Source organism: Arachis stenosperma, chromosome 2, assembly GCF_014773155.1.
Source record: "Arachis stenosperma cultivar V10309 chromosome 2, arast.V10309.gnm1.PFL2, whole genome shotgun sequence".
Taxonomy (NCBI): Eukaryota; Viridiplantae; Streptophyta; class Magnoliopsida; order Fabales; family Fabaceae; genus Arachis; species Arachis stenosperma.
In genome coordinates this window covers 4,316,373-4,377,320 of record NC_080378.1, presented here as the reverse complement: position 1 = coordinate 4,377,320, position 60,948 = coordinate 4,316,373, and the positions used below count along the sequence as shown (strand labels likewise).

General features: G+C 31.8%; 5 protein-coding genes across 6 annotated transcripts; 4 read left to right on the top strand and 1 right to left on the bottom strand.

Annotated features, from left to right (window-relative positions):
* Positions 1-259: 259 nt before the first annotated feature.
* Positions 260-2,730, bottom strand: LOC130961267 (uncharacterized). Its single transcript, XM_057887038.1, has 3 exons — positions 2,106-2,730; positions 1,087-1,296; positions 260-726 (listed from the first exon to the last, which is right to left on the bottom strand). Exons 1-2 carry the CDS (start codon positions 2,628-2,630, stop codon positions 1,093-1,095), a joined length of 729 nt encoding a protein of 242 aa, XP_057743021.1. The 5' UTR covers positions 2,631-2,730; the 3' UTR covers positions 260-726; positions 1,087-1,092.
* A 7,197-nt stretch (positions 2,731-9,927) lies between these two features.
* LOC130962403 (uncharacterized) lies at positions 9,928-12,555 on the top strand. The gene has a single exon (XM_057888619.1). The coding sequence runs from the start codon at positions 9,928-9,930 to the stop codon at positions 12,553-12,555; it is 2,628 nt and encodes an 875-aa protein (XP_057744602.1).
* A 7,629-nt stretch (positions 12,556-20,184) lies between these two features.
* Positions 20,185-24,681, top strand: LOC130961264 (disease resistance protein RPV1-like). Of its 2 annotated transcripts, XM_057887034.1 has the most exons (6): positions 20,185-20,906; positions 21,434-22,526; positions 22,650-22,922; positions 23,026-23,227; positions 23,297-23,709; positions 23,901-24,681. In XM_057887034.1, exons 1-6 carry the CDS (start codon positions 20,398-20,400, stop codon positions 24,510-24,512), a joined length of 3,102 nt encoding a protein of 1,033 aa, XP_057743017.1. In that variant the 5' UTR covers positions 20,185-20,397; the 3' UTR covers positions 24,513-24,681. The 2 variants fall into 2 exon arrangements, with proteins under 2 accessions (XP_057743017.1, XP_057743016.1); XM_057887033.1 differs by having other exon boundaries at positions 23,026-23,709.
* Positions 24,682-24,903: 222 nt separating this feature from the next.
* LOC130961268 (protein CURVATURE THYLAKOID 1A, chloroplastic) lies at positions 24,904-27,877 on the top strand. The gene is made up of 5 exons (XM_057887039.1): positions 24,904-25,293; positions 26,299-26,393; positions 26,548-26,655; positions 26,769-26,840; positions 27,443-27,877. The coding sequence occupies exons 1-5, from the start codon at positions 25,137-25,139 to the stop codon at positions 27,506-27,508; spliced, it is 498 nt and encodes a 165-aa protein (XP_057743022.1). The 5' UTR covers positions 24,904-25,136; the 3' UTR covers positions 27,509-27,877.
* A 1,153-nt stretch (positions 27,878-29,030) lies between these two features.
* On the top strand, positions 29,031-30,785 carry LOC130961266 (uncharacterized). Its single transcript, XM_057887037.1, has one exon. It carries the CDS (start codon positions 29,748-29,750, stop codon positions 30,651-30,653), a length of 906 nt encoding a protein of 301 aa, XP_057743020.1. The 5' UTR covers positions 29,031-29,747; the 3' UTR covers positions 30,654-30,785.
* The last annotated feature ends 30,163 nt before the right edge of the window (positions 30,786-60,948 follow it).

Genomic DNA, 60,948 nt, shown 5'->3' with positions numbered 1-60,948 from the left:
ACTAATATCAAGTTTGCTCTTTTATTTTGCATCAACTTGGTGACCTCTTTCAAACAATGATTCAAAGAGGTGTATCTAGATGCTCTACAGCTTTATCCACCTTAGAAGAAGGTTTTCAAGATTTAGCACAACAATGGCTTGCATGACCTTTTCTAAAGGAGATGTATATTTTTTTAACCATATTTATTACTTGCTTTTATAGGGTTCGTTTGGTTTCCATTTCACAAAATCCTGAAACACTGAAAATAAAAATAGAAAATGAAAACACAAACCAAACGTATTCCAATATATTTCCTAGTGAAGCCATAAGACTATTGAGAATACTTGGTATTTAGAACAAAATGAAATAATAAAATTAAAGAAATGCGGCCTTCAAAAATCAGTGTAATTTATGATGCTAAGACATATGTACCAGACGGACAAAAATTTGGTGTATGTTGAGGCCTAAGATGCAAGTACTAAAGTTGATTAAGCACTTGACAATTATACAAATAATCACCCAACCATAAAATTACAGCATTAAACCAGATATATGATGATTAGTCATTCACATCATTACTAGCTATTTGTCACCAATTATTCCTCTGTCAACTAAGATTCTGAAGCAAGATCTTAATCCCTCACTAAGCTCCACAATATCAGATTGCAACAATGTAAATCAAGTCCGAGGTCCATAGCTAGATGCCCAAGTTAAAAGAAATGTGCTTCTGCCACTTGAAAATGAACCTGTTTCACATTTGTCAATATTAACATTATTATTTTTGGGTCAATTTTTTGAAGATAAATAACTAGTCATTAAGGCTACAAAAATAAGGGACGTGAGCGGAAGAGAATAACACAACACAACCTACAAATAACAATACATTCGACCATGGCAAATAGCCGGTTTACACTCTTCACAGAATTATTTAATGCAGCATACAATCGATAGGTTGTATACATCGAAATAACCGTTGTCTGGCAAAATAACAAAATAATAGCAATCTCAGTCTTCACAAATGTAGTAATTAGTAACCATCATGCATGGTACTCACACAGCTTTGAAATTCAAATCACAATCTAGCCATCTACATGTACAATACTGACCTGTGATTATCTAATCTTCTCAGTGCCGCTGATCTTCTCGGCAGCTTCCCTGACCTTTTCCATGTAGCCCTCAATTGGAGGAGTCAAGGTTGCCATAAACCGGTTCACAGGAAAAGGTGTTAAGTCGGGGACCAAAGCAGCTTCCCTCAAACCCTCAGGCAAAGCCTCAATCGCCTCCTTCTTCAGCCTCAAGAGTGTCGTTTCTTTAGCCTGTCATTATTAGAATAGTGAATTTGATAGAAATGAACATGATGATTTCTCACTAAGCTATACATTAACCAACTAATATTGTGATTAGTTGCAGATTTGAGTACCTCAATAGTGAATTCAAAATCACAAAATACATTTTTTCCCGTTCACAAACTTGTTTGATTCTTCCTCAAATCAGACTATTGCTCTAGAATGATTTCAATATCATGAATAATAAGCAATGAACTGCTTTTGCAGATAGTTTAGCTCACCAAATTTTGTTAAAAACACCTTCTATACCAAAATACTAAACATAAATCACTTCACTTTAAACATATAAAGCAAAATCAATCATAGATGCATCAAAGTAATGAGTAATTAATTTTCAGAAGCAGAATTAAACACATGCAAAGTAAATATAAACCACTTTTCCGCATTACTATTGACTAAAACCAATCTTAGATAAATCAAAGTCATCAGTAATCAAACTCGCAAATGCTGAACCAATCTAATTGACAAATTAACTAACATTTAACCAATCTAACTGAAAAATTAGCTAATTTTTAACCAATCCAACTGGTTTCCTCAACTGTGAAATATTACCAGTCTCTCCCTATGCTTCTAACTTTCTATTAATCTAACTGATCCTAAACTTTTCAGATACTAAACTACTAAACATAAATCACTCAATTTCAGCATTATCATTAACTAAAATCATTCTTAGATAAGTAATCGAACCAAACATACACTAACTAATTTCAACCAATATAAATGACAAATTAACTGACTTTTAACCGATCTAACTATATATTCTGATGATGTAAAATTACCTGTCTCTCCCTGTGCTTCCTCATCAAGACCCTGCTATACTCTTTCGCCAACTTCCTACCATCTTCCACGGTCAACTCATACTTCGGAATCTTCTCTTCATCAACCAAACCCAAAGTGATATAATCCAACCCCGGCGTCCCAATTATCGTGGGTTTCTCCGAAACCTTGTACTTGTCGTCCTTCCTCTTCATCAGCTGAATTTCTCGCTGCCTCTCTTTGCTCAACAGCCCCATTTTCTCGCGCTCAATTTCTCGCGCGCGTTCCTTGGGCTTCAGGTACCGAACGGGGGTTGGAGCTTGTAGGCACTGATCGTAGAGCTTCTCACGCTCCTGTTGCTCTCGGGAACCGGGTCCGGGTTTTGATTCGGATCCGAGTTTCTTGGTTGTGATTTTCGAACGTTTTAGGGCTTGTCCACCTTTGATCTTCGCTTTTCCCTTTGCGGTTCCGCTAACGGGGAATCGCTGAATGAGGTTGTGGGTTGTGAGAGATGAAGGGAAAGGTTTGAGCTTTGTGATTCGGAGCATGGTTGGAGAAATGCGCCGAAGTTGTTTTGAGGTTCGGTGATTCAAATTTTCGAGCTTTTTCTCGTTGGTTTTAGGTTTATCAGAGAGGTCTGAAAAGTGGAGGAGGAGCTTGGAGGTTGGAGAAGATGAGAGTGATAATAGAATTGGGCCTCAGGCCCATTAAAGGAATTATTGGTCCAGCCCAACAAATGGATTTCAAGATGAAGTAACATTCTTTTGACAGACCGAAAACAATGTAATATTTTTGGTACAGTAATTTTGAGATATAATCTTGTTTAAGACCAAAAACAAAAATAGTTTTAATTTTTTTGTATTATTAATTTTTTTGGTTTAATTAAGAAAATGTTCCCTAAATAAGCACATGACAAATATTTGGTTCAGTTGATTTACTAAATAGCATTTTTTATTATTAAATTGTAGTCAAACCAGAAGAAAAAATATATATTTGTGCAGAAAACACATGTTCATGATTCAACAGATATTAATATTCTATCTGGTGATCATCTTCTATGTCTGCACTCAGGTTTAAAATTTGTCTGATGTCAAATAATAAATAAAATCTTTAATAATATGTGTATAAATGTGGTGTGGATAGGAATATTCATAGTTTGATTAATCCAAAAATTAAATTAATTTTTTTATTAACCAAAAATATAATTTTAGTTAATTAATTAAATTAATTTTACATAATAAAATTAATTATTAATCAGTTAGTAAAATTTAAAATCGGTTTTTAATCAGTTATTAAAACAAAAATCAGTTTTAAAAAAATAATCCGTGTTTACATCAAAAAAAACTAATTTTTACATTAAAAAATCAGTTTTTACACTAAAAAATTAGCTTTTTATATTAAAAAATTAGTTTTTACACTCAAATTTTTTTTTACACAAAAATTAACTTTTTTACATACAAAAACCTATATTTTTACCTTTTTTTCTTAAATTGATTTTTTTAATCTAAAAATTAATTTTTTTCTTTCTAAATAATACAAATAACATTTGTAAATAATGAAATTCCTTCCATTGTAAATAATAATTATTTTTCTAAACTTTTGCTGACAACACTTATCACATACACCAAAAACAAAAAAGATATAAGACATATTAGGATCAAACCTTTCATTTTCAATGGCACTTCAAAAGACTTTTTTAATAGTGAAAATTTTCTCCTAAGCCAAAGAAACGATGCAAAATCCAACAGCATCTCCAAACTATACAAGTAGGGGTGGCAACGGGGTGAGTAGGGGCGGATTTTTCTCTATCCAACTCCGCCCCGCCGCACAACTACTCGCATAGAACTCGTCCCGCTACTACCCACAGGTAGTAAAACGTTGAACCCTAACCCGCTCCGTCCCTATAATTAGTAAAATCTAATAAATAAAATTAAATTTCAAAATTTATATAACTATCATCACATATATAATATAAATTAAAATAAAAATTTAAATATGATACAATATTATTAATTATTTACTAATTATTTTACATATATTATACATATTATATATTAAAATTATATATATTATATATATAGCGGGGCGGGTAGGGGCAGGTATTACCTAAACCCAACCCCGCCCCACCCCGCTAAAAACCCGCCCCGCTGCGGGACACGATGGGTACCCGCGAGTTCAGGTGGTATTGCCATTCCTATATACAAAAAATTCACTATTGATATAATCTTATTGGAACTAAAAGATGACATTGCAACCGCTATAATTGTTGACACCAATATCCCCATCCAAGGAGTATTGAATTTCTTTGATCTATCACCAAATATTTTTGGTATGAATCCCAAATCTGTCCATACCAAGAAGTTGGTATGCAACGCTACTAAGTTGTGACTCAAACAAACCAACGTAAGCATAAGCATAAGCATAAACATAAACATAAACATAAGCAAGTCTAATCATATATAAAACAGTAAGTCTAATATTTTTACCACCTAAGTGTTTAGAACATAACTAAAGAAAACATAAACAATCAAGATTTTCTAGTCATCCTCAAGCGCAATTGAATCTGAACCCACTGAATAAGTGTTGTCCTTTGATAAAATCAAATCTGCACACAAAAAAACTATAATTATAAATTTTAAAAATTATAAAGACTAATGGAATAATTTAATTAATTTTATTCATCATTTGAATCTACATAATTAATTTCATTCAATTTACCTTGCTCGACCTTTTCAAACTCTTCAAAATTCTCGGTGCAAGAAAAGAGAAAAAAGTCTTCTTTAAACCAATCTTCGGTACATACAAGGACTTCTATCATCTTAGGAGTCAATGAGCTACGATATTGATCGATAATTCTTCTTCCCATACTAAAAGCAAACTCAAAAGCTACTGTTGAAACTAGAATAACCAATATATCTTGTGCCATATTTGCTAGGGCGGAAAACCGATTCGAATTAGCCTTCCACCATCCTAAAATATCCAAAGGCTTATCATCTGACTCACAGTCTTCATTCAAATAACAATCAAGCTCAGATTTAAGATTGGATTTGTAGCCGGTTGATCGGCGATATAATCCCATATCATAAATTCTTTGACTTTATCACTTGCACTCGGTTGGGAGAGGGTATCATCTTAGTTTCCTTCATCTACACCTTGATATAAATTATAAAGTGAATGAAGACAAGAAGATAACTTTTTCTTCAATTCACCGCCCACTTCTGCACCAAAAGAATTAACTAGGCACCACTCAACATAATCCAACTTATGGCAAGGATCTAGAACTATGACAATCAACAACAACATGTTAATAATTTTTGCATTTATCCAATACTTGTATTTTGCTTTCATCTTACTTGCTATAAGACTTATGCTCAAATTATCATCATCACGATATCGTTGAATTCTCCTTTCAAGAGCAAACACTTCTTTTATGTATAAGTTACTAATGACATAAGAGAATTCAGAGATGCAAAGTGTAGCATCGTAAAACATCTCTAAAAAAGGTAAGACGAAATTAGCGTAATTCCAATCTTGAATTGAAGGTACCATCTTCCCTTGTTTAATTCTTCAACAAATTTTTTGTCTTACATCTCTAATAGCTGAAATACCTTCTAATGCTTTAAGGCTACTACTAACATTAAATATGTAGAGTTCCATCGCGTTTTAACATGTAGGCAAACAAGATTGTTATGTGGAATATTCTCTTGTGCAATACATACTTTGAACCTAGTTAATCTTGAATTTGAAGATCTAACATACTTCGCAGCATCTTGAATTTTGGCAACCGAATCATCAATCTCCTTTAATCCATCTTTCACAATCAGGTTTAAAATATGTGCATAACACCGCATATGGAGATACTCTCCATTCAAAATTGAACTCTTTCAAGAAATCAGCTTTCTTTGTAAATACATAACTCTTACATCATTAGACGATGCATTATCAATGGTCAAACTCAAGATCTTGTTCAACTTCCAGTTATTTAAGCAAGCTTCAACATTTTGAGCCATAATCTCTCTCGTGTAGTCGGTGATTCGGCAAGAATTTAGTATTTCTTTTGCAACTTCCAGTCCATATCAATGAAATGAATAGTCAAACACATATATGCCATATTCTGACACGAACTCTAGTTATCAGTTGTAAGATAAACTCTTTTTCCGTATTTAGAAAAGTATTTTTGAAGTTGAACCTTCTTTGTTGAAGGATTACTATGTGTTCATAACACGCAGCGGAAGAAAAGAAAGTAATCCTTAAAGATCTATTTTGTGCTTAAACTTTATTCCAATAATATATAGATCAGATCTAAATACCTTTAGACGCTTTAGTAAAAACTTTATTCTTCGATTGTACGAAGACTCTATGCGTATCCACACCAAAACCAACATTTGCTGTCAACTCCTTGACCAATGGACATCTGATCTAAATTGAGAAACCTCTTGCAACTCTTTGCACACCATAAAATTCTTCTCTAAGAATTAGGCTCACATACATTTATGTGAGTAGAGGTAAGGGAATAAAATTCTTGTTATTCAAATTTAAATCATATCTTAAAATTCCAAATTTGAATCCTTCAAATTTTATGAATCATATCATAACAATTTAAAACATAATCGATTTGGATCTCATCCAAAATTATAATTCAAATTCAAGAAATAGAATAACTAATTATTTTCAATTCTCATTTAATATTGTCAATTATCATATTGTTATTATATTCTTGGTGCTAGCAAAGAATATAATAATATTTCATTTGAATTAATATAATTATTTATTCGATCAAATCAAAATAATAATTAAATAATTCTACAGCAAAGATTAGAACACTCGTTAGTGTGTGACCTCATAGGTTCAATACTAAACGGGTAGTAAATTAGTCATACTAAATTTACTAATCAAGGTTGGCGTCTAGCAACACTCCTCAACGACCCGATAGTATGAAGTAATGTATTTTTACTAAGAACCTTAAAAGAACAAAGTATAATTACTTCCATGTTTTCAACTCTTGGTTAACTCTTAGAGTATGGTTTAATTGTTAAACTCTAACTTGTTACCATTATTATAATGAATTGTGAATGACTTAAAAAACTCATTTCTTCAATCATTCAATCCCCTTGGCCAAGGTTTTATTCATCTCAGTCATTATAATTATAGAGCTCAAACTCTTTATCGAGAGTTGACGGATTTCTTATTGACTAATCATTAATTCTACTAGAATGCGACCCGCGCGATGCGCGAGACAGTAAATTAATGATAGTATATAATAAATATTAAAAAACAATTTTGTAGAAATAAATTAAATGTGTAAATTGAAGCTAAATTTAAAAGGTGTTTTATTTTAAATAATTTGTAGTACAAAAGATTTGGATGTTGGAGTTGTACAAAGTAACATTTTTATTTGGTGGTTTGATTTTTGCATTAGTTTTAGTTGATAGACTTAGTTATCTTATGTGGCGCTCGTCCTCCTTTTTTTTGTTGGTTGTTAGAGTTTGTGCTTTCTTCTTTTTGTCGTAGGTTCTTGCGAAGACATGTTCTTTATGAATTGTTGAGTTTGATGCACTTTTTATTGTGTTATTTGGTTCCATCTTTGTATGTATGATCTTCTTTCGAAGATGTGTCTTGAATTTGTATGGTTTTCTTTCTCCTTAATTTCTTGATGGGATGGTGCTTCAATGTCATTATTTTTCTAAAATGTCATTAGATTTGAAACAGTTGTGCCCAATAAGTTTTTTGCGTCGCCATCAAATAGTACAAAAGTTGTTGTAACACTTTGATCTAAAACCTTTAATTGAATTCTGAATCTAAAATAAGTATTGCGCTAGCAACTAATAATTTGATAGATGAGATTATGAAAAGTATATGGAGTTACCTTATTGTTGGATATTGTGATGTTTGATTACATGTGCCACAAATGTAGTTGTTTCTTTTTTTATCTGCTTTCTTCTGACATTTTTTACATTTAACATAGTTCCATCCTAATTTGTCATCAATTTTGTTTATAGCTGCTAAAACTGTGAAGATCTTTTCCTATTCCAATATTCAATTTATGTTATCATTAGGTATATGGTATTTGAGTAAGTATGAATGTATGATGCATGTTATGATTTTTTTGTCATACCTGATCATCAGATTCTCATTGCAGTTCAAAAATAATTTTTTGTGTGCTAAATTTGATGTTATGTGAAGGAATAGTGATAAGAGACTTATATACGTAGTTTAAATGGTATGAAATTTAAATACTTATAACGTAAATTTATTATGATTATTAATAATATTATTATGACATTTGTAATATGGATGTTTATTATCTTTAGTGAGTTATTTATAAAAATTAACAAAATTAATTGTTGCGGTTATAAATTTATTGTATTGTTTATAACGGTAAAATATAATAAATATAAGAATATAAATTCAATGTATTTGGAAGTTACAAATTTATTGGATTCTATTTTTTAGTTTTGTATTTGTATCTAATATGAAAATGTATGTCTAATATCATATTTTTGGTTTTATTTTGATACTCTTTTAATAAATTTATTTTTTTTTAGTTTTCAAATATTCTTTTCAAAATTTATATTGGTAAAATAAAATAGAATTTGTTTTTAATAATAAGTAAAAACTACAATAATAGTTCTTTGTACCTAGTGTTACTTCTAAAAATTAAAATAATTATTTTTTTACCAAAGATACAGAGACTCGAACTCGTGACCAATATGGGAGACTATGCTATTTGAGGTATAACTCATTGGCAAAAATTAAAATGATTATAATAAACATAATTATAATAATAAAATATAATTTTTATTTTTTAAACTTTTAATTTATAAATTAATTGTTGCGATTATAAATTTATTATATTGTTTATAACGGTAAGATATAATAAATATAGAAATATGAATTCAATGTATTTGGAGGTTACAAAGTTATTGGATTCAATTTTTTTGTTTTTTATTTGTATATTTTATTTTTTTTAATGATTTGGAAATAATAGTTGATTTGGCAAAAATTGAGTGGTTGATTCTAAAGTTGTACCAAGTAAGCAATATTGTTGACATGGCAATAGTAGGAGAAAAGAAATGTCTCAAAAGTAATGTGGTGCATGCTTATGTATCTACTTTTATATATTAAGAATAGACAAGTATTTAAATTATACCCAATATCCATTCAACTAGTACCCTATGCCTATGGTATTAGGTGTCCAGAATCAAAGTATAATAAATACATTGTTAATTACTATGACAGTCGAAGGTCAAAGGAAACTCCTTTACTATGTTCATCTTGAGAATATCCTATTGACAAATATATGATAATTATAACTATTAGGAATTCTCAAAGTGAGTCAGTTCAATGGTCATATCTCTATATGCACCATCTATGTATATATAATTTAATAAATGAGATTTGTTAATCTTCATCCAATGAAGACCATTATATATAGGGTAAAAAACCCAAATGAGCCAAGGAGAGCTCAAAATTACCTAAATCAGCCAAATGGAAAATCAAGACGTGAATCAGCCAGGACGAATTATTATATAATTCGAATCAATATGATTCGAATTTGATTTGCATGTAATTCGAATCATATCAATTCGAATTACTAGGAAGCCAAAATGTGAATGAAGTTCGAAACAACTTGATTCGAATTACACCAAGCTAATTCGAATCTAGTTAATTCGAATTACTATGAAGGCACATTGTTAAGTAATTCGAATCAAGTTGATTCGAATTACTAGGTTAGGTTTTGACACTACATAATTCGAAACATATAGATTCGAATTATATATATATAGTGCGAGCCTGGTCTGTATATATATGCTGTGAACCCGTTGCTCTCAACAAAGAGTTGAGATGGCTAGTGAGGAGAGTTTCCTAGTTCTGGTACATTACAGAGGGTCGATTAAGAGAAAAACTCGGTCAGGAGTGAAGTTCACTGATAAGGATCCCCTATGTATTATCGTGACGCCGGCAACCACCTACGATGCACTTGTTAGCTCTGTGCTAGAGAAGCTGGGTGTTGAAGGCGTTAAGAGGGTCAAGAAGTTTTTCTACCGCATTCCAACAGCGGTGCTCCATGACACCGTGAAGTTTGATTGTTTCACAATCGGTAGTGACGAGGACTTGCAGGTTATGTTTCTTTCTCGTAGGCAGTTTCCCGAGGTAAGGACACCAGAGCTGTTGGCAAAGTTGGTTGATGTGGTATCTAGCTCGGGTGGTTCGAACCGGAATGCCACTACGATAGCCGCGATTGCCGGCTCGAGCTCGAGACCTGCTGTTGCTTCATCCTCTGCTCCTGTGTATGAGCCACCGATGCAGCCTGTTGCGTCCCCTTCGTTTGCCGTTGATCTGAGCGGCAATGTTGGAGACGAGGTTCGGTATGGGGAACATATTCCCACCGAGGTACATTGTCCCACACCGGCTGGTGTTGAAGATGGTTTGTTTGATGATCCAGATGACGATGACGTGGAGCCGGATATGATCGCTGATGAAAGCGGCGATGATGTTGGAACTACTGTTCCGACAAGGGCTACAGGTGGATCTAGTTCTGGCACACAGCAGTATCCACCCCATTTTTCCTCATTGGACCTGGATGCCATGCGGCAGGACGACAATGCTCTGCAGGCCTCAGGATTTGGTGCTAGAGATACTGAGGGGTCTGCCGGTATGAACGAGTTTCAGGTTGGCCAACAATTTCAGGATAAAGATGAGGCGCTGTTGAGTGTGAAGACCTACAGTATCCGCCGAGGGGTCCAGTACAAGGTCGTTGAGTCAGACTACCGCAGGTATGTGGGAAAGTGTTCTGAGTTTGGGAATGGGTGCACATGGCTAATTCGGTTGAGTCTCCGACAGCGGAAGGGTATCTGGGAAGTGAAGCGATACAACGGACCGCATACATGTCTTGCCAGCTCCATCTCCAGCGACCATAGGAGTCTGGACTACCATGTCATATCCACCTTCGTTATGCCGATGGTTAGGGCTGATGCAGGTGTGAACATCAAGGTGCTCCAAAATGCCACGGCCGCACACTTTGGGTTCAGGCCAACGTACAGGAGGGTATGGATGGCGAAGCAGAAGGCCGTTGCCGTGATATATGGGGACTGGGACGAGTCGTACAATGAGCTCCCTAGGTGGGTTTTAGGAGTTCAGCTGACGATGCCTGGCACTGTAGCCGTCCTCAGGACTTGCCCTGTTCGAGTTGGGGGACAGGTTGACGATTCTCAGGTTTATTTTCATAGGCTGTTCTGGACTTTCCCCCCTTGTATCCAGGCATTCCATCATTGCAAGCCTTTGGTGAGTATTGATGGCACCCATTTATATGGGAAGTATGGGGGAACACTGCTGGTCGCCATTGCACAAGACGGAAACTCGAACATCCTCCCCATGGCATTTGCACTAGTTGAGGGTGAGAATGCTGAGTCATGGTCTTTCTTTCTTTCCCACCTCCGTGAGCACGTGACACCTCAGCCGGGTCTGTTAGTTATTTCAGATAGGCATAACGGCATAAAGGCAGCCCTCGAGGCCCCGGATGGGGGATGGCTACCGCCTGCTGCGTACCGGGCGTTCTGCATTCGACACGTTGCAGCGAATTTTGCCTTGACGTTCAAGGGAAAAGATGCCCGGAGGCTTCTTGTTAACGCCGCATATGTCAAGACCGAGGTGGAGTTCGACTACTGGTTTGACATTCTGCGCTCTGAGAATCCAGCCATGTGTGATTGGGCCAACCGAATTGAGTATTCGTTGTGGACACAGCACTGTGATGAGGGTCGGAGATTCGGGCACATGACGACCAATATTTCGGAGTGTGTCAACTCAATCCTGAAGGGGGTTAGAAACCTCCCTGTTTGCTCCCTGGTGAAGGCCACATATGGAAGGCTTGCTGAGCTATTTGTCCGTAAGGGTAGGGAGGCCGAAGCTCAGATGGGTACTGGACAACAATTCAGTCAATACCTAGTAAAGTGTATCGAGGCCAACCTGAGAACAGCCAGGCATTTCACGGTGACTGTTTACGACAGGGATAACTCGGAGTACACCGTTGCTGAGACGACTCCGACAGGCTCATTCTCTCTTGGTACGTACAGGGTCTCATTAGGGTGTAAGACTTGTGATTGTGGATACTTCCAAGCACTTTATTTTCCCTGTCCGCACGCACTGGTATGCTGTGCATATTCACGGCTTACATGGCAGCCGTACGTCCACGAGGTATATCGCCTTAGCTCCGTATTCGGTGTATATCAGATGGGATTTGTCCCTCCCATTCCGGAGGATTTCTGGCCACCTTATGCCGGGCCTACCGTTATACCGGATCCGAGTATGAGGCGTGCGAGGGAGGGTCGTCCTAGATCCACAAGAATTCGAACCAACATGGATGAAGCAGATCCGAACCGGCCAAAGAGATGTGGCCTATGCAGGCAGCCAGGTCACACCAGGCGTAGTTGTCCACAAGCCGCAGGCCCCAGCGGGACTGCTAGAGATCAGTAGGCGATTTGCTATGTATGTGTTTGTTTCTTATTGTAGTAGCACTTGTCCTATATTCGTTTATAACTTTTAATGTATTACAACTTGTATGGAAGAACTTTGTTTCGTATGTGTAATGAAAGTTGTTATTTGTACCAACTATTCCTGCTGAATGTATTTTAAATCTTTGAAATTTATAACTAGAACAAACAACATTATATCATGGTATGACCGATAACGAATAACATAACACGAAACTATAAATCATAACATAAAAGTATAATACATCGACGTAAATGAGACTACATAACATAAATTCAAATAACCCAATAACAAAGTACGTACCATAACAACAATAACAAACCAACAAAGTACACAATATAAATATAACAACAAGACATACACCACCATCCATGAATCATCTAAACAAGTGCGATCCAGTGCCGCAACGTCGTGGCACCCGTGTCCGGTAGCCCCTACGAATAAGTGGCTCCTCATCCTCAATCGACTCGTCGCTGTCATCAGGAACTGGGTGTCTCGGGGTCATAGGCGGTACATGGACGGGTCTGAATGATGACGGGCCGGCAACTGAGTGTGATCCAATACTCTGCGCCGATGCTGGGGTCCCACCCATGGCAAAAGGATGCGCAGGAGCTACCGTCGCAGGCTCATTCAGATCAACGTCCAGCGGTGCCTGTGTCCCTGTAGTATGAACCCGTCCTGCTGCAGCCTCATCCTCCTGCATGATCGTACGGATATCCTCAAGGAAATGTGGTCCGCCAAACTCGTGCACAATGCCATCACTAGCAAGTAAGTCTCCAAACATCGAGCCAGGACTCACCCATGGCGTACTATCCTGAAGGGTATGATCATCACCGGGAACACCTACGAAGTAATCTCCAAGACCTCCACCACCAAGCCCAGCATCAGTGTGACTCGTGGGATCTCCCATACCAGATCCAGGGGACCCACCATCATGCCCGCCCTAATGCGCCCTATCAACCCCCGCAACATCACCTCCCCCCGGCATCTGGGCACCCTGTCTAGCAGGACCTACCCTCCTCCTGCCTCCACGACCACGAACTCTCCCCCCACCCCTAACTGGGTCGTCTCCGGCATCCATAGCCTGATCTACCCAGTTCCACTCGCGCTGGCTACGACGTGTCCCAACTCGTGCTCTCCTCTCAATGCGACGTCTGTCAGGAACATCCTCTACCCGGTCCATGTCTGGAAGTCGGCCTGCACCCCTCTGCGTCGTCTCATCTGGAATAGGAACACCTCTCGGATCCCCCAATAACATCTCCGGCGATAAAAACCTCTTCCCGTGCTGATACCACCATGTCAAGAACTCATGTGACGGTCCAGGGTCGGGCACGATGTCAAACTGTAGAATATAATCAGCACGCTCCTGCCAGTAAAGATGCCACTCAGGGTACTGTGCCGGGAACCAACGGTCACCTCCTCTCCCGTCCTTCGACATCAGGAAGTCGATGTTCAGGGCGGGAGACGGTATGGGCTGAACGCCACCAAACTGAGGTAAAACTCTATCAACCTGATGCCACTCCACAACCGCAAAATAAATCAGCGACGTCCTGCATCGCCACAACATCGTATGCCGAGGCTCCAACACCTCAGGATGGACAACCTGGATGACATCGACTGCGCTATAGGGCATCCATATGAACTGAAAAAATCAAAGTCAAATCGTTTGTACTTTCAGTTAAGCGATATAAATTGAAACACTGACTTCAGATACACAAAAGATCTGCTTACTTACCTGCCGAGGCTGTAACAAGTCGATCTTCATGCGAGCCATCTGTACCCGAGGTCCCTTGTTGCTAATCCCAGGGTTGTAACCAGACCATCTGCGTACAAGAAAACAGAAGAATTTAGGTCATAACTACAAAATAATAACAAGAAGAATATCTAGTACAAAACAATAACGGTACCTCGAGGCAAGGGGCCAGCTGATCTCATCATACCCAGATGGTCTGAGTGTGGGAAACCTCCAGAAGATCCATGACTGTAATAACTGTAATGGGCCAGCTAACTTCACAACATGTCTGTTGGCGACTCGGCACATGCACCTGTACAGCCATGCTAGTGCCGCCGACGCCCAACTGTAGCGACCCATCTCCTCAAGCCGAGCAACATATGGTAGCCATCTGATGTGTATACGATTGCCGGACTTGTCGGCAAACAGCTGCGTACCCAATAACATCATGATGTAGGCCCGGACATATCGCCTAACTGTCTCTTCATCTGCCCCATCTGGACACTCCGCGAATGTCTCCTGAAACCAGGTGCAGTTCACTGCGAATTTCTGCACCTGGTTCTCCGGAGGTAAAACACCGAGCAACTCATGGAACCACTGCCAAGCAGGTCTCCCACCCTCAATGTAAAGGTGGAAGTCCGTAAGGCAACCACTAACATAGTCTCCGTCGACTGGCAACCCCAGCTGGTATGCGACGTCCTGAAGCGTGATAGTGCACTCTCCGAACGGCATGTGGAAGGTATGCGTCTCAGGCCGCCACCTCTCGACGAATGCGCTGACTAGGGGCTCGTCTAGTCGGAACCATCTGTCGTTCAGTCTCGCAAGATGGTAAAGTCCCGCCATCTGCAAGTACGGGACATACCTCTCATCAAGACGCATCCCCTGTTGCCGCCTAACACTGGATATGCAACGACGAGGCTGGCCAGTACATAAACCGCATAATTAGAACAGATGCACAAACCACTAAATTAACAAACACCATTAACAACAAACCGCTAAAACAAAACCATTAACAAAAACCATTAACAAAAACCATCAACAATAAACCATTAACAAAAACCATTAACAAAAACCATTAACAATAAACCGCTAAAACAAAACCATTAACAAAAACCATTAACAAAAACCATCAACAAAAACCATTAACAATAAACCGCTAAAACAAAACCATTAACAAAAACCATTAACAAAAACCATCAACAAAAACCACTAGCCTACACTATTTTCCTAAACCGTTAACAAAAACCATTAACAATAAACCGCTACAACAAAACCATTAACAAAAACCATTATCAAAAACCACTACCCTACACTACTTTCCTAAACCACTATCATAAACCACTAACAGTAACATAAACCATTATAAAAAACCATTAACAAATACCGTTATCATAAGCCGCTTACAGAAATCACTAACCTCGTCGTTGATCACACCGGCGATATGAGCTACGCCATCCAAACGATAAAGCCTTCCCGGATCGTCCCCTATCGACAGAAACAGCCGTTCTGGTCGCACTCGTACTGAACGTTGGTCTTTTTCTCTGGGATTTGGTGGGGTTGGAGAATGAGAAAGTGATTCGAATGAAGTTGGCTCGAACTCCTTTTATAGCCAAATCTCTTGTAATTCGAATCAACTTGATTCGAATTACTATGGAACTCCAATTTCACCTAATTCGAATCAACTTGATTCGAATTCTTCTAATAGCCACTTCTCCTACTAATTCGAATTAACTAGATTCGAATTAGCTTGGTGTAATTCGAAACAAGTTGTTTCGAACTTCATTCACATTTTGGCTTCCTAGTAATTCGAATTGATATGATTCGAATTACATGCAAATCAAATTCGAATCATATTGATTCGAATTATATAATAATTCGTCCTGGTTGATTCACGTCTTGATTTTCCATTTGGCTGATTTAGGTAATTTTGAGCTCTCCTTGGCTCATTTAGGTTTTTACCCTTATATATATATATATATATATATATATATATATATATATATATATATATATATAATTTTGGATTATTAATGCCCTTTTTAATAATCCTATGACCAAGAACAATTTAGATTAAATTATAAAAGATTTATTTCTCAATATTATGATCACTATCATAATAATAAATCTCTAAATTTAATTTAGGACGTTATTATATTAATATTTTAATATAATAATAATAACAAATTATTTGATACATAATTGATTGGATTGTGGTCATACTACTTATTTCCAACAATTGTTTTCTAGAGCATCAAGATGTCACGTGCCAACGTAATACGTGAAAGAGTATTGAATCCTGGTTGCAAAACTGCCAAATATTCTTTAAAACCTTTACTTTCTACAAATAAAAAAAAAAGTTCCTCGCGAACAAACATTGATATCATTTTTTTCGAGCATATTCTGCATCAAACCTACCCACTTGTGCTTTGACTATGTTCTTATAAATCCTACTTTCTCTTAACTATGCAAATCTGAGAATTCTTAAAGTTCAGGCTATGCAAATCTCAAATCAATTATACAAACACTATAGTCTATAAGCATGTTGAAACTAGAATAATTACTCTCGGCTGTGTTTGGTGGCAAGAACATGAACAAAACTATAAAGATAGAGGCACAAAATGTGTTTGGAATTGTATACAAGATAATCAATCTCAACATACACATTTCCTGCATTTTACATTCTGCCAAAAAGTTGAGACAGATTTGATTTTGAAAGATTCAGTTGAAATAAAACTCTATGTTGGAAGTGATAGCTTTGGTTTGCATGAAAGTACTGTGTACTGATTAAACTCTTTTTTTTTTATATGGAAGGTTGAAGGCTCCGGCTAGGTATCATTTTCTGCTCAAATGTTGTGTCTTCAAGATTTTGAGAGTGCTTTGCTTCGAAGCTTAAAACAAACTGATGAGAAGACCCAAATTTCCTTTTTCCCTTTGAAATTACCAGATAATTTACAATGAGATGTTTGTTAAACAGTATGCTTTTTTAGCTACAAAGCTCGTTATATGCAACATTATAATAACAATTTCATTCGTTTGGATGTTGAATTGAATATTGAGTATATTTTGGTAACCAAAGAAAACAGCTGAAGTAATATTTCATTGATTGTAGTGATTCATCTCATGAAAATTATTGCTAATTCAGTTAATTATTTCAATTAGAATTAGAATAGATTGAAATCTAACAAAGGGATACTAGTAATTATTTACTTAAGGGGGGATTTTTTTATCAAGTCAGTACCTCCAATAGGAATATTTATTAATGTATTTTTAAAAGAATTCCTCTAATACTCTTTTGAAATTAGAAGATAAATTATTTTCTCTCATGTTTTTTATTATGCAATAGGTATGCTTTATATATTTTGGGAAAAAGACAAATAGGTCCCTGACTTTTTAAACTTTTGACAAATACATCTCTGACAAAATTTAAATACAAAAAAGTCTCTGACTTTAACAAACGGAGGACAATTTAGTCCTTCCGTCTATTTGTCTCTCATACACCTAACGGAACTGGCTGACGTGGCTGAAACGGTGTCCAGGTGTCCGTTACGGTGCCACGTTGGAAGAGGAAAAAAGTTCGAAGGACAAATAAGTCCTTGACGTCATTTTACAAATAAAGTTCGAAGGACAAGTAGGTCCTTGAGAATTTTTTTTTTCAAAATTAATAAACTCATTTCCTAAATTCTCTCATCTACCTCTCTCCATTTTTATATTTCTCTCTACTATTTTTACTCTATATATAATTATATTTTATATTAGTAATTTGACAAATCAAAATATGTCATTCGATATTTTTTTACAATTAAAATATTTTAAATGTAAAATTATACACATTAAATTATTTTAAATTTTAGATAACGAATGTTAAAATTAATTACTAATAAAAAATTAGACTTTTCCATATAAAAATAATAACTAAAAATCTTATTATTTAATTTTTTATCTGTAGATATCTTGGTCTTCTTAGTCAAAAACTTTTGTCAACTTACGACTTTTTTGTAAAAGTAGTTTGATTTTATAAATCTTTTGTGTCATGCATAATTTATACTGTTAGAACAAAGTGAACTATAATTTAAAAAAAAAATATATTCTCGTAATGTTATTATGCATAAAAATACTAGTTTTAATATAATACACAAATGCAGTAATGCTAACTTAATACATGAATGATGCACAAATGAACTAATGCTAACTTGATGCATAAATAAATTGATGCTAACTAATGCCACTGGTATGATGAAAACTGAACTAATGCAATTTAACAAATTCTAATATAATACACAAATGTACTAAAACTAAACTAATGCAATTTAAGAAAAAGAGTAGAAACATAACAAGCCCAATTTTTACAATTTTAATACAAATAATTTAAATTGTAGAATAAAACAAGTTAACTAGATTTCAAAATACAAGCATAATTTTATCAGAAATTATTTTTAATATGGAAAGAAAATTGGTGTTTTGGTTGAATATTGACATTTGAAGTGTATTACAGTATTGTGGAAATTATTCAACACGCCCCACGTGCTGGCTAAGATGCTGCCACGTGTTCAACACGTCCCCCACGTGTTGGCCAGAATGATGCCACGTGTTCACCACGCCCCCCACGTGTTGACATCCCACAAAAAAAATCCACCCATCTATAATTACACCACATTCTCCCATTTTCAACAAAAACACCAATATTTTTTTCATACAAAAAAAATTAGTCTAATTTTATAAACTAAATTCTCATAATAGAAGCATAATAGAAGTATAATGAAAAAAAAATTTTCAAGGACCTATTTGTCCTTTGAACTTTATTTGTAAAATGACGTCAAGGACTTATTTGTCCTTCGAACTTTTTTCCCCTTCCAACGTGGCACCGTAACGAACACCTGTACACCGTTTCAGCCACGTCAGCAAGTTCCGTTATGTGTATGAGAGGCAAATAGACGGAAGGACTAAATTGTCCTCCGTTTGTTAAAGTCAGGGACTTTGTATTTAAATTTTGTCAGGGATGTATTTGTCAAAAGTTTGAAAAGTCAGGGACCTATCTGTCTTTTTCCCATATATTTTAACACTTGAAATAATCATATTTAACCAATCCCAACACATAAAAATACGCTTTTGGAACACATATGAAATATACTTTAGGACTACACAAGTGTTTCTCAAGTTTTATAGTTCTATGAGAAAGAAAATGATGCGATAAGTTAATTATTTAGAATTTAATTGAGGTAATGCTCTATATTCAAATAAAACATATGAAAAAATATTTTATATGTTAAATACGTGTGTAATTAAACTTATTATGTGATAAGTGATAACATAGAAGAAGGGATTATTTACCTTTCGATTTTCAAAAAAAATATCGAAAAAACTGGTGAAGGGACTAATTTGGTGCACGACATTCAATTTCAGGGATTAAAATGAGTCACTTAATGTAAAGTGAGGGATTAATTTGGTGCATATATAGCGATGATATAATGGATGACACATGAACGAATACTGTTGCGATACATGGTACAACTGGACACGTGGCCAAATAACATTGTGACATGTGGCACAACCATCCACGTCAGCATGCCACGTGTCACTAGTCACCACATTATTATATCATTATACGTGACCAAATCATGAAGTGACACATGTCACTTACCGTTCACGTCATCATGCCATGTCATCACGTCGTTAATGAAAAATAGGTCCGAACTAATATAGTGCATTTTTTTCAATTTTAATTGGTGCAATTGAAATCTTAGGTTTCAAAGACTATTTTAGAGTTTAACTCAAATCTTTGTCCAAATGACAAATATCACAGCGACATGATGTTATTTCAAATACTTTTACTTTATTGAAAATTTGACATCACTTTATGTCAAACAATCTGTTTCATGGAAGATGGAGCCTACCAACACACTTTCTGAGAAATTGTCCCTTGCCATCCGCGTTTTCTTCAGCCTTCTTCCAATTAGAACTTCTGCAACTGTATCTGAAGTTTCCCCGATCCAGTGATTCCAATTTCCACACACATTCCTACCAAGGCTCTTAAAAAGACCATATTCATACTCTTAACAATACCATCAAAATCAAAGTCAACTCTTGAATCAGCAATGATCACTGATGTACCTTCTTCTTCCTCTCCCTCTCCCTCCATCAAGACCCGTAGATGGATCAACCATGTATTCATCAGTTTCAGGGGTGCAGACACCAGAAAAGGCTTCACAGATCACCTTTATGCTGCACTGGAAAGAAGGGGTTGTATCAAAACTTTCAAGGATGATCATGACCTTGAGAGTGGGGAAATCATATCTGAAGGGCTCATCAAGGGAATTCAAGAGTCCATGTTTGCGCTTGTTGTCCTCTCACCAAACTATGCTTCCTCAAGATGGTGCTTGGATGAGCTGCAAAACATCGTTGAGTGCAGGGAAAAGTTCAACCAAGTGGTTTTTCCTATCTTCTATGGTGTAGAATCCTCTGATGTAAGGTATCAGAGAGGAACCTTTGAAGAAGCTTTCAGAAAACATGAAGACAGGTTCAAAGAAGAGAAGGGGAAAGTCCAAAGATGGAGAGATGCATTGCAAAAAGTTGCAAGTTATTCCGGTTGGGACTCCAAAGATAAGTGAGTTCTCTTGTCATTCATTTTGTTATACTAGCAACTTTGATTATTTTTTACCCTAGTGATCTGAGCTTTTCTTATTCTTTTGGTACCAAAATGAGAGAATTGGACACCAAACATAGTTAAAGTGATCAATCCCTTCTATATATACTAGTTTATTTTCTTGGCCCATAGTCAAGTATTTCAAGTTTTAAGGAGTAGATTTAACTCATACTCTAGAGTCATGCATAAGTCATAACCATCTATTTTCATTATAATGTTTAGAAGTTATATAAAAAATCAAGAAGGAATGGTTTTGTAAATGATTCGAGCACACATCAAATGTGCAGTAGACAGTAGTCTTCGAGTTTTCGAATTTTCTCTTTGTTCAAATGATAAGTCATCATTGTATATAGAAAATAGACGATGCATAAAAATCCAAGTTGTGATCCATTCATTAATTCTTGAGTACATGAAAATTAAACTTGAGGCCTAACCATGGACATGCGAAATTTATAATCATAGCCTATATTTTTTCTCCCTCCATGCAGTCATGAGGCAGCATTGATTGAAAGAATTGTTGATCACATACAAAAATTACTGATTCCTAAGTTGCCATCATGGGTAGGAAACCTCGTTGGTGTTGAATCAAGGATGAAAAAGTTGAATTCACTCATCGGTATGCAGTTGGATGACATTCGCTTCATAGGTATATGGGGCATGGGAGGCATAGGAAAAACAACAACTGCCAGATTAATATATGAATCAATCAAAGAGCAGTTCAACTTTAGTTGCTTTCTTGCAAACATTAGAGAGGTTTCTGCAAAAAATGGCATAGTTCACATCCAAAGGGAACTTCTTTCTCATCTTTCTGTAAGAAGTAATTACTTTCATAATTTGTTTGATGGGGTAAAAATAATAGCAAACTCTTTGCACAACAAAAAGGTCCTCCTTGTTCTTGATGATATAAGTGAAAGAAGCCAATTAGAGAACTTAGCCGGAAAACAAGAATGGTTTGGTCCCGGTAGCAGAATAATAATCACTACTAGAGATAAGCATCTGCTAGTGATACATGGTGTGCATCAGACATGCGAGCTTGAAGGCTTAGTTCAGGAAGAAGCCCTTCATTTATTCTGTCTGAAAGCTTTTAAACAAGATCAACCCAAAAGCCAATATCAGAATTTGTGCAGCGAAGTGGTTCAATACACAAGAGGCCTTCCATTGGCACTTGAAGTATTGGGATCCCATCTTTGTGGAAGAACTCCTGTGGCTTGGGATAGTGCTTTAAACCAATTAAGAAGTTCTCCACACCCTGAAATCCAAAATTCATTGAAAATAAGTTTTGAAAGTTTGGCTAGCACAGAGAGAGAAATGTTTTTGGATGTTGCTTGTTTCTTCAAAGGCATTGACAAGGATGACGTAGTAGAAGTGTTAGAAAATTGTGGTCATTTTCCACAAATTGGAATTGATATTTTGATTGACAAATCTTTGGTCACTCTTGGTAGGCGTAATCAATTGGAAATGCATGATTTACTTGAAGAAATGGGAAAGAATATAGTGTTTCAAGAATCTCCAAATGATCCAGGAAAACGTAGTAGATTGTGGTCTCATGATGACATCAGCCGTGTGTTGTCACAAAATAAGGTTTGTGCCATTGGTTTTAGATCAACAAAAAATGGCATGCGATATTTCTTTTTCTTTAAACATTTGTTTTATCTTTTAATCAACAATATTGCACTATTGAGTAAATACAATTCTGAATGTTAGGGAACTGAAGCAATTCAAGCAATAATACACTATGCTCAACCAAATGAAGCAAGATGGAGCTCTGAAGCTTTCTCCAAGACCAGCAACCTAAGGTTGCTAAAGATACGTAATGTGTATCGTCTTTCCCATGGCCTTGATTGCCTTCCTTATGCACTCAGAGTTCTTGACTGGCAAGAATGCCCTCTGAAAACTCTGCCACTTACTGATCAACTGGATGTTGTTGACATCAATTTGTCTTGCAGCAAAATTGAACAACTTTGGCACGGAACAAAGGTAAAATCCCTTGGTTAAGTGCTTTTTTCAAACTATGTTTTAGTGATGTTCACAAATCACAATAACATTGAAATTTTGCTTTCACATGTATACTTTTGATCAGATTTTACATAAGTTGAAGTGCATCAACTTGAGTTTTTCATATAACCTAAACCAAACCCCTGACTTTGTGGAGGTTCCGAATCTCGAATCATTAGTTCTTGAACATTGTACAAGCCTAACCGAAATCCACTCATCTGTTATGCACCTCAAGAAACTTGTTCAATTGAACTTAAAAGGCTGCAAAAGGCTCAAAGCTCTTCCAGGTAAAATGGAGATGAGTTCATTAAAGGTTTTAAATCTTTCTGGTTGCTCAAACATGAACACTGTCCCAGACTTTGGGAATTGCATGGGACATCTAGCAGAGCTTCATTTGGATGGAACTGCTGTAACAGAGCTACCTTCATCACTAGGATGTCTGGTTGGACTTGTTCTTTTGCATTTACAGAATTGCATGTATCTTGTTTGCCTTCCGGATACCATTCATAAGTTGAAGTCCCTCAAAGTTCTTAATGTTTCTAATTGCTCGAAACTCAGTAGCTTGCCAGAGTGCCTACAGGAAATGAATAATCTGGAAGAACTTTATGCAAGCAATACTGCCATTGAAGAACTACCTTTATTTCCATTAAGCATAAAAAGAATAGATGCAATCAACTGTGCCTCATTGGTAACTTCTACATTCCATCCATCTAGCAAATGCAGCATTTTTGCATCACCTGTACAATGGCACTTACCAAGAGAACGGAAGGTTTGTAACCCTACTATTTCTTGACATAATTATCCATTCCTGTCAATTATTCAATATTGCAATTCTATGCCAATTTCAGGTCTCTTTTATTTTTGCTTGTGTTATTTCCTGTGTGTCTTTGTGAAATTGTGGCTACTCTCTTCGGAGAATCACACGTTCCTTAACTATCGGAAAAAAAATGTTAATTTCAGGGGATTTGCTTTCCGAGAACACCATTCGACATGCTTATCACAGGCAATGAAATTCCATCATGGTTTGCACCTCAAAAGTCCTCTTCCTTTGCAGAAATACCATTTCCTCATCCTTCTCCTCCAACTGAATGGCTGGGATATGCTCTCTGTTTCTTGCTGGTAGCGGATCGGCCTCAGAAGTATTACCGTACATGGATCACTTGTTACACGGCAACACAAACATCAGCCAACAAAATAATGGTACCGGATAAAGATGATTGGAGGGGTGAGTCTCACGTGATCACCAGGAGTGTTCCTCTTCTGGAGGCAAAACAACCTCACCTTTACATTCTCTTTCTGTCCATTGGAGAATACCTTGAAAGAATGCATACAGGTTATGGATTTGGTTTGAGGAGTTGGCCTGGCCGTTCATTGAGAATAGTGCAGGCTGGGTGTCGTCTGGTGTGCAAGGAAGATCTTCAAGATATTTATGGAAATCATTCCCATACTTCCTCTGTAGGGCCTAATAAAAAACAAACAAAAAAGAAACAATCGCGATGGGCCAAACCCATAACCTTTCTTTCTTTTCGTTCTACTCCAACGGCACACACAAACACTTCAATGCAGCCGTGACCCAAAAAAAAAAAAAAGAACTTTAATGCAGCAATACACACGTGTGGGCGAGTATGTAATGCCTATGTTGTTGTTGTGGTTGTTGTGTGGACAAGAAATTTGAATTTTATTTAAGAATTTATTATATGTATAAATTAAAATTCAAACTCTCAACACTTGTTTAAGAAAATGAGTGAATTCATTATTAACACAAATTAATTTCTATTCTTGTATTTATAAATTGAGTTTAAACTCTCCACATTTAATTAGATACACAAATGAATTTAATCAAGTTAGTTAAAACTTAAAACTCATCAAACTCTTATGAATATATAACTGTATAAGTCATTAAAATGGTTACTAAATTTTGTCAAATTCAGTCACGTACTCTCTCCACTATTTGAGATGTGGATTTTGAAGATAGGGAAGCAACCAATGAGAAAGCAAGGGTGATCCACGTGTCACCTTGTTGACTCATATTGGATTGGATATCCAATAACCTTCAATCACTTTGGCAAGTAAACAAACAAAGTCGCACCAACCAAAGTTCTAAATTTTGATTGTTTTGAGGATAGATAGGAACAGGATCATCACTCACAAACTCTTCTCATTTCTCAAGCTACAACACAACAATAACTTTTAATAATGGCGGCGGCTGCCACCACCGTGCTCCTCCATCCTAGGATTCCGACCACCACCAACGTTGCACGCTGCTCTGCTTTGCCTTATCTTCCTCCACGCCTCTCCACCACCTCCTTCACCACCACCCCTTTCTTCTCAACTTCCCTCAAACACTTTTCAGGTACCCATTCCTTAAAGTTTATGTTTTTCTTTTCTTTTGGGTTGAATTCTTAGATATTGCAAATAAAGTTTCAAACTTTGTGAGTCAAAGATACTGGGGTGTGAGCTTTCAATTAGATTTGGTTTGGGCTGAAAATTTGAAATTGAATCCTATGAAGTGCCCTTCATGGCTTTATAATCATTGTTGCTATTTCCTTTTTAAGAATTGTTAACTTCAAAACCACATGAATTATGGATTTATGGTTGATTTTTATATCACAGTATCATTGAGCTCAAATCCCTTAGCATTAAGATGTTGCTGCATATTTCAAATAACAATGCAAGAAAGAGTGAGGAGTGTCATATAACTTAAATTTCAAGGAGATTAGTATGTACTTTTATAAATGGAGGAGTGTCATGTGAGATATAACACGAGGTTAGTATAGTTTACCCTTTAATATTTGTATATATTTCTTTACTACTGAGTAAATTCTTAGTGGTTAGTACTAGATTATTGTGAATGAGAGATTTTAGTGGCAGATCAGATAGTGATGTGCCCTTATTCCATAATATGATTGATTCTGCTGACTATTTCAGAGGAGATGCTAATGCAAAGTAACTGAAATTGAAAGGATTTTGCATTTTGAAATTGAGGCTGGTAAACATGATTAGGAGCTGGTGTGGTTGCCTAATTTGCTATGTGAATTGGGCAATGAACTTTTAGTTCATAATTGTCTTAGAGGTTTATACACTTGTTTTGCCTAACTTTTAGTTCATAATTGTAGTTTTAGTTTACCACAAGTGCCTCCTTCCTACCTTTGCGCGTCTCATAGTGTTTTTATTTTTCCAGTTTGGGAATGTTGAAACTCCAAACCATGGTTTTGTGATTCCGAGTGGAAAACCGAATGTGCTAGTATTCCTACGATTTGTTCCATTTTAGTTATTATAGTTATTAAGTTTAATCACGGTGCCTTTTGTTTGTCTTTTAACAGTGCTAAAATTATTTTCTTATTGCCTCCCTCTTTAGGGTCCCAAAAACCTTGTCTGCTTCAAACAAGAGCTTCGTCGGAGGAATCTGGTTCAGTAGACGCGAACGAGTTGTTCACAGATTTGAAGGAAAAGGCAAGCAAGCTTACTGATTGAAAATTTTGAACGATTTAATTTGATCTATAGAACTTTCATTTGACAAATTGACAACCTTGCAATTCCAATATTTGAATTTGCCAATATTTCTTTAACCAAGAGGATATAATATCCCTACATTACTCATTATCAGTGGGATGCTGTTGAAAACAAGTCCACAGTACTTCTTTATGGTGGCGGCGCCATAGTTGCTGTTTGGCTATCTTCAATTCTTGTTGGTGCAATAAACTCAGTTCCCTTGGTAAGTCATAACTCTTTCATGAATTTAATTCACTTCTTTTCATATTTTGTAATCCCTTTATCCTCTAGAAGGCTCGGCGAAACAACCTTAAAGTAATCTTTACATTGTTTCAGCTTCCAAAGATTATGGAGTTGGTAGGGCTAGGGTACACTGGATGGTTCGTCTACCGATACCTTCTGTTTAAGGTAAGTAAAATGCATCATGATACTTTACTACTCCCTCCATCACTGATAGATAACTGTCTCAAGACAAAAATACAAAGATTTTGGGAGATACAAACAGTGTCTGGAGAAAGAGACAGATATAGTAACATGCTAAATGTCTCTATAAGGATGGACAAAATTTGCCAATTTCTAACCACCTAAAATATCGAAACATAGAATTTTGTCGAGTCTTAGTGTCGTTGTATTTGTCTCGACAAACTTGCCAGATACAATCTATCACTGTCGTTTTCTAGTACATCCTTAGATCATATTAAAAAGTGGCAATGATAGGTAAAATGGAATTAACCATGCTATGTGTACACAAAATATTAGTCACCCGTATAGAATACATGTTAAGATACAAAATACACACTGAAAATGAGTTACACAGCATACGTATTTATACACAAATACAGAGTGGTTGACTTTTTGTATGCACATACTATTTTTGAAACGGAATAGAGGGTAGTTTAGAACGTTAACGCATTTTGTTCTGCGCAAAAAAGCCTTGGTTAATCGGTCACACATGTCAAACCATTATGAGATTGAACATTTAAGTAACAAAGTGTTTTACTTTGATACAGTCTAGCAGAAAGGAGCTAGCTGAGGATATTGATGGACTGAAGAAGAAAATCACTGGAACTGAATAGAATGGTATTGTGAGATATAAATTAAGTCAAGTTGATCTTGCTGAACACCATTTGTTTCCATTTAGTTGTATCTTCTGTATAAGAGGCATAAGTATCCTTATTTGAAAAAATCTCTGAAAAAAGAGGCATGTGTATCCTTAATATCCCTTTGGTATAGAATAGATTCATCATATCAATGTCTACTATCCTTGTATCAACCCCATTTTCTTCTTTAAATCATGTAGCAAATTTTATGTGTATTCATTACTCTGAATACCTTTGATCTCTTCACTTCTTCTTCCTATGAATTTTTGGCAAGATTGGGTTCTTGAAGGAAAGGGAGGGAAGGAAGAGAAGGGTAGTTAAATGAATTCATAATTACACTTCAAACCATTCCCTTCCCCTTGAAAACCTTAACTCACAAGTTACAAACACACTCTCAATACGAGTTTTGTCTTTTTAGATGGAATCGGCTACATAGATCACATGATTTTTTTTGTATTTTCTAGATAGCTTAATTTGAAAATGGACATACTTTGTAGTTCTTACAAGTTTGAAACCCAAACATTTCTGTTAACAATGATGCATGTGACTAATTTTATGATACTATCTTAGGTAAGTGGAGAATGATATAGCAGGCATTCATGATAATATAAGATAGATATGGTGATAAGTTGCATGTTGGTTACAAACATAAGCCTCGAATAATTTTTGTAAGTATTTAATTTAATTAATCTTCTCACCAGTCACCATAAATTGAAATTTAAGATGAAGTTGCTCTTAATTTTATGATCATGATAATATCATCACACTCCTTATCTCTAGTTGTAAAAAATCCCAAGAAGCTCTCATGGAGAGGAATCATACAATATATCATTCTAATTTTTAAGGATTAAGTTTTTCCACTCACCTTTCTATAAATCAAATAAAAAAAATATTTAAACATATTTATAGAATAAATAAAATAGTTAGACTTAATTTTATTTAATTAACAAATAGTACAATACTTTAGACTTAATTTTGTAAAATATAAAACATAATTAGTAGTTTTTTCTTTTTCTTTGTACAATTGTGTGTTATGTGAGATAGGTCAATGATGAAAGTAGCTGAATTTTGTATTTACCATTTGGATTGGAATAATGGCTTAACTTAACCACCACTCCCATCCAAAACCGTGTAAGCAAATTTTTAAAGACAAGAATAAAGTATTCACCATAAACATCCAATAACTAAATGGGACAATTTGGCTTCTAATATAATACCTTAGACAAAAAATTATTTATTTTTTATTTTGAAAAAAATTGCTACCGATTTATTTGCCTCAAAAAGGTATTCATACTTGGAAGTGCATAGCTTTCGCCCTCTCATATGGCACTATAACTATAACTAGAAACTAAGTTCTTAGTTGGCATATATAGGTCAATCTCCAACTCATTCTCTCTCCTTTTTCTCCTTTGACCAACATGTAACATAGAATCAAATCAAAGAAAAAAAAACAAAATTTAAATACTAATTAATATATTTTATGTATCCTAATCCTAATTAACACCCTTATATGTTTAAGAATCCAACAGATAATAATGACAAGAAGTCAATGACAAATTTTAATGCAGCATGATCAAACACTTTATTTGAAAAGTTCCAATTATCCACATCACAATCTTAAAGCTCATGTTTTCATCTCCTCATTTATTATATTCTTCCACATATGCCTCTGATTTATAGGAACAAAAGAGTTTGAAGAGTTCAGCAGAAAGAAGAAGCTTTTTAGTTTTAACATCACAACCATCATTCCTTTTTGCTTTTTTGGAAAACCTTATCAATCATTTGGTATAAGGTGGTATAAGCCTACCTTCCCAACCAAACCCATGATTAAAGTTTGTAACTTTTTCATTGTATCAATCATATACTAGGAATATCTTATTGTGGGTTTCTCTTATAAGAAGAAACTCATTAGGAAGATGGAAGAATAGAAATAAAGGTAAGTATTTCAAAGAGAATTCTTCTACCTTCTCTTAAGTAGACTTTTTTTTTTTTTTTGTGAAGGAGTTTCCTAGAGTTTTTTGGTGTGAAATTTTCCTTCTATCACACTAATGAGTATTGAAAATAGTGCATCATCATAACAGAAGCTTCAATGGGTTGTGTTCATCCATGGTTTTCATTTTCCATGAAAGAAGAAGCTATTGTTCAAGGACTCAACATTGTTAGAGGCAGAACAAGAGTTCTTCTAGGATAACATTTTTTCTTTTGTTCTTTTTTCATGGGGATCCTCCATAGATGGTGGCAAGTTACATGGTTGATTATCAATGTTTCTTTCTTGTTCTTATCATCATCTTTTGTTAGAGGCTCAAATATCACTGATAGCCTCGAATCGTTAGATGACTTGCTCTGCAAGCAAGCCGTGAAAGATGTGAAAGGGAAGTCTATAAAAACAGCCATCGTCTACGAAATTTCGATCCCTTCCAACTTGACAGGAATGAAGATCTCCGCCGTGAGATTGCGCGCCGTTTCGTTCTGGTATCGAGGATTGAATCATAGCTTCCTTAGTCTTCCACCTAAGGTGGTGGCTCAACCTAGTATGAAGAGAATTGCAATACTATATGAAAACTTAGGCAAATGGTCAAATCTTTATTTCAATGTATCAAATTACACAATGATTGCTCCAATTCTTGGTTTCATTGCTTATAGTTCTTCAGAAAAAGAATTGTTAGATTGTCAAAAGATCAAAATTGACACTCAAGGAGGCAACATTACTATCCGGTTTCGAAACGTTTCGTCACACCCGAAAAACGTTACACCACTTTGTGCCAAGATTGGTGACAATGGCACGGTTGAATTTAGCAACATGACCAAGCCATATTTTTGTGAAGCACAAAGCCAAGGACATTACACACTTGTGATTCCATCTTCTTCAGCAAAAGAATCTTCTAAATTGTGGTGGGTGTTAGGGTTTGTAATAGGTGTTGTTGTGTTGATTTTATTGGCTTTGATCTTAGTAGGTATAAAGATTATTAAGAGGAGAAAAATAAAGGAAATGGAGAAAGTTTCAGAAGTTGAAGAAGCTTTTGATACATTCTGGATTGGTGACACAAAATTGCCATCAGCTAGCATGATTAGAACTCAACCATCTCTTGAGAATGAGTATCATTATCGTGGTGGTAATTAATTAATTAATTAAGTAATTAATTACTAATTAGTTAGTTTCATTGGTGCTACAATTTTTCTGATTATTTCTAGTATTATCTATTTGTCTTGTGTATGTTGTATTATTGTAATTGATTTCATCCAAGTGAATATTATTAGGGCATATTTTTATGATGTTTGTTTCTTGGAATAATTCAACTTTTGGAAAATTTGTGCATGGACAGCAAGAAAACAAATCTGGCATATTTTTAATACAAGTTACATAAATTTATATTTTTCAACACTTTGGACTGCTTTTGTTAATAAAAACGTGAAGGTAGCGTTTGGAATAGAGACAGAAATTGAGAAATTGAGACACAGAGACAGAAATTGAAAGATTAAGATTTGGTGTAAATGGGTGATAGAAATTGAAATAAGAATGAAACTCTAATTTAATTTATACAAAGAAAAAAGTTAAAATTAATTAATTGAAATTGGTATTTTAGGTATAAAATATTATTAAAGAGTCAATGTTTCCAAAAATTTCAGGCCCTTATGTCTTTACTTTTTGGAGGTACTGAAATATTTTGGTGACAGAGTCTAAAATTTTAATATCAGTCTCTGAACCAACAAACGTGATAACGAGTCTCCAAGTCTCCATCTCAATATCTCAAAACAAACACTACCGAAAAGATATAGACACAAAGACATAAAATCATGTTTAGCATGTAAGATATTGTGTCCTGAGACAAAGATAGTATTTTGTCTCCTTTTTATCACAGAGACACTTGACAAAAACATAACTTATTTTTTTATTTTTTTCTTTTATTATTACTATCAAATTTTTACAATTATATTTTTTATTATTCTATCTTTTATTCTAAATTGTGTGTGAAGAAAAAAAATAAGAGTAAATCAAAATTTTTATTTTTTATTTTATTTTATGTTTAATTTATTATTAAATAAAATATAAAAATACTAATTTTTATTTTTTCTATTTTCAATACCTTATCTTTTTTCTGATCTTAAAATCAAACGTAGTCTTTGGGTCTCAATGGAATATTGATGTCATGTTTTTGTTTTGTCTTCGTTGTTAAATTCTTTGGTAGGAATAAATTATGTATGAAGAGATAATAAAATATGTTTGTTATTATTTCCACACGGTACCTAATTTTATTCCTATCTCTTGTCTAGCAATAATGAAGGATGGTATATAACTTATTAAAAAAATGGCTGAATCTTTTAGGACGGCAAAATTATATATTACAAGCTATTTGTTTAGTTTTTAATTTTAAGTAAAAGTAAGTGGGCTTGATTATGAATATTAATTAAGGAGATTTGTTTATGTGAATATATAATTATACGGTGTGTGTTTGGATTACCGTTTGCAAACGGAGGTTTGTATAAAATTGATTTTGTAAAAGTGATTTTGATCAAAAGTGAGTTAATATTAACGTGGTTTATATTTGGTAATTTTTATTCAAAATGGATTATAGTAAACTAAATATTGTTTGGATTACATTATTGAAAATCACTTTTAGATAGAAAATTACAAAAAAGGACATGAGTTTAAATAATTATTTTATGTTATCTTATAATTTTATTTTAAATATTTAAATAAATTTTAATATTTTTTTAGTATTCTCAGTATTCTTTAGTACTTTAATAGAATTAATAGAATCATAATACAAAATAAAAAAAATATTCTATACAAAAAAAAATAACAATAACAGTAAAAGAACTCATATAAAAAAACAGAAGTTTTATAAAAAATAATATGCATAAGAAAGTATTAAAAAGATATATTATAAAAAAGAAAATAATAAATATATGAATAATAAAGAGTATAATTGGTACATAAAACATAAAATTTAATCCAACGTGAAAAGCTGAACGGAAAAGCTAGAATTTTTAGCTTTTGGTAAACGTAGGTTAAAGACAAAAATCACTTTTACGTTTACAGAATAAAATCATTGCCAAACATAAAGATAAAGCGTTCAAGGAGCTCAAACGAGCTTTTTTCTTTTTCAACGTAAATCCAAACACACCCACGAACGTTTAAAGAATTAGAAGCATGTCCTAATTCAAATAAAATGAAACCTAATCATGGTTTACTCCTGTTAGCGTTTGATATGAAGGGATTCTTCATTTGAATATCAAAATCAAAGTTTATTGGATCAGTACTCATAGTAATGCAAATGTTTATAGGTACACAATTTTCAGTGATCACGTATGTAGTTCTTTAAAAAAAATAATAAATAAATAAATAAATTGTCTATGAACCAAACGGTCCAACAAATAATTATCATTTATTGACGTGTAAACACCTAGATAGGTGTGACAATCCACAGTTCTAACATTTTGTGTCTGAAGTGAGGATAGATTTTTTTTTTTCAAAAATGATATATATATATATATATATATATATATATATATATTAATGTATATTTTATATTTTAATATGTATTTTATATAAATAGTTGAATTAATAATTTTTATTTTTTTATTTTTTTACGGTATTTTTTAACTCAACATGTTAAGAGTTAATTCGTTATTAATCTGTCACGAATTAAAATTTTATTTAAAAATTTATTGTTAATCAACGAGTTACTGTATATATAAAAAAGAACTGGACTCTCCGCCACTTATTTAAATACAATAATAAATTAACTAGTAGATCAATTAAAAATGATAGATGGTTAATTTAACCCCTGAACTAGGCCTCACTAACACTCCTTGAGCTAGCTTAGCCCACATGTCTTGTTAGAGATTTAAAAAAAAAAATCAATCGGTACATATAGATCCAATTGATTGCAGATATGGGCTCAAAATAAAAATTATATTTTTTATATTTTTCGGAGGGTTGAGGGGATAAAAATGTTATGTCCGAGAACCATTTTTCTACCGGAAATGTCATAATCACCTATCATTTGTTTAAAAAACGTGAGATTAGTCAAGATGATAATTGTTTCGGTTTATTAATTTAGTTTCAAATTTGAGTCTAAAAATGAGAAAACTTTTCATTCAAAGACTTCTACTCTTTTAGGAGACTTCAATTATGTTGAATCGAAATAATATGATTTTTTGTAATAAAATCAGTAATATAGTTCAAATAAGACCAAAAATAATCTATATTTTTTGTTTGTCAAACTATCTTAATCCGATAAGTTAAGAATTAATTAATTATGAATTAGAATTTATTTAAGAGTTTGTCGATAGTTAATAAACTATTGCATGCACAAAACTATATTCGAATTCTAATACTTATTTCAACGGATAAATAAATTAATCACTCGAGTTATAGTATAAGATTCTATCATATTCCTTTTCATAATCTTGAGTTTAAGTTTGAATATAAGGGTAAAGTAATTGAAAAACTATAGTAGACTATTAGCCATGAACTCCAACTTGAATTAGTTAGTCTTAATAATAATAGAATTTAAATTTAACAAAACAAATCGTAAGCACTTTAAATTAGGCTTTACAAAATGTAAAAGAGTTTCATTTATTTATTTAAAGGGTTATCTTTTGAAACAAAAGAAACAACAATTGAAAGTTGAAGTGCATATGCGAATAGATTTGCATATTAGAGACAAAAGTGATGATCTAACCCTTTTTTTTTTTCTAGCTAGTAGGATGACTTGTGAAGCAAAACCTAAAAGCAAGATTCAAAGTGGTATTAACATGTGAAAAAAAATAAAAATAAAAAATAAAAAAGAAGAAATTTTCCACTACTTTGATCTAAGTCTACCATATGATCTTATTAATAACCTCAAAATGTTGATGATGATGTTATGATAACTTGATAATGTTTCCATTTCTTACCATTCCATTTACCATATCAACCTACTTTCCTTTTGGTTAAGTAGTGAATGGCATGATGGGAATATAGACCAAATATTAGATAAGTAGGCAAAGATGTCTTTACAAAATAGGTATGATAATGATATTATTACTAATTAAATACCAATAGAATTATATTCATAATTTTACTCCAAATTGCATGTATTCTTTTACTAAAAATAATTTTCAATTAAGTATAATTATTTGAATAACGAGTTCTCTCAAATCTTAATGAAAAAATTTAATCTTTATAATTTTACCAAATTTATAATTAAATTTTATACTTTTTTTAATTAAATTTTTACATTAATTTTAATTTTATAATTAGGTCTTTTTTAATGTAAAAAATATTAAAGTTAACTGAATATTCTTTGTAAATTAAATGTATTCATAATTAAAAATCTAATTAGATCTTTGACTATATATATTTTGAAAGAAATATTCTATTAATTTTAACGTTTTTAACATAAAAATGATCTAATTATAAAATTAAAATTAGTGTAAGAAATCAAATAAAAATATAAAAATCTAATTAAAAATTTGATAAAACTATAAAGAGTAATAAAATAATTAAACCTTCATAATTTTAATTGAAATTTATGGATTTTTTTATTAAAAACAATTTTACTCAATTAAGTAAAAAACCAATTGGGTAACAAGCTCTTGCAAATCTTAAATTATGGTTTGGACAATGGTAAATCTTAAGAGTTTTTTTTTATCAAATTATGTTTATTGCATACCAAAGTAAAAGTTTAGAGTTATTTAATTTGCTTTGTATATTTTGTGATTACTTCATCAATCCTTGGACTTTTGTGTACTTTCAATGACATTGTCTCTTTCTTTCCTTTTGCTAAAAGCCTAAAAGGTGACATTATCTCTTAATATTCTGTCAAAGATGACTTATGCTTACACCTTCATAATAAATATAATAAATAATAACTGGCAAATTATATTTGCAATTTCTTTTTCCTAGAGTGCATTTGTGATCTAATTCTGTGTACATATTATTATTTCGGTTTAATTATTCCTGATATTTTTATAATTTTATTAAATTTATAATTAAATTTTTATATAATTTTTAATTGAATTGTTATATTATTTTTAATTTTATAATTAAATTTTTTATATTAAAATTAATAAAATATATTTTTTTAAAAAGTATGTGAACAAAAATTTAATTAAATTTTTAATTATAAATATCTTTAATTTGCAGAGAAATATTTAGTTAATTTTAATATTTTTTATATTAAAAAAATCTAATTACAAAATTAAAAGTACTATAAAAATTTAATTAAAAAATATAAAAATTTAATTAAAAATTTGGTAAAACTATAAAGACGAGCAGAATAATTAAACCTATAATTCTAAAATATAAAATAATTATGGGAATCATTTTTTTAAGAATATAATTGGATGAAGAGCACAAATTTTTATTTAATTTAAAAAGAATATGTGTATTGCAATGAAAATTTTTTTTATGAACTTTTTTTATTCTAAAAAAAATAATATTCACTTTTTACTAAAATTTTACTTTTTATCACATAGTATTACTCAATAATTATACTCATTCATTTTATAAAATATAGTGGTAGATTTTTAACAAAAAGTGTTAAATATAATATAAAAATTCTTAAGAAATTAGCTTAATTAATTTTTTTCTTGGTATATTAGGTAAATATAAATTACTAAATACTATAAATATCCTTGAATTATATTTATACTCTAATTATTAGTTGCACATCGAGAAACATAACTTAAACTATATATATTAGAAGTTTTACGTCAAAAAAATTTTCGTTAATTAGGTTAAAGTTTAGTGTTATACATAAGATTTTAGTATAAGCTTTAATTATTAGCTTCAGAATATAAAAATTACTCATATTATATTTTGTCAACCAACTTGAATTAGTCTTAAACAAGCTTCGGAGATTCACGTCATATTTTGAGATCTAATTCGTTATTAAATCCTAATAATTTAAAGATGGCGAACCTTCTTAATTAAACACCAAGTGCGTACCTTAATTCCGTGATTATCTCCTCCGATCCCTAATTTCTAATTGTAATTAACTTGAAATATTAAAAAAAAATAGATTTATCCAATATCCAACTCAAATACAACTAACATAGAAATTGACAAGACAGGCTAACAAATAATTCAAGTACACAAAAACATTCACAAATGTGAACACGGAAGGGGTAGGATTAGGGTAGGGGCAATTTAGTCATTTACCAAGTAAAGGGTAAAATGGACCCACAAAATGTGTAGTGTAATAAAGAGCATGTGAATGGGGGGACACGTCATATTGTCGGCAAAGCATGGAAGAGAAAAATAATAATAAAAATTTAAAAAAGAAAAAAAGAAAGAAAGGGAAATGGTAGCACGTCAGAGAGTCAAAGTCACGTGCCAGATGGAGCGTGAAAAACGCAGCGCCGTGGATAATGCCAGCTCATCGACGGCTATGATTTGTCCTCTGACGTGTTCCCCTATAAAAGCTGCCGTCACACCCCACTAGCCTCAGTCACGTGACACCTGCCTTTATTTTTATTTTTTATTTAAATAATATATTTTGATATTGGGTGTAATCCTTAAACGCTAATACACTATTTTAGTAATTCACAATTCAAGTATAAGGTTTACAATGTCAATTTTCCAAATTTAGACTTTAGAATTACACACATTTTTTTTTTGAATTTCCTATGAATCTAACTCCAACTAAATAAAATTGATTTTTCAATTTAATACAAACAAAAAATATTATGTATAAATTAAAAACTAATTATTAAATAAGTTATTACACTCTACTAAAAAATTATTTATTACAGACAAATTTATAAATAAATTTAATTTTTATTGTAGACAAATTTTTAGTTATTGACAGATTTTATACGTCAAAAAATATTTCGTTAAAAATTATTTACTGACAGATTTTTTCTATCGGTAATTTATCGATAAAATTTATTTTGTTGGTATTTTTTTGAAAAATTTTCAGCTATTTTACCAACAAAAAATTTGTTACTATTTTCGACGATAAAATTCTATCTTAAAAATATGTCTGTAATCTATTATTTTTTAATAATATATATTATTTAACTCATTTTTAATGTATATTTTATATTTTAATATATATTTTATTTGAGTTATTATTTTTTGTGTATACCTATTATAGTTGAATGTAAACCATAAGAATTTAAATTGTAAAAAGAGCATTGTATATGTAAAAACACAGGAGATCTTTGTAACTTTACTTTTTATTTCTGTTTCGAATTTTGTTAGTGAGTATATATATATATAGGTAAGAAAGAATTGAAATGTATTATACAGAGATGTAGATTTTAGTCATTTTATTGTTATGGATTTTCGTTTATTAATAACAAAAAATTTATATATACTTAATTTAAAATATGTTTTAGTTTTAATAAGTTGATTAGTAGTATTAAATATTAATAAATTCACCGTATCATAAAGGAAATTCTCGCTCTTTAATATGTGCGGGTAAAACTTGCCAACTTTTTCCTATAGTCTATGTAGTATGTACAGTGAATATGGTTAATTTTAAATTTTCAATTGACATTAAATATTTGAATTTTAAGACGGGATGAAGAATATTATTTAGTAGTTTAATTTATTAGTTTATATCTAAATGTACAAATTAATTTCATGTGTTTTCAATTTAGTTTATTTTAATATTAGTGAAATTAAAATGCCTTTAAACTAATTAAGTTAGCCAATCAACTCTCTATGAATGAAAATTTTCAATTGATTCTATTAAACTAATTTTCAAGTGTCAAGTTAATGAGTCTCTTATTTTATAATTTTTTTTTGTTTTTTTATGTGTGACTAATTTCATACACTTCTTACACTTGCAACATTAATATAAATATCAGTATATCTTACAAAATATTGAAGTATCTATTTTATCATGTAAAATTAAACACGTATCAAAGTCCAAAACATTTTAATTTATTCTAAAAAATTAATTGGTTCAAGTTTATTGAGTTTTACAGTTAAAACTATTTTATTTTCACCCTATAGTATTTAATTTAGACTTAAATACAGATGACTAAAAATGAAATTGGTTCAATTTCTAAAACATTAGCTATAAAATTCAAATATGATTTAAATTTTGATTGAAAAATAATTTTTTGACAAATACGTACATACATATATATATATACTTTAAAAAATTGTATATAAAAGGATAACAATATGCACATAATAATCTAAGGAACAAGTTTGGATATTTATAAATAAAAACAAGCTTAGGATAAGCTATTTAACCCTGTATTTTATTAAATTTGTGAACACATAAAAAATAGTAGGTAGATGATGAAACAATGGAAGAAACAAATTAGAAGCTATTATGGTAGTAAACACACACGTATATGTATCCTATATTATGATATTAATATTAAAACTAACTATTAAAATTTATTATCAGTATAAAATATATATTAAAATATAAATATATATTAAAAATAAATTAAATTATATATATTTATATTTAAATATATTAATAATTAATTTTAATAGTTAATTTTAATATATAAATATTATTTTTAATATGTATATTAGGAGTTTTGGATTTTGTACTTGGTTGAAGTGGGTCCCAGTGGCATGACCATGGGTATTGGGTTTGTGTCCCAACGTGGAACACGTCAGTCCCCAGCATGGACCACATTCACCGACAATCTGCCATGCATCATTTTTGGACCACCCTTCTTTCTTTCTTTCCCTCTCCAATATTCTTCTTCTTATTATTATTAGCTTCTTTCAAAGATAATAAGATTAATTAATTTCTTATTTTGATTGGGGATTAGTTAACTAGTCACTTCTTGTCATTCACTCATTGGCTAGTGATTCTTTTTTTATTCTTTTACGTAACATTTATTAGTTAATATTATATTGGTGAAAACTCAGGTGAAGTCGATTTTAGGTGAAGTTGATATCTGAAAATTATTAGATAAAAATTTAATCAAATTAGTTAAATTATTTAACGCTCTCAAATATCAACTTTACATGAAATCGTGAGTTTTCACCTATTATATTTAATAGTTAAAAACTAAAATTAAAATTTCAATCTTTTTAATATTTTTAAAAAGTAAAAATACAAAAAATTAAAAAATTTTAGAATTAAGACTGAAATTTGTTTTAATAACATTTTTTAAAAATATTTTTATTTGATTTTTTAAATTTTAAAATTATTTTTTATTTTTATATTTATTGTAAATTAAATATAATATTAAAATATAACTCAATCAGTATATTTTATATTAATATAATATAAAAAATTAATTTAATTTTTGTCTCACACGGTCAATTTCTCAATCTCAATTTTCTTTTTAAATGCAACTTTAAAATGGTATTTTAGTTAAGAATTAAGAGGTTGTATTAGTTGTTATGAGTTTATTTTACTTATACAAATATATCCACACACATATTAGAACCAAAAATCACTACCAAAGGTCATCAATCAAGCAGCATGTTCTGCATAAACTCAATTATGCCCATAGTTATAACTTATAATTATAGTTATCAGATTTGATCCCATAATCAAATCAGTCAAGATATTAAGTATTGAATTAGTAATTTAATTGGTATATTATTAGTTAAATTGTGTAAAGTAAAGCTAAAAATGTTAAGCAAAAAAATTATTTTTGTAATTAAGCTTTTTTCTTTTTTTACTAAAATATTTTGTTAATTACTTTTAAGTTATTAGGCTAATTTAATTAAATTTAATTATTAAAATAATTATTTGATTATGTAGTATCATTGGAAGACTTGATAACTATGATTACAAAAAAAAAGTCTTAATTATTCTCACCATTATTCTTATGTCACTAAACAAATGGAATTAGGTTAGATTTAGCTTTGTGATTTATCATTTAATTCACTCAGAAACTCATTATCTCTTTTCATCACAGTCACAAGTACTTACTAACTTTAGAAATTACTAAAAATAGCAAAAGGATGATAGTGAATTAAATGAAGTATGTCTTAGACTTACTCTTCTTCTCTATCTCTCAATTAGTATTTTCTATATGTTTTATTTTAAAATTATATAATAAAAAATTAGATTTAATATTATCAGATAAAAAAAATTAATAGAATTTATTTTTAGTCTAAATTTTATTAAAGTTGATTTCTATTTTATCACACTTATAATAAATAATTAATAATTGATTTTCATGCTTCAACTTAAGAGATGTTATCATCATTATTGTTCATGATGGGCTTTGGAGTAACACAATTAGGTTATGCCAAGTACTTACTAACTAAGAGGGTAGAGTTGTGAAAGTAGTTGAATTAGTTAGTTGGTTAGTTAGCTAACTCTAGTTAATTTAACCATAGTTAATTAAAATCAACCATAGCTTTATGTTCATCTTTTCTCTCAGTTTTATGTGGTTTAATTTTCTTGTGCTACTCCAGGTAATTTAGAAATAGCTAGGAGGTATCCTTTTAATTTTATTTTATTTAATATTTAAAAAAAATGATAGATCAAGATCACAAAATCCTGAAAATGGGGAGAAGTGAGGATAAAATTAATCAGTTTAAATTATTTAAGTAAAAATATGACTTAAGCTATACTGATTTTGCATGACCTACACCATGTTCTATATGACTTTAAAACACAAACACCATAAATAAATTATTAGTCATTAAAATCCATTTGATATTACTATCAAAGTTCAATTTTTTTATTTAAAAAAAAGGAAAGAAATAGAGATAGGACTTCTGATATGGCTTGATTAGAAAAAGAGAACCATCTTATCACCATTTTTTTTATTTTATTGTTTAATAGATTTCAATGCACCAAATAAAAGTATTTTAATTTTATTAGTTTATAAATTAAATAGCCAAATTTATCTTTAAAAAATTATTCATTTTTTAAATTAGTCTTTCAAACTATTTTTTAATTAAATATGTTCTTCAAAAATTTTAAGTTGGTCGCATTAGTTTTTCTGTCATTTTCGTTGACGATAACGTCAGAATTTGTTAATATAACACATTAAATGACACCATAATACATAACTGATAATTTTAATTAGTTGCTAATATAATAAATTTATGAAGCTAAATAAAATTAACTCTAAATTGAGAAATTTTAATGCTTCAGAGTTCAGATCTCATTAATTTGAGATTAATTTAATCTAATTTTATAAACTCATCATATTAACCGCTAATTAGGACTGTTAAATATGTGATGTAGTCAATATAATATTTTTTAATGTATCATATTAATAAATTTTGATGTTGCTAATAATAAAATTAAAGAAAAAATTAGTATAACTAACTTAAAATAAAAAAAATAATTAATTCATTTAAAAATTAATTTAAAAAAAATTATCTTTGAAAGGAGGAATTTGATTATCTGTAGGGTGCTTGTGCTTGGTGCTACGCCATTCCACTTTTTAAGCCTCGCTGGCAGTGGCAGATATATACCAAACGAGTGGCGTGGCTTCTTATTTGATCATCAACATTTTAATATTTTAATATTTTTTCATAAGACGGGCCTTTAATAAATTAATAATTAATTTGATGCATATCCATGGACATGGTGATGTATCATAGTGGGTTCCACCACCTTCTCTTACGTATCAATTTGAAACGGATAGATTTTATAAATATTATTTTTAGTTGCTGTTGTTGGCTTGTTGCATAATATTTTCTTTTATCTTATTTATAGGATATATACTAAAAAATTATATTTAATAATATTAATTAAAAAGACTAAGATAACTTATCTGTTTTAAAAATATATTAAAATGTCAATTAATAAAATCTTTAAATTTTTTAACTAAATATATAGCAAATATATTGTAAACTTAAAATACAGGTTACAAAAAAAATTACTTTTAATACAATTTATAAAATTTTGTACAGTTAAATTAATTTTAATATTTAAAAGTAATTTTAATAGACATAAATATAATAAAATAAAAATAAATTTAGATATTTATTAATACATAAAGTGATTTTTAAACTTTAAAAAATATTTTTATATATTTTTAAATATGTAACTTTGAATTCAATATGCTTTGATATTAGTAAATAAGATTATTATGATCAAAGTAAGAAGCTACTATAAACTAACCTGATTATATACTTGTATAAAGGTAATGTGGAGTTGTGGACACAAATTCTCATTAGGAGAAGGGTAACACTCAGTATGAATTTGAGAAGGGAAATAATTTGTGAACATGATTAAAAAAAAAACAAAAATTTGATGTGCATACAAAAAATCAATCAATAAATTAATTATAATATATTTGTATATAAATATGTGTTATTTAATTTATTTTTAATATATATTTTATATTTTAATATTTTTATATAATCAAATAAATGATTGATTTTAGTGTTTATATAATATAATTGATAAAAAGTTTTAAGAGAAAACAGAAAGAGTAAAATGATTCTTAGAAAGGCTAAAAGGGATGGTGCGAGAATGTCTGGCTTTACTTTCTTCTTAAAGTCCTCACTCACATATTTGTGTATATTGTATAGTAAATAAATCTCTTAATAAAAATGTTTTTACATACACATACAGTGAACCGTTTAACCTTGAAGCCAATTACCTTGGTGGAATGAATAATTAATCACCACATAAAATTGAAATTACAACTAATTTGGAAAAGGAAAGTTGAGTTAGGCCTTAGTAGAGTAGAGAGGAATGGATTTTGGTGAATAGATGAGGAAAGATGAGTCAGAAATGCATGGAGCCTTGTGTGTGTCTCAATCAAAAAACATGTATGAGGTGTCTGCCACAACACTTTATTTAATTTCCATATCCACATATAGATATAGGGCAAATGCCATCGTAAATGCAAATTTGGCCAACTATTCACCGTAGGGATGCAAAATTCTCTGACATGTAGGAATTTCTGCAGAAATTGTCTCGAATAGAAATTTGACTGTGAAAATTTTTTTTTGTAGAGATGAAAACGGAAAATATAATTCTTCTACCATAGGTGTGGGGATTCAAGCGAGAATTTCTGCTCCGTCTCCGTTAATCCTCAAAATTCATAAATTTATTTAATTGTCCTTAATAGTTGAATTATCCTAATCCTCATTTGCATAACGTTTCTTTAATTCAGAGATTTTTAACACTGTCCATACTCCATCCAATCTCTCTGCAGTCACCCCTTCGCCACTCTCTCTTCTCGCCGCATTGTCATACCTCACCATGTCACCATCCTCATTGCATCGTGCTCTCTATTTGCGGTGTTCATTTTCGTATCTCTGCCGTCGTGTCCATTCTCCTCTCTATTCCCGCATCTCCCACCTCGTCAATTGCTTTGTCTTCTGACTCGCCGTTGCGTCTCCACTGCGTCATTTCGAAAGAAGTCACCATCTTGTCGTTTAGCCTTTTTGTATAAAATCTTGCTGTTTTTGTATATGATGGATACTTGCAACTCTATTCATATGAAAATTAATAATTAGTTAGAACTATCAGATAGAGAGGGAATGGAGTCCCCGTGGAGAATGAAGCTCTGTAGACAATGGGGATGAGGAGCAATATTCCTGAACAGTGAGGAACAGGGCCACCCCCGTCCTATCCCGTTGACATCCCTAATTCACTGTATTAAAAATTAACTACTAAATCAATTATTTATATAAAATATAAATATATATTAAAAATATATGAAATAATATATTTATATACATAATAATTAATGTATTTTTATAAGAGAAAGAAGTTAAGGATTTAAAAATTAAAAAAATAAACATTGTTTTGATTTTTAGAATTTAGGGTCAAAATTAAAATCGTTTCTAATTTTATTTTTGATTTAAAATCATCTCCAACATTTTATTTGATATTAAATTATTTTTTTAAATAAAATATTTTTTAAATGACAAAAAATATTCCCAACCTTTCACTCTTTTTTTTTCTTTTTCTTCCATTAACAAAACTCAAAACCATTAACAAAATTTAGAACTAAGATTCTCTTCTTCTTCTTTTAGCAAAATTTAAAACTAATTAAAATTCTTCTTCTTCCATTAACAAAACTTAAATCTAATTACAACAACCAGAAATCTCCAAATTTATCTCTAATTACAAAAACAAAAAATTCATAAATCTAATTATTAAGAACAGTCAAATACAAGTTAGTAATCTTCTTCTTATTCCATTAACAAAACTCAAAAATAAAAATATTCAAATACAATTAACAAAATTCATATCCAAAGGTTATGACCCTTCAATGGAGCTGAAAGTTCTGATCCCTCTAAAAACTCTTGTTGCAGATTTCGCATACGAATCTATTCGTTGCCAATAGAATCTTTAGAGACAAAACAATCACCTCTACATCTGAATCTGTAAAATGGACAGTTATACATATATTTTAAAAAAAATTATAATAAAATAAGAAGAAGAAAGAAGACAATGATAAACTTTTTTTTTTAATTTTGTTTGTACCTCACATTTTTAAAAGGTTACACTTTTTTTTGGTGGTTGATTTTAAAGGTATTGCTAAAGAAAGAGATACTAGCTTTCCTTAAGCTGTTGAAACTTTGTCCAAATCAATCAATTGTTGATCATCTTGTAAAAAGAGAACGAGCCTAGTTTAGAGTGAATAATAAGAACACCCAAGTACTTTCCTAGGTTGTTAGTCCTAGAAAAGTTGAGCGCTTCACATATACCATTTCGAACATGATTACCCACATTATCAGCAAAAAAAATACGGATTTTTTTCTTGCTAACTTTTTGACCTAAGCTTTCACATAAGGTATTGAGGCACTTGATAATAATCTTAGCTTGATTAAGAGTGGCTTTAGAGAAAAGGATAAGATCGTATCTAAGCATAAGTGAGATATATCAGGACCACCTCTATTAAGACGAATAAGCTTCCAAAATCCATGATCCACAGGCTATAAAATGAATTGTGAAAGTTGTTCAATGCACAGAACAAAAATATACGAGAATATATGGTCTCCTTGGAAAATCTCTCTAGAGGAAAAGAATTCGTCAAATTCCTCTCTATTCCACAGAACTCTCATCTTAGTGAAGGAGATGCAAACATAGATGAGATCTATGATATAGGAGGGGAGACCAATGTCCTCAAGAGTGTCCTTCAAAAAGATCCATCTTTCTCTAAGTCAATTTTAATTGCCATCCATCCTTTATTACTCTCGTCATTCATCATAAAGTAAATAACCTCTTATGTAATGATGATGTTATCCGAACTATGTCTTTTAAAAAAAAATAAACTGAATAGGTCCTACTAGTTTATTTAAACTTCTGCAAATGGCTAGCTAAAATTTTTTATCACCACTTTATAGGAGTCATTGCATAAACTGACAGGTCTTAGTTGTTTGAGATTAGTAATAGTATCTACCTTAAATATTAACGCAATGAAAGTTTCATTGATTTTTTCACTTTATTAGACCAGCTCCCACTTTATCTCATTGAGCTTGACAGAAAATAGCTTACAACTCGAGCTTGATAGAAAATAGCTTGCAGCTCGTCTCTCCTAGGCGCTCTAAGGCCGCCAATGTTAAAAAGAGCTTCTTTTATTTTTAAGTGAGAGATATATTAACTAACCAGATTGAAATTCTCATAGCAAAGAGCATGGAATGCATCTTTTAGAATAAAAAGAGAGTTTGTATTGGTGTCATGATAAAATATCATAAAATGAAGATTGTCAATGGCCTAGAGAAAGGATTAAATCTAGGGTCACTTTTAAAACTTATGAACTTAGTCATCAAAGATAAAATAAATCCTAGATATTGCAGTGTCTGCTAAAGCGATTATGCAGGAGACATTTTATTTTGTCTCATAAAACTGAATAAAAGACAGAGCAAAGAAGAATAGTTTGTACCACCATATATCCTGGTTCAGCCATTCAGTACAATATGACTTATATCTAGTCTCCACCACAACAATAGTAGAGTTTTTACTATAACTTTTAGAAATTACATAGACCAATTTTTTAGGATTCTTCTTAATTCTATCAAGGAACACACAAGTTTTTAACCAAGCTTGTTACCTCTAAGTTACCTACCTTAGATTTTAATACTAAGTGCTCACCTATCTTAGCAAGAGAAAATTCTCAAACTCATGACACAAAACAAAAATACATAAAAATGATTTGACATATTTATTGGTGTTTTTTTCAAGTAAATATCTCTTTGTATTTTCTCTCAATGGCTTTTATTAATATCTCACATATTAGTCTTTTTTCATAAAACAAAGAAAGATAAACTAGAAGAGCAACATATTCTATGAACAAAATGAAGGAGAAGATGAATGTAGTAAGAATGCTAGAGAAATTCAAATTTTGTGCTCTCATTCCTTGTCTTCAACTCTTGGCCGAATACCCCTTTTGTACAGATGCATTGCTTCCAAAACTTAAAATTGTCCTTGGTGATCATTTTTTAGCAAGAAGGACCGAAACATGGTTACATTCTCTTTTAGAAAATGAGTGCAACAACATGGGTAATGGAGGTGCAAAATGACAGAGAAACAAGATGGCAGTAGAAGAGGATCATAGTTATATTGTCCTTGCTATTCCCCTTTTTTTTCTTCCTTTTGTTGGTAGCACCTTGTCATTGATTGTACTAACTAAATCAGTACCATTGATATTTTCTTTGGCTCTAAGAATATGCTATTTTTCCTCCAACTTATTCGATGTTAATGATTTTAGGACAAGGATGAAACAAGCTCTCTTTTTCTTTTTGCTATGTGATATACCTGAATGTGAGATATTGGACTAAGATACAGAATGCTTCTTACTTTCTTAATCCAAACTGCAGCTACAATGCTTATTAGTTTTTGTCCAAAGCTAATTAGCATTTTTTCTTTATGGGTTGTGCAACTTTTGTTATATGAGCTTGCATAAATATCACTTGGGTTTTCAAACCCAATCACTTATTATTTGTCATCATCAAACTAATTATCATTGTTTCTCAAATTCAATATAAAATAATGAATGTGGTAAATTTTTCAGAGTAGTTGCATCAAAGAGAGAGGTAATTTTATTCCTGCGTTTTCTAGCCATGGTAAACCCGTAGAAATATTTTGTATTGTTGTTTCCAAATTTAATCCATTTGCATATGATTTTTGTTGGAAATAATACACCATTCCCCCTTGAGAAAATATCTTTCACAGAGAAATAAAATAGACACAATCACAACACAAGAATTTAACGTGGAAACTTCAATTACTGGAGAAAAAACCACGGCCGTTGCCAAATGACAACCAGAGAATATCACTATGTGAAAATTATTACAACACATAGACTTCTTTCTCTCTAACACCGGCACCCCAGTACACCCACACTCTCAAAGCAAATATTTAACTACACCTCACAACACTCTCTAATCAAAAGGTATAGAGGAAAAGAAAAGTCAGATACAAGCTTTAAGTATTTTCGACTGGTGCAAAAAATATGGAAAACTTAGCCTCATATTTATAGACTAGGCCACCCATTCCATTTGCTATCCTAAGCAATGTGGGACTAATTCAACCAAATCCTAACAATTTTTTGGTACCATAATACTTTTTTATTGGCCAACACCTCTTCATACTCTTTTGAAAGTTGAGTTTGTAGATTTTTCAAAAAGGTGTTACCAGCATAGCTCAAACTATTAACAATACATGGAAGCCTTTTGAGAAATCTTCTCTTCTTTCTGAAGATATTTCCAAAAAGAATTAGAGTTCTAGTCTTTTAAGGAATTTTTAAGCCTGTTAGTACCTTTAGAAAAAGAAGCTTGCATATTTCCAAGGAGCATTGACGGCATTATTAAAATTTGGTGAGAAAGCCAAGCTGCCAAGAAATGAAAGGCCTCCTTCTATTTTGCATCGCATTAGTAGCATGTCGGAGACAAATGGGAGAGTGATTGGATTTTAGCATAGGAAGATGATTAATTCGGACTTCTGAAAATTGAATTTGCCAATCAATATTACTAAGACCGCGATAAAGTCTCTCAACTAAATTCCCTCGTTTCCATGTAAATGACCAACTCAAAAATCACAAATCGATAATCCCACAATATGAGACACAAGCTTGCAATTTTTTATACACTCCTGATTGATATCTGGCAGAACCACATCTTCCTTCATAGTTTTATAGAATAGCATTGAAGTCATCCATGACACACCACGGTTGATCCATGCTTTTTGCAACTGAACAAAGGCTATCCCAAAGTAGATGACTACCCACTTTTTGAGGACTATCATAAACTACTATTAAGCTCCATAAGACAAAATTTAGATCAGTAACATAGAGATGCACAAGTTATTTGTTATGGATAATAACATCAATTTGCCAACGAGTTGAATTTCATAGACACCAAATTGTCCCAGAATGTCTGTTAGCTTCAACAATGAAGGATTTATCAAAACCAATAGATTTGCAAATATATTCACCTCGCTATCCACTCACATGCGTTTTCAGCAAGATGATGAAATTAACATTATATGCTTTCTTCATATCTCTAATAAGAGAAGAAGAAAATTACTTGAATTTGAGTATCATAGATTTTTTAGAGATTTTTTAATTGCTCTAAAAAACTTAACCTGCGTCTTTCTCCCCAAAATTAGAATGTGAAGTGTCGGTCTGAATATGAAAATTGCATGAAATTGCATGCCTTTTACAATTATTTTTCACATCCTGTTTCTATTTTCACAGGCAACAAGAACAATTTCATTGGAAGATTATTTCTGATTCTTTTGTTAGGAAGCAATATACTTGTCTTTGGGTATATTATACTTCATAATCATCTGGAGGACTTTCTTGTTCGTTAGGGATTGGTAGATTCTAGTTGACCCTTTCCACTCTTCGACCCAGCTTGCAAGGTGTTGTCAGTTTCGTGAGCTTCAAGCATAACTTTTTCATTAATGATATGCATATCTTCATCATTCAATGCATTAAATAAAAAATCTTCATCCATATTGGGATCATTAGTTGACATACTATTATTTTGAAACATATTCGATTGAGATACATATTTATTTTCTATCCCACGAGAATTTTCTCCTTTCTTCCTTCTTTGGTATCTTTTCACCATAATCCATGACACAAAATCGAAGAGGGGGGAGCTTGATCATAGCGAGATTTTTTTGAATTTTTTATTTCAGAAAATGTTTTTGACTGGTTCTCATTGGTAGCAATTTCCTCATTAGTCTTTAGATTGTTAGTTTGCCGCTCATGGCTTCTCTGTGGTTCATGGTGACATCTACCGTACCTCAAGGCAAGAATCCAATCTATGTCCATACCTCTTACAAGTAAAACAAGTTTGATGGATCCTTTCATACTCGATATTCAGCTCACAACTAAGAATTGAGATACGAGGAACAAGGTTTTTTGGCAAAAGATCAATCTTGACACAGATGCAAGTAATTTTTTTTCTAGAATGGATAGAGGTGGTACGGTCAATTTTGAGCATATAGACCAAGACAAATCTAACTCTTCATAGAAAATAAGAGAAAGAAATTACCTGGGAGAAGCCCCATGGAAATACCAGAAAGGTTTCGAGAGAAATTACCTCCTTTATTAGCGGGATCCTCAGTATCAACTATTTGAGTATCAGAGGCTTTCTAGAGATTTTTTAATTGCTCCTAAAAGATTGACCTATGTCTTTCTCCCCAAAAGTTAGAAGATGAAGTGTTCATGCCTTTCAAGAAAGACATTTTCTCTTTTTAAAATCTCATAAACTTCTCACTGCTAGCATGGAAGGTGACACATACCCTCCATAATCATCTTTCCCACATCCTCTCCATCTGAGTTTCTATTCTTAGGGGCAGCAAGAACGATTTCTTTGGAGGATTATTTTTTATTCTTTTGTTAGGAAGCAATATATTTGTCTTTGAGTTTGTTGTACTTCTTGTTTATGACTGGCCCAATCTTAGAAGGTTGGCTTATTTTGCTGCTTTGTTAATTTTTGGCAGCTCCTTGCTTGAAGATTTTTGTTTGTTTGTTGGGGATTGGTAGATTTTGGTTGGGCATTTCTATTCTTCAGCCCATCTTGCATGGTATTGTCAATTTTGAGCTTCATGTACAACTTTTTAATTAATGGTATGCATATTTTCATCATTCAATGCATTAAATCGAGAACCTTCATCCACATTGGGATCATTAGTTGACATACCATTATTTTGGAAAAGATTCGATTGAGATATACATTTATTTTCTGTCCCACGAGAATTTTCTCCTTTCTTCCTTCTTTGGTATCTTTTCACTATTATCCATGATACAAAATCAGGACGGGGAGCTTGATCATAGCGAGATTTTTTTAGATTTTCCATTTCAGAAAACTTTTTTGACTTGTCCCATTGGTAGCAGTTTCCTAATTAGTCTCCGAGTTTTTATCTTTGCCGTTCATGGCTTCTCTGTGGTTCATGGTGACATTCACAATACCTTAGGGCAAGAATCCAATTTATGCCCATACGGCCATACCTCCTGCAAGTAAAACAAGTTTGATAGAGCCTTTCATACTCGATATCAGCTCATAACCAAGAAATAAGATATGAGAAACAAGTTTTTTTGCCAAGATCAATCTCAACCAAGATGCAAGCAAATTTTTCTCTAAGAGTGGATAGAGGTGGTACGCATTGTTGTCAAATTCGCAAGTTAACTCGTAAACTCATATAAGTTTACGTTTCTAGGTAGTGAAATCGAGTAGACTCGGTCTTAAACTTGTTTTTGAGTAAACTCAGGTAGACTCAGTTGGACTTAGTCAAACTTGCGAGTCTAGCCCCGAGTTAACCAGTTTGAACGTTGGCCCATTTTTAATAAAATCAGCATCGCTTGACAAAAAAAAAAACCTCAAAACACACCTTCTCTAGGGTTACGCTAAGCATTCAGCTGGCCTCACCCTCACTCATTCCTCTCAGTCCTTCGCGTTGTTTCCAATCTCACCTCTACTCACTTTTCTTTGTGACGCCATTGTTACTACTATTCGTCGCGCCTCCTTCTTCTACTAGTGTTCAATGTCCTTCCTTGATCGAGATTCGACGTTCTCCTTTAATCCACCTTCTCGTACCTCTATTCTATCCGTTTTCTTCGTTGTTCTCTGCCACCTGCTACATCCTCCCCATTGTTGTTGCCTAGAAATTCTCGTTGTCACTGCTGCCCGCTACATCCTCATTCTCGCTACTGCCTGCTACACCCTTACCATCGAGTATGTCTTTGCTTTGCCTACTTCACTACGCATCCTCTGTTTTACGTATATCTTTGATCTTTCTTTAATCCTCTTCTTTTTAATATAGATATTTTTTGCTTTTTAATTTTTGTTGTTTTAATTTTATCCTATTACTTGTAATTTATATTAGATGGTCATATGGTTTATCTGTTCATGACTGTTAGTAACTAATTAATTTGATTAGAATTCATTGTAAAATTGCAAACAGGTTGTTGAACTTGAATTGAGTGTTTAATTGCCAAATATTTATTATTTTGGTTGTTTAGAGTTTAAGATTTGTAAAATTCATTGTTTTTAGTATTGCAAATTTTGTAAACTACAGTGTTAATATAATTTATAATTTATTTTTTTAGTATCTCTAATTTAATTGTTTGATATTGTTTAATTACCGGTTTAGTAAATTACAAAGTTAGAACATTTAATTTTATATGTTTTATATTGTACTAATTGCATAAGAATAATTGTGAAAGATTTAAATGTATGTTTTAAATTATTTGTTATAATTTGTCCTACAATTTTAGTTTATTATAAGTTTTAAAGTTGATATTGTTAATTCTGATGGGCTACATTATTTAAGTATATATATATATATATATATATATATATATATATATATATATATATATATATATATATATTATAAAAAGACTCATGAGAGATAAACTTGTACGAGTCTACGAGTCAACTCGCGAGTCAAGTATATGTCAACTTCACGATTTTACTTAAATTCGCGAGTTTGACGACCTTAATGGTACGTTTAATTTTGGGTATATAAACTAAGACAGATCTGACTCTCTATAGAAAATGTTAGTTGTAGAGCTTAATGAGAAAGTTTAAAATACGAATCCATGCCACAATCTTTTTGAGCTCATTAGCAGAAGAGGAAAAAATATTTCTAACATTGAATTATAACATGGTGTTTAACAATCATCTACAATCCTTCCATAATAGCATAGAAGAAATCTTTTTTTTTATTATTTATAAAGTGAACCAGAAAATAGTTATTATTTATATTGTGACCTAAAAATAAAAATTAAGCTCAATAAGGATGAAAGGCCCACCCAAAAGAGTGGTCTATACCGCATATCCGACCTCTTACGATATTTTTAAAGAGGTCGGACACTATGAAAGGGGCCAGCTTATATTTATCCAGATAAGTAACTGTTTTCCCAAATCTCTCGATATCTCTATCTTTCCTAAAAAGATAGACTCCGACAAACTCCCAAGATTAAGGGAACAGTTACCCATCAATAAAGGTGAAACTAAAGCAACTCTACTATAAATACATTGACACCCATCATCTATATACATGTTCTAATCTACTAAAACTTGTCTAGAGTCCTTGCTGACTTAAGTATCAGAATCTCTTGCAGATACCACTTCCACCTCTTTATGAAAAACTCGGACAGCGACATTTCAGTATTGAAACAAGTCGAACGCTGCCTCAGTAGAAGTTTAGACCTCATGCTCAAGCCTAAATTAACATTGCAAGTAACTCTCGAAGTAATTATTATTCATATCAATAACATTATTGATACTTTTCTAGATTCAATTTCTATTAAAATGTTGCTTTATAAATACTATTTTATGGGTTTGCCTAAAACTTTGACCGTGTGAGTAGATTGCAATGGTACACCACTCTTCAAATTTTTTTTGAAAAGAAAACTTTTTAACTGTGTTAAAAGAATGTATAGATGATTTTATTTTCAGTTAAGGCAAATATTCTCTTCTATTAAACATAATATATTATACTCTTTCATATATGTTTATTAAAGTATTAACTGAGGGGTCTTTTTTTCTTGATGAGTAATAAAATGTTTTATTCTCATCAGATAAATTTAATAAGAAAAAAGTACTTTGTTGCTAACACGGATACATACTAACATATACCACAAAGAAAAGAGAAAGTGAACCCTAATTTTTATATCCTTTAAAGTTATAGGTCTCAAAAAAATGTTTAGAAAAATGAAATAAAACTAAATAATCAATGACATACTAATACTCAAATATATATATCTCAAGATCTGTTTACGAATTCAAGAGACATAAAAGTTACGGCCAGATTTTTTTTATTTTTTTAATTAAAAGCAAAGAAAGAAGCTAAAAAAATGAAAGTTATGGTCTCTTATTGGCTATTAGTGATATTGATAGTTTGATGAATAAGAAAAAATTAAGAAAAAAAATAATTTTTTTTATTATTAAAGAGAATGAAAAATTTTTTTAAAAAATATTTGTTAAATTATTACGTCTTATATACTATGTATTCTTTATGTACTCTTATTAAAAAATAATTATAATAATAAATTTATTATTAATAAAAAAATAATCTAGATAATAATTAGAATTAATAATCATTGCTTTATTTTCAATGAAAAATAACAGGTTTTCAATTTTCCATGGACAACGTGTATCATTGCATATATATACATTTGCTATGCATGTATAGATGTATGTATGTATTTATGTATGTATGATAACTTATAACTATATATCATGACATGAACATATCCAACAATAGTAATAATGTTTGTTGTGTATTGGCATGCGATATGCTTTGATATTTGTATAATAAATAATAGATGAATATAAAAAAAAATATCAGACTTCAATTCATCATGATTTTATTAATTAAAAATAAAACACCTTACTGTAAAACAATCCCAACACTTTCTAATAAGTTTCCTAGCCCTGAAGAAAGGGTAAGATAGTAGGAAACAAATAAATAAAACATGATTAAATCTATAAACAGATGACCACCTAATTATAGTCATTTTTTTAAATTAAATTTAAAAATGTGTTGTGTTCCATAATATTTTACTAAGATTTAGATATAAACAATTAATTTATCAATTTATAATATCTACTTAAATATCAACTAGCCTTCACTGTATTTATATAAATAAATAATTATTTAAAAAAAAAGTCAAATGACACGAGAAAAAAAACCAAAAAAAAAAAACAATCAGGTACACTTAACACTTAGTTAGGACATTCATACCATTAAAATTTAGAACTATTCTATGAGATATTTATTTATTCATATATTTAACAAGAGAAGGAAATTATTTAAATAAAAGTCTCATGAAAGAATTAAAAAAATTAAAAAATATATCTTTTTTATTGGTAGATTCTCAACATCAACAATTTAAATATTATAATTTTTTAAAAAATTTTCAATTGTTCTCATAAAATTGACTTATGTCTTTTTTCCTTAAATTAAAAGGTGAAGTGTTAATTTAAATCTAAAAATTGCATAGAACCGCGTGACTTTTAAAAAGACGCATTTGTTCATTTCGAAACCTCATAAATTTTTCACTGCTCTTATCGAAAATGATGCATACTCTCTACAATAATCTTTTCCATCTCCTTTCTATCAGAGTTTCTATTCTTATAAGGGCAGCAAGAACAATTTTTTTAAAAGATTATTTTTTACTCTTTTGTTGGGAAGTAATATGTCAGCCTTTGGATTTGTTATACTTTTAGTTTCTGATTAGCCCAATTTTTGTTTGTGTTTGGATTATAATTTGCAAACGTAAATTTATATAAAAATAATTTTACAAATTTAATTTTGATGAAAAGTGAGTTTGTATTAAAGTGATTTATGTTTGGCAATCTTTATATCAAAATGGATTATAATAAAATAAATGTTGTTTGGATTCAAAATTACTAAAAGAAACATCAATTTAAATTATTTTTTATATTATACTATCATTTTACTTTAGATATTTGAATAAATCTATTAATTTATTTTATAATAAAATTAATATTTACTTACTAAATTAAAGTAATATATAAAAATTGATAAAAATATATTTTAATACATAAAAGTACGAAATGAAGTACTATACATTTTATAATGTCAAACAAAAAGAAAATGTTCTATATTATTTTAATATTGTTACTATTCTTTAATTTAGTATCATTTTTTATTATAAATTTTTATAATTAGTATATAATAAAAACGAAAATAAAGTACAATAAGAAGTACAATAAAAACAAAGAAAAACAAAAAAATTCTGTACAAATATAGAATATAATAATTACAACTAACAACATATATCATATGAACAAAAAAATTACAATAAAAAGTAAATAAAATTCATATGAATAAAACTAAATAAAAAATAAAAGATTTTATACACAACATAAATATAGTACAATAAAGAATATAAAAAAAGAATTTATATAACCCAAAAATAATAAAAATATCATAAAAAGTAATAAAAATAAAAATTTTTATCAACAATAGTTGTCATATGAATAAAAAATACAATAAAAATATGACATTAGAACACTAAAAAAATAATATCAGAATACAAAAAATAATATAAAAAATATTTATATATAAATAAAAAAAATACAATAAAAAATATAAAAATCAAAATATGAAAGATAGTACTAGAAGTAATAAAAAAAATTAAAATATTTATCTTGGCAATGATGGTAACAAATCTGAAAGATTCTGATGAAAAAAATTGAAACCAATAATATACACAAAGAACTATTGTGAAAATTATATGGTTACTTACATCATTTTTATTGAAAAAAATGAAGGATAAAATTGGTAGAAGATGAATAATTTTCTTACTTAATTTCTCAATTGTAATTAGCCTTCCCCAACGTGAACACAGAAGTTAAAATTTTTAGCGTACGTTTAGAGACAAAATCACTTCTGAGTTCAAAGGTTTAAAGAGTTGACAAAATCCAGGGAGAAGGAAGGGGGTGTAACAGCTCAAACCACCCGCTAGCATGATATTATCCGCTTTGGCACACAAGGCCTCACGGTTTTGTCTTTGACGATAGGGATGATAGCCGAAATCCCCCACACTCACTCGTCAAAACGCGTCATGCTAGGGTAAGGTATCCACATCCTTATAAGGCATGTTTCGTTCCCCTCTCCAACCGATGTGGGACTTTACAATCCACCCCCAAAGGGAGCCTAGCGCCCTCGCTGGCACATCGATTCGGGCTCTAGCTCTGATACCATCTGTAACAGTCCAAACCACCCGCTAGCATGATATTGTCCGCTTTGGTACACAAGGCCTCACGGTTTTGCCTTTGATGATAAGGATGATAGGCGAAACCCCCCACACTCACTCGTCAAAACGCGTCATGCTAGAAAAAGGTATCCACACCCTTATAAGGCATGCTTCGTTGCCTTCTCCAACCGATGTGGGACCTTACAAGGGGAGCTTGAAGATTGCGAGATTTTTTCGGATTTTCCGTTTCAGAAAATTTTTTCAATTGGTTCTCATTGGTAGTAGTTTTTCGATTAGTCTCCAGGTTGTTAGCTTTGTCAATCTATTCAATACCTTCTGCAAGTAAAACAAGTTTAATGGAGCCTTTATACTCGATATTCAGCTCACAACCAAGAACTGAGATACGAGAAAAAAAAAAATTTTATCGAGATCAATCTCGACATAGATGCATAAAATTTTTTCTCAAAAGTGGATAGAGGTGGTACGATCAATTTTAAGCAAATAGACTAAGGTAGATCTAACTCTCCATAAAAAAAACATTAGTTGTAAAGCTCAATGAAGAAGTTCGGGATACGAATCCATGTCGCAATCTTCTTGACCTCATTAGCAGAATAGAGGAAGAAAGGTCTTTAACGTTGAACTATAAGATAGTGTTCTACAATCATAAAAAAAATTATTGTTGCTCGATATAAGCATATGAACAAATTACCTATCATCTCCTAGAACGTCAACCTTTCAAATTCCAAAATCCCATAAGACCCTGATACCACCAAAATGACCAACAACATCTTCTACAAAATTGTCATCCATATCCAATTTATCTTTGACTTCTTTTTTCCTAGCACCGTTAATATAGGTTTCAACAAGAAGGATAAAACTGTTATCAAACTCCCGCCTCAAATCTTTAATAATAGAAAAAAATTTTACTACTAATTTCTCAACAATTCCAACTAACAATATTCATGAGTAAACTAAAAAGAGATGTTAAGTTATGAAAAATTTGAGATTCAGAAAGGTTAGGTTATGAGTAAACTACCAGTTCCTCACATTATATACTTTCTACATATATCTAATAAGAGAATGGAATTATTTGGTAGAAGCCACATGGAAAGAATAAAAAAAGTTTCGAGATGAATTATCTCCTCTATTAGCGGGATCCTCAGCATCAACCATTTGAGTATCAGAAATTTTCTAGATATTTTTGAATTGCTATTAGAAGCTTGACCTACATCTTTCTCCCTAAAATTAGAAGGTAAAGTGTTAGTCAAAATCTAAAAATTGTATAAAATCGCATGCCTTTCAAGAAAGACATTTTCTCTTTTTGAAACCTCATAAGCTTCCCACTGCTCGTGTTGAAATTGACGCATACCCTCCATAATCATCTTTTTCACAATTTCTCTATCTGAATTTCTGTTCTTGGGGGCAGCAAGAACAATTTCTTTAAAAGATTCTTTCTGATTCTTTTGTTGGAAAGCAACATACTTGACTTTGGGTTCATTATACTTCTTGTTTTGGTTGATCCAATCTTGCAGGGTTGATTTTTTTTTGCTACTTTGTTGATTTTTGGCAGCTCATTGCTTGAGAATTTTTTTTGGTTTGTTGGAAATTGATAGATTCTGATTGGACCTTTCTGTCTTTGGCCCAACTTGCATGGTGTTATCAATTTCGTAAGCTTCATGCACAACATTTTCATTAATGGTATGTATATCTTCATCATTCAATACATTAAATCGAGAACATCCATCCACATTGGGATTATTAGTTGATATACCATTATTTTGAGAATGATTCGATTGAGATATGTATTTATTTTCTATTTCATGAGAATTTTCTCCTTTCTTCTTACTATGGTATCTTTTCACCATCATCCATGACACAAAATTAGGGGAGACCCTGATCATAGCGAGATTTTTTCAGATTTTTCATTTCAAAAAACTTTTTTGATTGGTTCTCATTGGTAGCGATTTCTTGATTAGTCTCCAGGTTGTTAGTTTTGTCGTTCATGGCTTCTCCATGGTTCATAGCGACATCCACCGCACCCTCGATACAAGAATTCAATCTATTCTCATACCTCCCGCAAGTAAAACAAGTTTGATGGAGTCTTTCATACTCGATATTCAGCTCATAACCAAGAACTGAGATATGAGGAACAAGTTTTTTGGCAAGATTAATCTCGACACAAATGCTGAAAATTTTTTCTCTAGAGTGGATAGCGGTGGTACGGTTAATTTTGAGCATATAGACTTAGACAAGTCTAACTCTTCATAAAAAGACGTTGGTTATAGAGCTCAATGTGGAGGTTTAGGATACAAATTCATACCGTAATCTTTTTTAACTTATTGCAGAATAAAGAAAGAAAAGTCTCTAACGTTGAACTATAAGATAGTGTTCAACAATTATCCAAGAAAAGTTATTTTTGCTGAACACAAGCATATGAACAAATTACCTATCATCTCCTAAAACGTCAACCTTTCAAATTCTGAAATTCCACAAGACCCTGATACTACCAGAATGATCAATACCTTCTACAAAACTACCATATATCCCTAATTTATTTCAGACTTCCTTTTTTCTAGCACCGCTAATATGAATTTCTACAAGAAGGATAAAATTGTTAACAAACTATTGCCTCAAATTTTTAATAATAGAGAGAAAAAAATTTTACTACTAGTTCTTCTACAATTCTAACTAACAATATTTATGAGTAAACTAAAAGGAGAGGTTAAGTTATGAAAAATCTGAGATTTAGAATTGGGCATTCGCTCTCTATTTCGGACCTAACTGGTCACTAGACAGAAACCTGCTATCACTTTCATAAGCTATCGCATTGGTCATAATCACATCTGGGGGCCTCCCCAGATTTGCATTCGACACTGACTTCCTCCCTGTTCTACCATGCGAGTTCGATGGTGTGAAAGTTAGATTGAGAAAACTATTTCTTACTATATGATTTTTCAAGAACCAACTTGAGTCTTTTTTTTTTTTTTTACTAAGAATGCATCTCCTTGTTTCTTCTATAATTTTCTCATGTTGTTGAGCATAACTATCTCCATGGCTTCACCTCAAGATTTTTATATTTTGCTTTTAAGGGGATAGAGAGGGTACGAGAGTCATAGTAGAGTTTGCCACTTGTTTTTCATTACTCTTTACCTTAGGTACAACAGGTTTCTAAATTTTTGTTGATCCACCTTTGGCATTTCGGCTTTTTTAGGAATATGATTATTTTGGAGGCTCTGGACTTGATGATCGGATTTTTGATGGTTTAGAATTTCACAAATGAAATCTCGTCGAAGTATAGTTTCTAAACCAAGCAATAATCATTTCATACAAAAGATTGTTTGTCACTAAAACAAACCCCTAAAATTAATAACCGAAGTGTTCAAACCTCGGGTCGTTCTCCCTATGAATTGTAATAAAGTATTATTGTTATTGGTTATGAGATATTTTGGGGTTTTTTGAGATTTTAGATAAGAAAGGTAAATGGCAATGAAAGTAGACTAACAACTAGAAAGGTGTTGGCAAGGTTGTGAGAATTAGAAGTCCTATCCTAGTTATCCTCCTAAATTGTGACCACAAATTATTCATTACTACCACTTAGTTAACCTTTAATCATGGAGGAAAGTCAAATGGATGAATTAACTTGATTCCTCAAGTCCTAATCAACTCCCAAGGGAAAGACTAGCTTTAGTGGTATCCAATCAATTAGCAACTTCTAATTATCAATCAACAAGGGAATTAGATAACTCAAGCGTCACTAATTACTCTACCAAAGCCAAGAGGAACAAAATCTACACTAAAGTCCAACCAAGCATTTCATCAAACACTTAGAAGGCATGAAAGAAAAGTATAGTAAATTGACAACAACAATGAAATCTAACAACAATTATTGCAAGGAATTTATAACAACAAACAAGAGGAATACAATTATTATGAATTATCTCAAATGGAATTGGAAGAAAGTAGAAGAGACAAGAGTATATCTACAACAAAATATAGAAGCAACATAAAGGGAATTACAACAAAAGAATAGAGGAAGATGAATGTAACAACAATAATTGAGAATCAAAAGTAGAAGAAAGCATGAATCTAAATCTATATCTAAGAACTAAACCTCATCTTAATCCTAATTCTAGAGAGAAGTGAGAACTTCTCTCTCTAAAACTAACTCTAAACTAATACTAATGAGTGTGAATGATGGAATCCCCCTTTGCTCTTCAACCATTGGCTTTAAATAGCATTTTTGGCGCCAAAGTTGGTTGGGATTGGGCCCCACAACCCTTCTGAATTCGCTGGCCAAGTTTTCATTAAAAAATCATATACCAGCACCGATGCATACGCGCACAGCACGTGTACGCGTCCATGGGGTAATTCGC

What these genes read in the sequence shown, in the direction of transcription:
- LOC130961267 (XM_057887038.1), bottom strand. Translation starts at nt 2,630, where the DNA reads ATGCTCCGAATCACAAAGCTCAAACCTTTCCCTTCATCTCTCACAACC. An exon ending in GGAAGCACAGGGAGAGACAG is followed by an intron (nt 1,297 to 2,105) that starts GTAATTTTACAT and finishes TAATAATGACAG; the next exon opens with GCTAAAGAAACGACACTCTT.
- LOC130962403 (XM_057888619.1), top strand. Translation starts at nt 9,928, where the DNA reads ATGGCTAGTGAGGAGAGTTTCCTAGTTCTGGTACATTACAGAGGGTCG.
- LOC130961264 (XM_057887033.1), top strand. Translation starts at nt 20,398, where the DNA reads ATGATCACTGATGTACCTTCTTCTTCCTCTCCCTCTCCCTCCATCAAG. An exon ending in GGTTGGGACTCCAAAGATAA is followed by an intron (nt 20,907 to 21,433) that starts GTGAGTTCTCTT and finishes CCCTCCATGCAG; the next exon opens with TCATGAGGCAGCATTGATTG. An exon ending in ACTTACCAAGAGAACGGAAG is followed by an intron (nt 23,710 to 23,900) that starts GTTTGTAACCCT and finishes TGTTAATTTCAG; the next exon opens with GGGATTTGCTTTCCGAGAAC.
- LOC130961268 (XM_057887039.1), top strand. Translation starts at nt 25,137, where the DNA reads ATGGCGGCGGCTGCCACCACCGTGCTCCTCCATCCTAGGATTCCGACC. An exon ending in TCACAGATTTGAAGGAAAAG is followed by an intron (nt 26,394 to 26,547) that starts GCAAGCAAGCTT and finishes ACTCATTATCAG; the next exon opens with TGGGATGCTGTTGAAAACAA. An exon ending in CAATAAACTCAGTTCCCTTG is followed by an intron (nt 26,656 to 26,768) that starts GTAAGTCATAAC and finishes ACATTGTTTCAG; the next exon opens with CTTCCAAAGATTATGGAGTT.
- LOC130961266 (XM_057887037.1), top strand. Translation starts at nt 29,748, where the DNA reads ATGGGGATCCTCCATAGATGGTGGCAAGTTACATGGTTGATTATCAAT.